The sequence below is a fragment of the Melanostigma gelatinosum genome, assembly GCF_949748355.1.
Source record: "Melanostigma gelatinosum genome assembly, chromosome: 3".
NCBI lineage: Eukaryota > Metazoa > Chordata > Actinopteri > Perciformes > Zoarcidae > Melanostigma > Melanostigma gelatinosum.
This window is the reverse complement of record NC_136636.1, coordinates 24,334,072-24,406,160: the sequence shown is the minus strand read 5'-3', so window position 1 is coordinate 24,406,160 and position 72,089 is coordinate 24,334,072. Positions and strand designations below refer to the sequence as shown.

Below are 72,089 nucleotides of genomic sequence, written 5' to 3'. Positions count from 1 at the left end.
ACATCATGATGCTGAACTATAGTCTGCCTTTAGGTCGGTGGTGGTGGCGGCGTGAAGTCATGAGACTGTGCTGTAGTTGGTTTGTTGTCTTAACGTCATCTCTTTACTTATGCTGATTGCGTCTATGATTTCAATAATGATAAAAGTGGTCTTAATTTGTGAAGATGAGCTTAGGAAACAAAATGTGTTGGTACCATGACCTAGTTTAGCCAACGATTTTATTTTGGAAATTATCCAAAATCCCATTGGCTTTTTGTCGAGGGAACCAGTAAGAGGCTAACTTCCAGGTTGGCCTACAAAAATGTCATCCCTGCAGCACTCTAGATCACTTATTCTCAACTGGTGGGTCGCAACCCAAAAGTGGGTCGCGGACCCGGTTTCAGTGGGTCGCGGCCTTCGCCTGACAAAAAAAGTGATTTAATTTTGAAGGGGAATTTTTTTTTTAAGCAGCGGAATTATTCCAGCATTTACGGCTCTTGTTCAGCGGTGCAGGAAACGCACCGATCAATGCGCAGCTCATCCAATCAAATATGGGCATTCTGAAGAGTTTCTTGACTGGAGTGAGATGTACACACACCCTGACACACTGGGAGAGAGAGAGGGAGAGCGCGCGCAGAGCAGGACTGTCTAAGTCAAATCATAGAATGATCTCCAAAAGAGGGAAATGTCCAGAGAGACCAGAGTCATTAGACTCTGACTGGACAGACTCATAGAGGTGAATTCTTCAAACACTAATTTCTCTTTTTAGAAGATGAGAAAAATATAAAGTTGTGGCTTTTTCACTTCACGCTGAATGAACTGAATTGAAAGCTGCAGATCATTTCAGTGAAAATTACTACTCTAAATTGAATCTGTTACGTAATTTATTTTTCAGTCCAGTCGTTATTTATTGTTAAATTATATAAAATTTATACTCGTGGGTCGCGGCTTGTAATTAAGGGGTGATGGTGGGTCCCGCAGCCAGACCAGTTGAGAACCACTGCTCTAGATATCTCCAGCTTCCTGTCCGTTAACCTGTGTATCAACTCCCAATGTACCCAGAACCATCTGTCACATTTTATACCGAGTTTTGTGACATTTTATCTTTGAATCTCTTATTCCTTTTACCCCAAATTTGCATCTATTTCATAGAACCACACATTTTCTATTTAAGTTCTCATCATTTCCTCAGAAGAATCATGAGTGAAGTGAGTATATGTAAGAGTTCATGATGATGCTAAATGATCAAGTGCCGTTACATTGAAGAGATGGCTTTTTGGCAATACTAATGTTGCCATGTGAGTTGACAGATATTTTGTGTTCACTTCAACCAGATATGACCGCAGTGAGACTGGTCAACTCTAACAGCAGCTGCTCTGGCAGAGTGGAGATCTTCCACAACGGCAATTGGGGAACGGTGTGTGACGACGACTGGGATTGGAATGACGCTCAGGTGGTGTGTCAACAGCTGGGCTGTGGCAGAGCTCTGTCGGCACCAGGAAGTGCACATTTTGGACAAGGAAGTGGACCAATCTGGCTGGCTGACCTTCAGTGTTCAGGGAATGAGTCTTCACTAACAGACTGTACACACAGAGGATTAGGAACCCACAACTGTGGTCATTCTGAGGATGCTGGTGTCGTCTGTGAAGGTAACTTTGTACATCTCCAAATTTCTTCTTTTTTTCTGAACAAATATTACTGGAGAATTTAAAAAGGAAAAAAAAGACATTGTTGTTCAATTTCACGCAATAAAGTGCTGCTGTAAATAGTCCTAAAACCAGTGGCAGGCCATGCATTTTGTACTTTGGCCATCAGTGCTGTCCTACTACAGTTGAACCACCTCCTAATAACCTCACTATTACGCCTCATGACGGGATGCTTCGTCATTAACGGGCAATGCATTTAGTCAAAATCAATGTAATTAACACCATGACGAGAACGAACTCGCAAGAACCAGTCTCGTACATTTATTTGACCACAAAGCAGGTAGAATAACATAAAACTCAAATAACATGATACAACAGGCCTCTGCACATTCTGGCAAAATTACATTGCTAAAACACGAATTCTGTCTCACACTCAAGGGCACGGGGCCATTCAAATATTATTCACAGCAGAGAACCATATTAACCATTTCATAAAAAAATGTAAAACTGTAGTAACTATACTGCAGATGTAAAAAAAGCAGTTCACTTACCAAAGCTGCTGTTCACCATTTAAAGACAAAGTCCATCCTCTCTTTGATTACAAAGAGTTAAATGTGACGGTTGTACAGTACATCGATGTAGTTCAGTTCCAGCAAGAGGTCCGTCTCTATTCAGGGACGCCAGAGATGACAGTCGAGCCTCCCCAGTTGTACTTCTTGAATAAGTTTTTATTTATTTTTCAATGTCAAACTCTCTTACTTTACACCTAATTTACATCTATTGTATGAAATATTGCATATCACAGAACCTCTCATTTTCCAGATAATTTCTTATCTTTACCACAGAAGAATCATGTGTGAACGTAACATGTGTATGATATGTTAGACTTCATCATATTAATAATAAAGAAGCTAAATGATTAAATCAAGTTCAGTTACATTGATGAGATGGGGCTTTTGCTCAATACTGCTGTTGCCATATGTTGAGAGATTTTTGTTTTTCAATTTAACCAGATATGACCGCAGTGAGACTGGTCAACTCTAACAGCAGCTGCTCTGGCAGAGTGGAGATCTTCCACAACGGCAATTGGGGGACGGTGTGTGACGACGTTTGGGATTTGAATGATGCTCAGGTGGTGTGTCAACAGCTGGGCTGTGGCAGAGCTCTGTCGGCACCAAGAAGTGCACATTTTGGACAAGGAAGTGGACCAATCTGGCTGGATGACCTTCAGTGTTCAGGAATTGAGTCATCACTAACACACTGTACACACAGAGGATTAGGAACCCACAACTGTGTTCATTCTGAGGATGCTGGTGTCATCTGTGAAGGTAACTTTATATAGCTACACTTTTTTTTCTGCATAAATAAAACTGGAGGATGACTAAAACATGGTTATTAATTTAACCTTGCAGGTTTCCAGTAGGACGTCTGTTAACACAGACCATTGGACCAAAAACCTGTGAGTACGAAATATAACCAGGTATCAGAGCTGACATCTCGGCACAGTGAACTGTTCTGAATTTATAACCATGTTTCTTTTCGTCTTGATCTTTAGGCGAGGACTGACCGAATGCTGCTAATATGTATTTAAATATATACAAAATGACATCAAGAAAATAAAATCTATATTCACACACTTGTATTTCATTCAACCATTTCTACTATGCTCGAAATCAACATATTTGATATCATTACTTTATATCTAAGCTGTTTTAGCTGTTCTGCAACCCTGCAAAATGAACCCGCGTTTAATGTGGGGTACATGGAGACAAGACTATCGCACATGCTCAAACTAGCCCCAACTTAGGTGAGAGGGACTAGCACAGGCTAACTAACATGCTAAAAATTACACACGTCCTTCAGTAACATTTAACCAAACAGATTTAGCATGAAACGACTCATTCAAACCTACCGATTTTGATGTCCAGGAGCCGGAAATTCTAGGAAATGCTATCTTATTAGTGTCGCTAGCACTACACGATCGGTCTTAATAAAATACTTAACCACTAAACTACAACATGAAACGCAGGGTCGTCCTGGAGGACCATGTGCACAGGTAGGTCGGTACAGGTCCTTGTAACCGTACAGCAGTGGTGGGCCTGCAAGGCCTTCTCTGCTGGCCTAAACAGAATCACGATGTTATATCTATTTTATAATTAATTTTTCTAAAATACTCATTTATAAAAAAAATTTCCCCAGTTACTCTGCTTCCAGTGCAGCTTGTTTTAAGTAGAGCTTTTATCCAATCAGATTTCACCTCTGTGTCTCTAGGTTAGAAGAGATGCCCCAGGCCTGCACACTCAGGAGTGCATCCCTGTGCAGGTTAAGTGAATGGGGACGATATTGTTGATTGTCATAGTGTTCAACCAATCAGATCTTTAGTTTGACATGTTTGGCGTATTCTTTGAGTGTCAGCGCCTGCTCGCCAGCCTACAATGAATGAATTTTATTTATATTGCGCTTTTCACAGACATATCACAAAGTGCTTAACAGAGCAGACATTTAAATGACATTTTAATGATTTCAGCATTAAGTGCAGCTCAGTTTCCATGTGCAGCTCTGCCGCGAGGTGCAGAGTGTGCTGTGATTGGTCAGTGGGCGAGCATGTGACCATCGTGAAACGAAACTTAACAGCAGAGGGTAGTGAATCACATCACGTGATGCAGCTCAGCCAATCAAATATGGGCATTCTGACTGAGCGAAATGTCTCTCTTAGACTCCTCTTGTATCTTGTCCTTGGCAGTAGGGACAGACGGGTGACGCAGGGAGAAAAACAGGTTTGAGGTAAACAGTTTTACCCCTGACTTGTTCAGGCAAATTCCATGCGCTGCAAAAAGATGTCTGCGCTCCCAGAAAAGGTAGAAATTATTGATAAAATGTACTGAATGGTCAGCACATGCAGTTGACAGCCATCTGTTCAGTGCAAACAGCCTGCTGAATCCTCCATCTCCTCCTCTGACTGGTGGAAGAGGGCCACTGATAAACACCTCAGCCTTGACAGAGCTGACTGTGTTTAACAGATCAATAAAGTCTCGCTTCAGAACTTCAGACTGTTGTTTCACAATATCACAGCTTCCTGTATGCACGATGATGTTTTTAGCTGTGGGATAGTCGATGTTTTTAGCTGTGGGATAGTCAGCCACGATGTCCAGGAATTTGTCTCATGTCAGAGACCATATCTTTCGGAAAGCAGAGTATTTTGGTGTTCTTGCTGCACAGTTTTCTGACATCTTTTACAGCATAGTCACCAACAATCAGAGTCTCAGGCCCAGTCACTAGCTTTGCCTGCGGCCTTTTCTCACATTTACTCTCAGTTCTTACCCTGCTTTGAGTAGATGGCTGCTTATCCAGGTCATCAGATGGAGATTTATGATCCTGCGACAATGGAGCAAATCTGTTTTGAAGTTATAGGCTTGGTTGTTGTGGCGGTATTTTGCAGGTTTTACTTTCCTTAGTTGTCCTTGGCTTTGTCCGTCTGGGTGCAGGGGTTGAGGAGGAGTTCTGCCCGTGTGCTAGTGCAGGCCAGTCAGTCGCATAAGATTCATTATCTGCTCTCTCCTCCTGTTTCTTGGTAGGCCTGGTTATGCTAGTTAGCAGTGTCTTAGCTTGCATTTGTCCAGTGTTTTGAGTCCATGGTAGAGTGGTATCATTCTCACACAGTCCATTTACTTCCGCGTTTACTTCTAGTCGGTAGATTTTTGTTTCCAAGACTGCAATCTTCTGTAGGAGTTTGTAGTAGTCATCCATGGAGAAGGGAGGCATCTTGCTGCTACTTAGCTTTAACTTAGCTGCTAGTTAGCATGAGCCAACAATCCAAATAGCTCAACGACTTTCTGGATTTGTCTTCACTCAAACGTTGAAGAGTGATATATGTGATATATCTGGCAAGATATATGTGATATATCTGGCAAATTGAAACAAGAAAATGCAAGCAGAGGCAAGAGCAAGCAGCAAAGCGACTGCACTTGTTATGAATGAAGATCGAGTGAACAGACTGAGATTGAGGCGTTTAGCTCAATTCAAGCAATAACATTTATTTGTGACAGAAGTATTATGTCCAGCAGTTAAACGTGCACGGACCAAAAGGCAAAAGTGAAACCTAAGAGCGCTTATACAGAGTAAGCAGGCGTGTCCATTCTGGTTCTCCTTGTGGAGCCATTGGTCAAAATCAAAGCAGAGGCGGATTTGTTTTTAGCATTCAAATGGCCTGATGGAGCACTGGGCAACGTCACCCACAATGGCTCATGTCCGGAACCCGCCTTCTCTGGAACGTCAGTGTGTGTGAAATGTTGATGTCCAGCATATTGTTAACACTTAAGGTGCAGAAAAAGGGTGCAGTTCTAAACTATTTCGAAGTCTCTGTGTGAATAGATAAAAAGAGCTCTTCTCCTACTCTAAGATGGCAGTTTCTGCCCTAATCTGGTGGTTTAAGCAAGCGTTACTTTCAGGGCCACTGTATCTGTTTCTATCGTACGAACGGGTGACGGAATGCCCCATTCTGCGTTTTTGACCTACTTACAGTGACCTCACAACTCCACAATATAAGCTTTACAAGTATAGCGCATATTATTTAACAGTGAATGAATATATTTTATTTACACACTCTCTCATCAAGGTCGTAGAGTCATAAGACGATTTCTTTGGGCCGTGATTTGTCATTAAGGAGTGATGGTGGGTCCCACAGACAGACCAGCCGAGAACCATTGTCCTCCACGCAATCCGACCGAAAAGGCCCAGACCAGAGGTTTGAACACGGGCGCCTGAAGACGCTCGCACGCCTCGGAGGATTGGATCCCCCGCTCGGCTATAGACGAGACTGTTTACTAGTTTCTTCGTGGAGAAAAGGGTACCGTTGGAAAAGCTGGTGTCGGTGATTACAGACGGGGCTCCCGCGATGACGGGCCGGCATGCAGGCTTCATTGCGCAATGCAAAGGTGACCCAGACTTCGCACAATTTCTACATTACCACTGGATCATTCACCAGCAGGCGCCATGTGCAAAAGTAACCGACTTTAATCATGTGATGATACAAACATATCAGAGATGTGATACCTCTGACTTACAAATGTTGAAACAGATTAACAGAAATAAAAGTTGCATGTTTAAATATGTATGTGTAGCTATACCATCATTGTTGTGGAAATCATTATTAACTGACATGTGATCAAACAGTCTCTTAACATATATTATTTTTATTAAGGTGATCTGTGCAACTTTGTTATTCAGGAAGTTTGTATCAAATAAGTAGCCCTTCGTACTACTCGGTACCCTTGCAGTAGCTCTCAGTTTAAAAAAGGTTGGTGACCCCTGGTCTATTGCATCCATGGGTACTTCTCAAGTCTCTTAATTGCATCCCCGTTTCCCTCACTTGCGTCCTTTCCTTGCGTCTTAGTCCCTCCCACCAGGGATGCATGGAGGAAACTATGCAAGGAGAGAGGAACGAGGAAATATGTTTTAAAATACATGAGACGTCCTTTCCTCAGTTGCGTCACGTGAAGCGACGTCTGTTTCTGATGACGGTGGCTGATGATCACAGCTGGATCAGCTGTCAGTCGGCTTTAACAGCTGGAGAGACTTTCGAGAAGTTTGTGTCTGTTCACGTGATCACTGTACTTAATAATACTAATAACTAATAAAGACACACAGTTATCATCAGTGTAGAGGTGTTTTCTCTCTGTAGTCTGTTAACAAACTGTGTCCTGTGTTCTGTTTATAAGCGCAGGATCGATTTCTACGGCGGAATGCGATCGTCCTATTTATGAATTATTTGCATCTGTACATTTTGAAATTGTGACTGTGGCGTCATCATTAAATAACCCAGAATATGATTATTGTTTCTCTTAAATTATAAAACTAGTCAAACACTCAGGAATGATGTAAAAAGTGTTTCATCTCTCCAGCTCTCTCTGACTTTAATTGTTTCCATAATAAAGGTTATTGAGGGAAATATCAGATCATGAAAACACAAATCTTTCTAATAAATTAAGAAAGTTGTTTGTGGTTCTTTTGTTGTTCAGACTACAATGAACATTTATTTAAATCAGATGTTGAACCAGAGAACAAATCAAATATAAAGCTTGAGTTTATTCTGTGATCTGTCTTCACTCTGGTGTTAAACTCAGTCAGTCAGTCCGATCGGCTGCAGCGTCCAATCACATAACTGATGAACAATGAGGGGGCATGTCGACTGTTAAAAGACTTCCTGGAAGTCTGTTCTCGTGGTTCCTCGCTCATGGCTCCTCCAAGGTCCCTCCATCCTCGATCCTCGCTCCTCAAGCTACATTAGAGCTTTGGGACGGCCGTCAATATCGCAGCGCAGAAACAACTTCCGGTTCAAGCGAGGATCGAGGAGCGAGGAAATGACAATTAAGAGACTTGAGAAGTACCCCATAGGTATGGCCAAATCCCAATGTCCCCCCTTACGGACTCACGGACTTTGAGGCGCGCTCCCGTGAAGTCCGTGAGGGTTTAGGGATGTCCCACTGTCAAATCGTCAACTGTTTGAGGGCTCTCTTGCAGACATCTTGAGCCCTTTATGAACCCTTTCCGTAAGTCAGCATGGTATGCTGACTTAGCCTCAGTGAATTACCCACAAATCATTGCAATGTGACATTAAACACGGGGTAACCAGTGGACGCATGGAGACGTAAAAAAAATAAGAAGAGAAAACAAGGACGGCTCACGTGTGTTCAGCCTGTCATATTCAATTTACTCAAACATCAAGGGTTAAAGATGGAACAAAAAATAAACATGAAATCAGAGAATATTTATTTATTTCTTCATCAAATATTTGATTTTGTCATTGAAGCTGTTTTGACTAAATGAGTAAATGCTTATATAAAATGACCTCTCACTTGTGAGGAAAGAGTCTGAAAGACTTTCAAATCAGGGAGTACAAAGTATAAAATAATACACACAATTATACATCATATTTTTTGTCGTCATGGTAACGTGATATGTTGAAGCAAAGTGTTGTCCCATTCCTATTTACACCATTTCAAGCCCTCACAGTCTCTCACACTCAACCACTTTCCAGGTGACGTCAGTAAGTTCTTGAGGGTTCAGGGTTTGAGGGTTTAGGGGGGACATTGGGATTTGGCCTATATCCCAAAGCCCTTAATCGCATCCCCGTTCTTCTTCTTCTTTTAAGTTTTATGGAGGATTGTGTAGGAAATTTAGGTTTAGAAGTGTGCTTTAAGAATTTATAATTAGAAGTGTTTTAGCATTCATAATTAGAGGGGTGTTTTAAGATTTATTGTTCGAAGTGTTTCTTAGTTGAATTTGTAGCACCTTTAGAGGTGGCTAGTAAAATGTTAGCAAGTACTTGGGACGTACCAATTATGCTTGGAAAACTTGTGAAGTTTTTGCCAAAAGTTGCAAATCCTTATCTTTATATAGTATGTTTACCATAGAAGTGTTAAGCCATAAAAGACAGTCATTGAACGTATAAAACTGTGAAGAATAGCCAAGGGTCAGACAGGGATTTCCAGACAAGCATTTACAGGAACGAGGCATCACACCCGCGCGAGGGTCCTCCGGCTGGCTGACGCGAGAAGGAGGAGCCAGCTGGATTTAGCCAATAGAAACTAAGACAGGCATTATTGGAGGGTTTTTCGAACTATGAAAAGAAAGGCAGAGGAAGAATTCTTTCTCTTTGCTCCCGTTTCATCTTGTGGGTCGTTACGCTTTCAGGGTGAGGCGCGGGTGAATGCTTTTCCGCGCGGATCATATTTCTATATTTTCCCTAAATAATGTACTTCACTTTGCAATTGTTTTAGCTTCTGTAGTATTAAATACTTTTGATTACAATTGAGACCGGCTGACTTTTTGGCAGAGGCTGGATCACATGCGGTCTCCCCCACAGTTGCGAGAGGTTCATGAACCTAACAATGGCATCCAGTGAAAGGTGCATTCCCGCCACCTACTGTATTGGAGTGTGGACAAGAGTAACCTATCCCCTTAAAAAACATTTCCTGCCCACAAGGTTAATGCATCTTTTAGGTTTAGTTCCTCAACTCCCAGCTTCCTCTTCAACCTGTCTCGCTCAAGTGTGAATTTCTGGCAATGACAAATGATGTGGTCTACAGATTCTGGTATCTGGCAGTGCTCACATAGTCCTGTTCGGTGTTTATTTATTAGTTGCATTGTTTTGTTCAGCCTTGTGTGCCCAATCATCAGTCTCGTTAATATGTATTCTTCTGTGGTGCTTCTTCTGGATGGCCTCCCTTTGCCAACTTCTCTCTGAACAGCATAAAGATGTCTTCCTGTTTCTCCTACATCCAGGGGCGGACTGGCCATCGGGGATACCGGGGGAATCCCCGGTAGGCCGACGGGGTTTGGGCCGGTCTCTGACATCGCCGGCCCCGACTATATTATATGCTTCACAGAACACGTTCAATTGACTCTAATACCGAAAGTCAATAATCAGTGAAAACTGCATCAACAGTATAAACTGACATTATACTACTCCTTGCGATCCGAGGACGCCATAGCACGGCTGGACACTACGGTGCTTTTAAAAACTTTTCTCCATAACCGCGGTCTGCGCCGTGCGCTCGTGCCGGGCGACGGTCGGGGCGGGGCCGCGGAGGTGCGAATGGCCGCCATAGACCGGCGAAATACAGGGGCGGCTCGACTGTCACGGCGTCCATGAATCGAGAAGGACTTCTTACTGGAACTGAAACGATGTACTGGGATTAAATTCTTTGTCAACAAAGAATTTGGTAAGTGACAAACTGCGTTTGTTTTTTTACATCTGCAGTAACGTTTTTATGAATAATATTTGATGGCTCGTGCTCTTGTGTGGTGGAATGCGTGGATCCGCTGCAGGTCTGCTGGATTGATGTGCTTTGTTGTCATATGAATATATGTGACTGGTTCTTATGACTTTGTGGCTGTCATTGTGTTAATTACGTTGATTTGACTATGCGAGTTACAAAGCGAGCTCAAACGTCTGGCACGACAGTGGGATAGGCTGAAGGCATCAGTATTTGAGGAGTACACAACCAAGACAACAGAACCCGGGCCGGAGGATGCTGAAGATGAGGCTGAAGATGAGGCAGAGATGGTTTACAAAAAGTGCTCATCTTGCAAGGACTGTCCAATCTGTTGCTACCGAGTTCTGAAGCAGTACAACCTCCTGACAGATGCATACCACATCATAGGCCTTGCATACAGGTTCCTGATTATCCTCTCTGTCACACAGGTAGCATGCGAGCGAAGCTTTTCGACGCTGAAATATATCAAAAACAGGCTCAGGAGCTCGCTCTCTCAACAGCACCTGGAGGCTTTTATGTTGATGGCTACTCAGACAGATGTTTTGCAGATGCTGGACAGTGAGAAAATCATAGACGGTGTTGCAGAAAAGAGTGAGCTGCTGCAAAAACCGTGCATTGAGTGGGCAGCGCGCCGTGTATTGAGTGGGCCGGTCTGACAGTAACTCCCGGGCCACTTTTTCCCCCCATTCCGCCCCTGCCTACATCCCAACTGTGCTGCCATTCCTTACTAATGTTTCTTTTGATTGTTGATTTAGCTTCTGCTTTGCTGAGTAAAATGTCTGTCTTGTTTTTGTTAATTTATCTGCTCTTTCGTTTCCTTTTACCCCTCTATGTGCTGGTACCCACATAAATTATACAAAAATACCCATATTCTTAAGTCAGAACAGTGTTTCGTATTTTTCATAAATTAAATCCTGCCTGCTATGGGAGGTGAATGATTGTAATGAGGATAATACTGAACAGAAATCTGAACAGACAATGACCTTTTCGATCCGAACCTCCTCTACCCACTGCAGTGCTGTTAAAATGACCAACGTCTCAACTGTATAAACAGACAGATGATCTGATGTTCTCCCTTTGACTTCATATTGCAAGGTTGGTATGGTGACCGCCAAACCAGTTCTACCTGTATTAGGATCTTTAGATCCATCTGTGCATGCTGGAGTAAATTACTGATATGTTGTCAGTCGGCTTTAACAGCTGGAGAGACTTTTGAGAAGTTTGTGTCTGTGCACATGATCACTGTACTTAATAATAACAACTAATAATACGAATAACTATTAAAGACACACAGTAATCATCACTGTACTTAATAATAGTAACTAATAATACTAGCACAGACACAAACTTCTCAAAAGTCTCTCCAGCTGTTAAGGCCGACTGTGATCAGAGCCGTCATCAGAAACAGACGTCGCTTCACGTGATGCAACTGAGGAAAGGAAGTTTCATGTATCTTAAAACATATTTCCTCGTTTCCGCTCTCCTTGCATGGTTTCAAAGGACACAAGTGAGGGAAACGGGGATGCGATTAAGAGCTGTGGGATGTACCCATGGATGAAATAGACCCTTATCACCCCCGCCATTTTGACATATAATTGCAGAGTGAACACAGGTGTGATTAAAATAAATGGCTCTGTTACATTTAGGTGGCTGGGGCCCTGGTATTGTGCATGCTGGCTCACTGGAATGAATTTGAAACTAAATAGAATGGGACCTTCATCAGTTTGATCAATCACACCTGTGTTTACCCTGCAATTATGCGCCAGATTGGCTGCTGCGAAAAGTGCATATAAAGAGACTTGGGATGTACCCTGCGTTAGGACTGGAGTCAATCATTTAGCAAGCCAGAAGAGTCGGCTTTGATGCAGTTTGGCAAAGTGCCTCTTTTGTCCGATTCAGCAAGTGTGGGTCCTATCTCCTGTATGTGGCCCGTGATGAGGGGGACTCGTGGAATGCTGTTGCTCCTGCTAATTCAGACATTAACAGGATGGACAGGTAAAGTAATTGATGTATCATCAGGTTTAAGCTTAAATTCTTCTTTACATGAAGCTGCACTAATTGATGTTTCATATTCACAATGGATCAAATAATTTCTTGTAATGTGAAGGGAGTTGCAGAGAGTATGGAAACCACAGAGAATTAGTTTTCAGTGGCAAAGTTCTGATCAACCCACTGTACACTACCTGCCCAGCACCAAAGAGCAGGCAGAAAAAGTTAGCAATGATGCGCTCTTCTCACAGCAGCCATTTTAACATATCATTGCAGGGTAAACCCAGGTACAATTGCTAACATTGATTACGGCCCCGTTTCATTTAGGTGGGCCATGGCCCTGGTATTGTGGATGCTGGCTCACTGGAATGACTGTGACAAATGGACTGGGCCCACAATTAACTTTATTGTCACCTGTGTCAAAATGGCGTCTTGTTCTATGACATAAAATATGTCTGTGAATAACTCACTTGTGAAATTTGAAGGTTTTAAGTTTCTGAAAAATGATTGTTGCTAACAAGTGCCTAAATGAGACGAATGAACATCAACATGCTAAACTATAGTCTGCCTTTAGCGTAGTGGTGGTGGCGTAAAGACAGTGGTAGTTTGTTTATATCAAACTCTTTCACTTTAACCCTCGCGTTACATCCATTGTATGAAATATTGCACATCATAGAACCCCACATTTTCCAGATAATTTCTCATCTTTACCTCAGAAGAATCATGTGTGAAGGGACAGTATGATATGTAAGAGTTCATAATAATAATAAAGCTAAATGATTAAATTAAGTTCAGTTACATTTAAGAGATGTGGCGTTTGCTCAATATTGCTGTAATTTGCAAGCAGTTGCCATGTGGGTTGACTGATATTTTGCTTTCACTTCAATCAGATATGACCGCAGTGAGACTGGTCAACTCTGACAGCAGCTGCTCTGGCAGAGTGGAGGTCTTCCACAACGGCAATTGGGGGACGGTGTGTGACGACAGTTGGGATTGGAATGATGCTCAGGTGGTGTGTCAACAGCTGGGCTGTGGCAGGGCTCTGTCAGCACCAGGAAGTGCACATTTTGGACAAGGAAGTGGACCAATCTGGCTGGATGACCTTCAGTGTTCAGGAACTGAGTCATCACTAACAGACTGTACACACAGAGGATTAGGAACCCACAATTGTCGTCATTCTGAGGATGCTGGTGTCATCTGTGAAGGTAACGTTGTACATCTACACATGCTTTTTTTTCTGCACAAATATAATTTTGAAAAAACATTAATTCCATTAAATTTCACAAACGATACAATAATATAGTTACAATGAAGTGCTGCTGGAAATGGCCCTAAAATGCAGCTGTGAGTTGAATTTTTACACTCGTGGAAGTCAATAGCAATTTTGACAAGGTTTTTGGTAAGACTCCTGAAATATTTACTGACAGAAAATATGTCAGTAAATATCCCACTTGTGAAATTTTAAGCTTCTGAAAAATGTTGGTTGCTAACAAGTGCCTAAATGAGGCTACTGAACATCATCGTGCTGAACTATAATCTTTAGCTCAGTGGTGGTGGCGTGAAGTCATGAGACAGTCGTGTAGTTTGTTTCGTCGTGACGTGACTTTTTTACTTCTGCGGGTTGCATCTATGATTTAAATGAAGTAGTGTTGATTTGGGAAGATGAACTTAATAAACAAAACATGTTTGTATCATAAACTGGTTTAGCCTCAGACTTTATTTCCTGTAATAATCTCAAATCCCATTGGCTTTTTCATAATCAGAACCATTATTGCCAAGTATGTTACACATACAAGGAATTTGACTTGGTGAATAGTGCATAACAATGACCACAGTGCAATAATCAAGGCATCATTTATAAATATATATTTCTATTTACACAAGGCGCTTAAAAGACTTCATGACCACAGAGGTCAGGGCGACAGGCCTGTAGTCATTTAGTCCTGTGAACCTTCGTGTTTTTGGGGGACGGGGATGATGGTGGCGCAATTGAAGATGTCTGTGAATACCGGAGACTGCTGATCAGCACAATGCTTTAGGGTGGAGGGAGAGGCTGGCTGCTTTGCGGGGGTTCTGACTTTTAAACAGCCTCATTGAGTCTCTCTGGAAAAGTCATCACTGGTGGTTGGGGGAGTGGGTGGTACAGAGGCATGGACCCCTGCTGAGCTGGGGGAGGGGGACCTGGCGGTCTGTAGCTGGAGGATGGTATCAGGACTGTCCCATTGTCCAGTGGCGCTTGTTTGCCAGGCGTAGGTCATTCATTGAGTGGGGGGCCTTTAGGCTTGTAGTTCATGTCTCGGACCTCTTCAGACAGAAGCGGAGTCACTTATTGAGAGCTGGTGTTGCAGTTTCTCAGAGTACTGTTTCGCGTCTCTCACCGCTGTGCTGAACCTGTATTTTGACTCCTTTTGTCGAGGGAACCAGTGAGAGGCTAACTTCCGGGTCGGCCAACAAAAATGTCATCCCCGCAGCTATCTAGCTATCTCATCCTGAACAATAACCTGTATCATTTCATTTCAATTTATTTTTGTATAGCCCAAAATTACAAATTTGCCTCAGCAACTCTCAATGTAACCAGCTCCATCTGTCACAGTTTATACCTGGTTTTGATACATTTTATCTTTTAATCTCTTATTACTTTCACCCCTAATTTATATCTATTGCATATCATAGAACCCCATATTTTCCAGATAATTTATCATCATTTCATCAGAAGCATAATGTGTGAAGGGAGAGTATAATATGGAAGAGTTGATGATAATAAAGCTAAATGATCAATTAAAGTTGCATTGAAGAGTTGGCCCCTTTGCTCAATATTGCTGTAATTTGCAACCTACAGATGCCATAAAGGTTGACTGATATTTTGCTTTCGCTTCAACCAGATATGCCCACAGTGAGACTGGTCAACTCTAACAGCAGCTGTTCTGGCAGAGTGGAGATCTTCCACAACGGCAGTTGGGGGACGGTGTGTGATGACGTTTGGGATGTGACTGACGCTCAGGTGGTGTGTCAACAGCTGGGCTGTGGCAGGGCTCTGTCGGCACCAAGAAGTGCACATTTTGGACAAGGAAGTGGAACAATCTGGCTGGATGACCTTCAGTGTTCAGGAACTGAGTCATCACTAAAAGACTGTACACTCAGTGGATTAGGAACCCACAACTGTAGTCATTCTAAGGATGCTGGTGTCATCTGTGGAGGTAACTTTTTATATCTCCACATTTCTTTTTCTTCTGAACAAATATAACTGGAGAATTTAGAAAATACATTACTTTAATTCAATTTCAAAAACGACGCAGTAATATAGTTACAATAAAGTGCTGTTGGAAATGGTCCTAAAACCAGTGGCAGGCCATGTATTTTATACTTGGGCCATCGGCGCTGTCCTACTACAGTTGAACCACCTCGTAATAACCTCACTATTACGCCTCACGACGGGATGCTTCGTCATTAATGGGCAATGCATATAGTCAAAACCAATGTAATTAAGAAAATGACGAGAACGAACTCTGAAGAACCAGTCGTATATACCTGTATTTATTTGACAACAAAGCAGGTATAATAACATAAAACTCAAATAACATGATTCAACAGGCCTCTGCACATTCTAGCAAAATGATGTTGCTAAAACACTCATTCTGTCCCACACTCGAGGGCACGGACCATTCAAATATTATTCACATCAGAGGGCACAAAATTAACCATTTCATAAAAACGATAACGTTAAAAAAAATTAAAACCGTAGTAACGCTACTGAAATTAGCGTATACTGGATTGTCACCGCCAAACATTCCAAAACGCTAAAAATGTAATGTCTCGTACAAACGTCTTGCATATCTTTAAACGTGAACTCTTACTGCTGCAAAGTTCTGCTAGCTTCACAACATTCATGCTAGCCCACTGACCAATCAAGCTGCACGTTAATGAAGACTTACTTTGGTAGGCCAGCTAGAAGGCTCTGGCACGTCAAAGAATACGCCCAACATGTCAAACTAAAAATCTGATTCGTTGACGACTATGACAATCAATATCGTCCCCATTTACCTGAACTGCAAAGGGATTGAGTTGTAATTCTGAAGGTGTCCGGGCAGATTATTTTACTTGGCGACGACATGGGGCGAAATCTGATTGGATAAAAGCTCTACTTAAAACAAGTTGCGCTGGAAGCGGCGCAACTGAGGAAGATGGTAGCTAAGTAATAAGCTAGTGGGGGATAAAAAATATTTAGAATACATGTAGTGTATTTATGAAAACTAATTTAATTATAAAATACCTATAACTTTGGGATTCTGTCTAGGCAAGCAGAGAAAGCCTTGCCGGGGTTGACGGCCCACCACTGCCTAAAACCCAGCTGTGAGTTGAATTTTTACACTCGGAAATCAATGTTATTTTTGACTGGGTTTTTGGTAAGATGCCTAAATAAGGTCTGTGGTTAACACGAGGTAAAGAGATTTTAGCATTTTGGTCTGACATAAAATACGTCAGTAAATATCCCACTTGTGAAATTTGAAGCGTTTACGTTTCTTAAAAAAGATGGTATCTAACAAGTGCCTAAATTGGACCATTCATCATCATGCTGAACTATAGTCTGCCTTTAGCTTACCGGTGGTGGCGGCATGAAGTCATGAGACAGTGGTGTAGTTTGTTTATAAAATTGAATTGACGTTATGTCTTTGCTTCTGCCGATTGCATCTATGATTTGGATAATGATAAAAGTAGTGTTCATTTGGGAAGACGTTGGTGTCATAAACTAGTTTAGCCACAGAGCTGATTTCCTGCAATAATCCAAAATCACATTGGCTTTTTCTCCAGGGAATCAGTAAGAGGCTAACTTCCGGGTTGGCCTACAAAAATATGTCATCCTCGCAGCACTCTCTAGATATCTCTATCATCCTGACCAATAACCTGTGAATACACTCCCAATGTACCCAGTTCCATCTGTCAATGTTTATATAATTATGCTAAGTTTTGTTTCATTCTTTTTATCGCAAACTCTTTTACTTTAACCCTTGAGTTACATCCATTGTTTGAAATATTGCCGATCATAGAACCCCACATTTTAAAGTTAATTTCTCATCTTTACCTCAGAAGAATCATGTGTGAAGGGAGAGTATGATATGGAAGAGTTCATAAAAATAATAAAGAAGCTAAATGATTAAATCATGTTCAGTTGCATTGACGAGATGGGGCTTTTGCTCAATACTGCTGCCATATGTTGACAGATATTTTGCTTTCACTTCAACTAGATATGACCACAGTGAGACTAGTCAACTCTGACAGCAGCTGCTCTGGCAGAGTGGAGATCTTCCACAACGAGAATTGGGGGACGGTGTGTGACGACAGTTGGGATTTGAATGCCGCTCAGGTGGTGTGTCAACAGCTGGGCTGTGGCAGGGCTCTGTCAGCACCAAGAAGTGCACATTTTGGACAAGGAAGTGGACCAATCTGGCTGGATGACCTTCAGTGTTCAGGAATTGAGTCATCACTAACAGACTGTACACACAGAGGATTAGGAACCCACAACTGTGGTCATTCTGAGGATGCTGGTGTCATCTGTGAAGGTAACTTTATATAGCTACACTTTTTTTTCTGCATAAATAAAACTGGAGGATGACTAAAACATGGTTATTAATTTAACCTTGCAGGTTTCCAGTAGGACGTCTGTTAACACAGACCATTGGACCAAAAACCTGTGAGTACGAAATATAACCAGGTATCAGAGCTGACATCTCGGCACAGTGAACTGTTCTGAATTTATAACCATGTTTCTTTTCGTCTTGATCTTTAGGCGAGGACTGACCGAATGCTGCTAATATGTATTTAAATATATACAAAATGACATCAAGAAAATAAAATCTATATTCACACACTCGTATTTCATTCAACCATTTCTACTATGCTCGAAATCAACATATTTGATATCATTACTTTATATCTAAGCTGTTTTAGCTGTTCTGCAACCCTGCAAAATGAACCCGCGTTTAATGTGGGGTACATGGAGACAAGACTATCGCACATGCTCAAACTAGCCCCAACTTAGGTGAGAGGGACTAGCACAGGCTAACTAACATGCTAAAAATTACACACGTCCTTCAGTAACATTTAACCAAACAGATTTAGCATGAAACGACTCATTCAAACCTACCGATTTTGATGTCCAGGAGCCGGAAATTCTAGGAAATGCTATCTTATTAGTGTCGCTAGCACTACACGATCGGTCTTAATAAAATACTTAACCACTAAACTACAACATGAAACGCAGGGTCGTCCTGGAGGACCATGTGCACAGGTAGGTCGGTACAGGTCCTTGTAACCGTACAGCAGTGGTGGGCCTGCAAGGCCTTCTCTGCTGGCCTAAACAGAATCACGATGTTATATCTATTCTATAATTAATTTTTCTAAAATACTCATTTATAAAAAAAACGTCCCAGTTGCTCTGCTTCCAGTGCAGCTTGTTTTAAGTAGAGCTTTTATCCAATCAGATTTCACCTCTGTGTCTCTAGGTTAGAAGAGATGCCCCAGGCCTGCACACTCAGGAGTGCATCCCTGTGCAGGTTAAGTGAATGGGGACGATATTGTTGATTGTCAGTGTTCAACCAATCAGATCTTTAGTTTGACATGTTGGGCGTATTCTTTGAGTGTCAGCGCCTGCTCGCCGGCCTACAATGAATGAATTTTATTTATATTGCGCTTTTCACAGACATAATATCACAAAGTGCTTAACAGAGCAGACATTTAAATGACGTCAGCATTAAGTGCAGCTCAGTTTCCATGTGCAGCTCTGCCGCGAGGTGCAGAGTGTGCTGTGATTGGTCAGTGGGCGAGCACGTGACCATCGTGAAACGAAACTTAACAGCAGAGGGTAGTGAATCACATCACGTGATGCAGCTCAGCCAATCAATATGGGCATTCTGACTGAGCGAAATGTCTCTTAGACTCCTCTTGTATCTTGTCCTTGGCAGTAGGGACAGACGGGTGACGCAGGGAGAAAAACAGGTTTGAGGTAAACAGTTTTACCCCTGACTTGTTCAGGCAAATTCCATGCGCTGCAAAAAGATGTCTGCGCTCCCAGAAAAGGTAGAAATTGTTGATAAAATGTACTGAATGGTCAGCACATGCAGTTGACAGCCATCTGTTCAGTGCAAACAGCCTGCTGAATCCTCCATCTCCTCCTCTGACTGGTGGAAGAGGGCCACTGATAAACACCTCAGCCTTGACAGAGCTGACTGTGTTTAACAGATCAATAAAGTCTCGCTTCAGAACTTCAGACTGTTGTTTCACAATATCACAGCTTCCTGTATGCACGATGATGTTTTTAGCTGTGGGATAGTCGATGTTTTTAGCTGTGGGATAGTCAGCCACGATGTCCAGGAATTTGTCTCTCATGTCAGAGACCATATCTTTCGGAAAGCAGAGTATTTTGGTGTTCTTGCTGCACAGTTTTCTGACATATTTTACAGCATAGTCACCAACAATCAGAGTCTCAGGCCCAGTCACTAGCTTTGCCTGCGGCCTTTTCTCACATTTACTCTCAGTTCTTACCCTGCTTTGAGTAGATGGCTGCTTATCCAGGTCATCAGATGGAGATTTATGATCCTGCGACAATGGAGCAAATCTGTTTTGAAGTTATAGGCTTGGTTGTTGTGGCGGTATTTTGCAGGTTTTACTTTCCTTAGCTGTCCTTGGCTTTGTCCGTCTGGGTGCAGGGGTTGAGGAGGAGTTCTGCCCGTGTGCTAGTGCAGGCCAGTCAGTCGCATAAGATTCATTATCTGCTCTCTCCTCCTGTTTCTTGGTAGGCCTGGTTATGCTAGTTAGCTGTGTCTTAGCTTGCATTTGTCCAGTGTTTTGAGTCCATGGTAGAGTGGTATCATTCTCACACAGTCCATTTACTTCCGCGTTTACTTCTAGTCGGTAGATTTTTGTTTCCAAGACTGCAATCTTCTGTAGGAGTTTGTAGTAGTCATCCGTGGAGAAGGGAGGCATCTTGCTGCTACTTAGCTTTAACTTAGCTGCTAGTTAGCATGAGCCAACAATCCAAATAGCTCAACGACTTTCTGGATTTGTCTTCACTCAAACGTTGAAGAGTGATATATGTGATATATCTGGCAAGATATATGTGATATATCTGGCAAATTGAAACAAGAAAATGCGAGCAGAGGCAAGAGCAAGCAGCAAAGCGACTGCACTTGTTATGAATGAAGATCGAGTGAACAGACTGAGATCGAGGCGTTTAGCTCAATTCAAGCAATAACATTTATTTGTGACAGAAGTATTATGTCCAGCAGTTAAACGTGCACGGACCAAAAGGCAAAAGTGAAACCTAAGAGCGCTTATACAGAGTAAGCTGGCGTGTCCATTCTGGTTCTCCTTGTGGAGCCATTGGTCAAAATCAAAGCAGAGGCGGATTTGTTTTTAGCATTCAAATGGCCTGATGGAGCACTGGGCAACGTCACCCACAATGGCTCACGTCCGGAACCCGCCTTCTCTGGAACGTCAGTGTGTGTGAAATGTTGATGTCCAGCATATTGTTAACACTTAAGGTGCAGAAAAAGGGTGCAGTTCTAAACTATTTCGAAGTCTCTGTGTGAATAGATAAAAAGAGCTCTTCTCCTACTCTAAGATGGCAGTTTCTGCCCTAATCTGGTGGTTTAAGCAAGCGTTACTTTCAGGGCCACTGTATCTGTTTCTATCGTACGAACGGGTGACGGAATGCCCCATTCTGCGTTTTTGACCTACTTACAGTGACCTCACAACTCCACAATATAAGCTTTACAAGTATAGCGCATATTATTTAACAGTGAATGAATATATTTTATTTACACACTCTCTCATCAAGGTCGTAGAGTCATAAGACGATTTCTTTGGGCCGTGATTTGTCATTAAGGAGTGATGGTGGGTCCCACAGACAGACCAGCCGAGAACCATTGTCCTCCACGCAATCCGACCGAAAAGGCCCAGACCAGAGGTTTGAACACGGGCGCCTGAAGACGCTCGCACGCCTCGGAGGATTGGATCCCCCGCTCGGCTATAGACGAGACTGTTTACTAGTTTCTTCGTGGAGAAAAGGGTACCGTTGGAAAAGCTGGTGTCGGTGATTACAGACGGGGCTCCCGCGATGACGGGCCGGCATGCAGGCTTCATTGCGCAATGCAAAGGTGACCCAGACTTCGCACAATTTCTACATTACCACTGGATCATTCACCAGCAGGCGCCATGTGCAAAAGTAACCGACTTTAATCATGTGATGATACAAACATATCAGAGATGTGATACCTCTGACTTACAAATGTTGAAACAGATTAACAGAAATAAAAGTTGCATGTTTAAATATGTATGTGTAGCTATACCATCATTGTTGTGGAAATCATTATTAACTGACATGTGATCAAACAGTCTCTTAACATATATTATTGTTATTAAGGTGATCTGTGCAACTTTGTTATTCAGGAAGTTTGTATCAAATAAGTAGCCCTTCGTACCTTGCAGTAGCTCTCAGTTTAAAAAAGGTTGGTGACCCCTGGTCTATTGCATCCATGGGTACTTCTCAAGTCTCTTAATTGCATCCCCGTTTCCCTCACTTGCGTCCTTTCCTTGCGTCTTAGTCCCTCCCACCAGGGATGCATGGAGGAAACTATGCAAGGAGAGAGGAACGAGGAAATATGTTTTAAAATACATGAGACGTCCTTTCCTCAGTTGCGTCACGTGAAGCGACGTCTGTTTCTGATGACGGTGGCTGATGATCACAGCTGGATCAGCTGTCAGTCGGCTTTAACAGCTGGAGAGACTTTTGAGAAGTTTGTGTCTGTTCACGTGATCACTGTACTTAATAATACTAATAACTAATAAAGACACACAGTTATCATCAGTGTAGAGGTGTTTTCTCTCTGTAGTCTGTTAACAAACTGTGTCCTGTGTTCTGTTTATAAGCGCAGGATCGATTTCTACGGCGGAATGCGATCGTCCTATTTATGAATTATTTGCATCTGTACATTTTGAAATTGTGACTGTGGCGTCATCATTAAATAACCCAGAATATGATTATTGTTTCTCTTAAATTATAAAACTCGTCAAACACTCAGGAATGATGTAAAAAGTGTTTCATCTCTCCAGCTCTCTCTGACTTTAATTGTTTCCATAATAAAGGTTATTGAGGGAAATATCAGATCATGAAAACACAAATCTTTCTAATAAATTAAGAAAGTTGTTTGTGGTTCTTTTGTTGTTCAGACTACAATGAACATTTATTTAAATCAGATGTTGAACCAGAGAACAAATCAAATATAAAGCTTGAGTTTATTCTGTGATCTGTCTTCACTCTGGTGTTAAACTCAGTCAGTCAGGCCGATCGGCTGCAGCGTCCAATCACATAACTGATGAACAATGAGGGGGCGTGTCGGCTGTTAAAAAACTTCCTGGAAGTCTGTTCTCGTGGTTCCTCGCTCATGGCTCCTCCAAGGTCCCTCCATCCTCGATCCTCGCTCCTCAAGCTACATTAGAGCTTTGGGACGGCCGTCAATATCGCAGCACAGAAACAACTTCCGGTTCAAGCGAGGATCGAGGAGCGAGGAAATGACAATTAAGAGACTTGAGAAGTACCCCATAGGTATGGCCAAATCCCAATGTCCCCCCTTACGGACTCACGGACTTTGAGGCGCGCTCCCGTGAAGTCCGTGAGGGTTTAGGGATGTCCCACTGTCAAATCGTCAACTGTTTGAGGGCTCTCTTGCAGACATCTTGAGCCCTTTATGAACCCTTTCCGTAAGTCAGCATGGTATGCTGACTTAGCCTCAGTGAATTACCCACAAATCATTGCAATGTGACATTAAACACGGGGTAACCAGTGGACGCATGGAGACGTAAAAAAAATAAGAAGAGAAAACAAGGACGGCTCACGTGTGTTCAGCCTGTCATATTCAATTTACTCAAACATCAAGGGTTAAAGATGGAACAAAAAATAAACATGAAATCAGAGAATATTTATTTATTTCTTCATCAAATATTTGATTTTGTCATTGAAGCTGTTTTGACTAAATGAGTAAATGCTTATATAAAATGACCTCTCACTTGTGAGGAAAGAGTCTGAAAGACTTTCAAATCAGGGAGTACAAAGTATAAAATAATACACACAATTATACATCATATTTTTTGTCGTCATGGTAACGTGATATGTTGAAGCAAAGTGTTGTCCCATTCCTATTTACACCATTTCAAGCCCTCACAGTCTCTCACACTCAACCACTTTCCAGGTGACGTCAGTAAGTTCTTGAGGGTTCAGGGTTTGAGGGTTTAGGGGGGACATTGGGATTTGGCCTATATCCCAAAGCCCTTAATCACATCCCTGTTCTTCTTCTTCTTTTAAGTTTTATGGAGGATTGTGTAGGAAATTTAGGTTTAGAAGTGTGCTTTAAGAATTTATAATTAGAAGTGTTTTAGGATTCATAATTAGAGGGGTGTTTTAAGATTTATTGTTCGAAGTGTTTCTTAGTTGAATTTGTAGCACCTTTAGAGGTGGATAGTAAAATGTTAGCAAGTACTTGGGACGTACCAATTATGCTTGGAAAACTTGTGAAGTTTTTGCCAAAAGTTGCAAATCCTTATCTTTATATAGTATGTTTACCATAGAAGTGTTAAGCCATAAAAGACAGTCATTGAACGTATAAAACTGTGAAGAATAGCCAAGGGTCAGACAGGGATTTCCAGACAAGCATTTACAGGAACGAGGCGTCACACCCGCGCGAGGGTCCTCCGGCTGGCTGATGCGAGAAGGAGGAGCCAGCTGGATTTAGCCAATAGAAACTAAGACAGGCATTATTGGAGGGTTTTTCGAACTATGAAAAGAAAGGCAGAGGAAGAATTCTTTCTCTTTGCTCCCGTTTCATCTTGTGGGTCGTTACGCTTTCAGGGTGAGGCGCGGGTGAATGCTTTTCCGCGCGGATTATATTTCTATATTTTCCGTAAATAATGTACTTCACTTTGCAATTGTTTTAGCTTCTGTAGTATTAAATACTTTTGATTACAATTGAGACCGGCTGACTTGTTGGCAGAGGCTGGATCACATGCTGTCTCCCCCACAGTTGCGAGAGGTTCATGAACCTAACAATGGCATCCAGTGAAAGGTGCATTCCCGCCACCTACTGTATTGGAGTGTGGACAAGAGTAACCTATCCCCTTAAAAAACATTTCCTGCCCACAAGGTTAATGCATCTTTTAGGTTTAGTTCCTCAACTCCCAGCTTCCTCTTCAACCTGTCTCGCTCAAGTGTGAATTTCTGGCAATGACAAATGATGTGGTCTACAGATTCTGGTATCTGGCAGTGCTCACATAGTCCTGTTCGGTGTTTATTTATTAGTTGCATTGTTTTGTTCAGCCTTGTGTGCCCAATCGTCAGTCTGGTTCATATGTTTTCTTCTGTGGTGCTTCTTCTGGATGGCCTCCCTTTGCCAACTTCTCTCTGAACAGCATAAAGATGTCTTCCTGTTTCTCCTACATCCCAACTGTGCTGCCATTCCTTACTAATGTTTCTTTTGATTTATGATTTAGCTTCTGCTTTGCTGAGTAAAATGTGTCTTGTTTTTATTAATTTATCTGCTCTTTCGTTTCCTTTTACCCCTCTATGTGCTGGTACCCACATAAATTATACAAAAATACCCATATTCTTAAGTCAGAACAGTGTTTCGTATTTTTCATAAATTAAATCCTGCCTGCTATGGGTTGTGAATGATTGTAATTAGGATAATACTGAACTGAAATCTGAACAGACAATGACCTTTTCGATCCGAACCTCCTCTACCCACTGCAGTGCTGTTAAAATGACCAACGTCTCAACTGTATAAACAGACAGATGATCTGATGTTCTCCCTTTGACTTCATATTGCAAGGTTGGTATGGTGACCGCCAAACCAGTTCTACCTGTATTAGGATCTTTAGATCCATCTGTGCATGCTGGAGTAAATTACTGATATGTTGTCAGTCGGCTTTAACAGCTGGAGAGACTTTTGAGAAGTTTGTGTCTGTGCACATGATCACTGTACTTAATAATAACAACTAATAATACGAATAACTATTAAAGACACACAGTAATCATCACTGTACTTAATAATAGTAACTAATAATACTAGCACAGACACAAACTTCTCAAAAGTCTCTCCAGCTGTTAAGGCCAACTGACAGCTGATCCAGCTGTGATCAGAGCCGTCATCAGAAACAGACGTCGCTTCACGTGATGCAACTGAGGAAAGGAATTTTCATGTATCTTAAAACATATTTCCTCGTTTCCTCTCTCCTCACATGGTTTCAAAGGACACAAGTGAGGGAAACGGGGATGCGATTAAGAGCTGTGGGATGTACCCATGGATGAAATAGACCCTTATCACCGCTGCCATTTTGACATGTAATTGCAGAGTGAACACAGGTGTGATTGAAAAAAATGGCTCTGTTCCATTTCGGTGGCTGGGGCCCTGGTATTGTGCATGCTGGCTCACTGGAATGAATTTGAAACTAAATAGAATGGGACCTTCATCAGTTTGATCAATCACACCTGTGTTTACCCTGCAATTATGCGCCAGATTGGCTGCTGCGAAAAGTGCATATAAAGAGACTTGGGATGTACCCTGCGTTAGGACTGGAGTCAATCATTTAGCAAGCCAGAAGAGTCGGCTTTGATGCAGTTTGGCAAAGTGCCTCTTTTGTCCGATTCAGCAAGTGTGGGTCCTATCTCCTGTATGTGGCCCGTGATGAGGGGGACTCGTGGAATGCTGTTGCTCCTGCTAATTCAGACATTAACAGGATGGACAGGTAAAGTAATTGATGTATCAGCAGGTTTAAGCTTAAATTCTTCTTTACATGAAGCTGCACTGATTGATGTTTCATATTCACAATGGATCAAATCATTTCTTGTAATGTGAAGGGAGTTGCAGAGAGGATGGAAACTTCAGAGAATTAGTTTTCAGTGGCAAAGTTCTGATCAACCCACTGTACACTACCTGCCCAGCACCAAAGAGCAGGCAGAAAAAGTTAGCAATGATGCGCTCGTCTCACAGCAGCCATTTCAACATATCATTGCAGGGTAAACCCAGGTACAATTGCTAACATTGATTATGGCCCTGTTTCATTTAGGTGGGCCATGGCCCTGGTGTTGTGGATGCTGGCTCACTGGAATGACTGTGACAAATGGAATGGGCGCACAATTAACTTTATTGTCACCCGTGTCAAAATGGCGTCTTGTTCTATGACATAAAATATGTCGGTGAATAACCCACTTGTGAAATTTGAAGGTTTTAACTGTCTGAAAAATGATTGTTGCTAACAAGTGCCTAAATGAGACGAATGAACATCAACATGCTAAACTATAGTCTGCCTTTAGCTTAGTGGTGGTGGCGTAAAGACAGTGGTAGTTTGTTTATATCAAACTCTTTCACTTTAACCCTCGTGTTACATCCATTGTATGAAATATTGCACATCATAGAACCCCACATTTTCCAGATAATTTCTCATCTTTACCTCAGAAGAATCATGTGTGAAGGGAGAGTATGATATGTAAGAGTTCATAATAATAATAATAAAGCTAAATGATTAAATTAAGTTAAGTTACATTTAAGAGATGTGGCGTTTGCTCAATATTGCTGTAATTTGCAAGCAGTTGCCATGTGGGTTGACTGATATTTTGCTTTCACTTCAATCAGATATGACCGCAGTGAGACTGGTCAACTCTGACAGCAGCTGCTCTGGCAGAGTGGAGATCTTCCACAACGGCAATTGGGGGACGGTGTGTGACGACAGTTGGGATTGGAATGATGCTCAGGTGGTGTGTCAACAGCTGGGCTGTGGCAGGGCTCTGTCAGCACCAGGAAGTGCACATTTTGGACAAGGAAGTGGACCAATCTGGCTGGATGACCTTCAGTGTTCAGGAACTGAGTCATCACTAACAGACTGTACACACAGAGGATTAGGAACCCACAATTGTCGTCATTCTGAGGATGCTGGTGTCATCTGTGAAGGTAACGTTGTACATCTACACATGCTTTTTTTTCTGCACAAATATAATTTTGAAAAAACATTAATTCCATTAAATTTCACAAACGATACAATAATATAGTTACAATGAAGTGCTGCTGGAAATGGCCCTAAAATGCAGCTGTGAGTTGAATTTTTACACTCGTGGAAGTCGATGGCAATTTTGACAAGGTTTTTGGTAAGACTCCTGAAATATTTACTGACAGAAAATATGTCAGTAAATATCCCACTTGTGAAATTTTAAGCTTCTGAAAAATGTTGGTTGCTAACAAGTGCCTAAATGAGGCTACTGAACATCATCGTGCTGAACTATAATCTTTAGCTCAGTGGTGGTGGCGTGAAGTCATGAGACAGTCGTGTAGTTTGTTTCGTCGTGACGTGACTTTTTTACTTCTGCGGGTTGCATCTATGATTTAAATGAAGTAGTGTTGATTTGGGAAGATGAACTTAATAAACAAAACATGTTTGTATCATAAACTGGTTTAGCCTCAGACTTGATTTCCTGTAATAATCCCAAATCCCATTGGCTTTTTCAGAACCAGTTCTTGCCAAGTATGTAACACATACAAGGAATTTGACTTGGTGAATAGTGCATAACAATGACCACAGTGCAATAATCAAGGCATCATTTATAAATATATATTTCTATTTACACAAGGCGCTTAAAAGACTTCATGACCACAGAGGTCAGGGCGACGGGCCTGTAGTCATTTAGTCCTGTGAACCTTCGTGTTTTTGGGGGACGGGGATGATGGTGGCGCAATTGAAGATGTCTGTGAATACCGGAGACTGCTGATCAGCACAATGCTTTAGGGTGGAGGGAGAGGCTGGCTGCTTTGCGGGGGTTCTGACTTTTAAACAGCCTCATTGAGTCTCTCTGGAAAAGTCATCACTGGTGGTTGGATGGGTGGGTGGTACAGAGGCATGGACCCCTGCTGAGCTGGGGGAGGGAGACCTGGTGGTCTGTAGCTAGAGGATGGTATCAGGACTGTCCCATTGTCCAGTGGAGCTTGTTTGCCAGGCGTAGGTCATTCATTGAGTGGGGGGCCTTTAGGCTTGTAGTTCATGTCTCGGACCTCTTCAGACAGAAGCGGAGTCACTTATTGAGAGCTGGTGTTGCAGTTTCTCAGAGTACTGTTTCGCGTCTCTCACCGCTGTGCTGAACCTGTATTTTGACTCCTTTTGTCGAGGGAACCAGTGAGAGGCTAACTTCCGGGTCGGCCAACAAAAATGTCATCCCCGCAGCACTCTCTATCTCTCTATCTCATCCTGAACAATAACCTGTATCATTTCATTTCAATTTATTTTTGTATAGCCCAAAATTACAAATTTGCCTCAGCAACTCTCAATGTAACCAGCTCCATCTGTCACAGTTTATACCTGGTTTTGATACATTTTATCTTTTAATCTCTTATTACTTTCACCCCTAATTTATATCTATTGCATATCATAGAACCCCATATTTTCCAGATAATTTATCATCGTTTCATCAGAAGCATAATGTGTGAAGGGAGAGTATAATATGGAAGAGTTGATGATAATAAAGCTAAATGATCAATTAAAGTTGCATTGAAGAGTTGGGGCCGTTGCTCAATATTGCTGTAATTTGCAACCTACAGATGCCATAAAGGTTGACTGATATTTTGCTTTCGCTTCAACCAGATATGCCCACAGTGAGACTGGTCAACTCTAACAGCAGCTGTTCTGGCAGAGTGGAGATCTTCCACAACGGCAGTTGGGGGACGGTGTGTGATGACGTTTGGGATGTGACTGACGCTCAGGTGGTGTGTCAACAGCTGGGCTGTGGCAGGGCTCTGTCGGCACCAAGAAGTGCACATTTTGGACAAGGAAGTGGAACAATCTGGCTGGATGACCTTCAGTGTTCAGGAACTGAGTCATCACTAAAAGACTGTACACTCAGTGGATTAGGAACCCACAACTGTAGTCATTCTAAGGATGCTGGTGTCATCTGTGGAGGTAACTTTTTATATCTCCACATTTCTTTTTCTTCTGAACAAATATAACTGGAGAATTTAGAAAATACATTACTTTAATTAAATTTCAAAAACGACACAGTAATATAGTTACAATAAAGTGCTGTTGGAAATGGTCCTAAAACCAGTGGCAGGCCATGTATTTTATACTTGGGCCATCGGCGCTGTCCTACTACAGTTGAACCACCTCGTAATAACCTCACTATTACGCCTCACGACGGGATGCTTCGTCATTAACGGGCAATGCATATAGTCAAAACCAATGTAATTAAGAAAATGACGAGAACGAACTCTGAAGAACCAGTCGTATATACCTGTATTTATTTAACAAAGCAGGTATAATAACATAAAACTCAAATAACATGATTCAACAGGCCTCTGCACATTCTAGCAAAATGATGTTGCTAAAACACTCATTCTGTCCCACACTCGAGGGCACGGACCATTCAAATATTATTCACATCAGAGGGCACAAAATTAACCATTTCATAAAAACGATAACGTTAAAAAAATTAAAACCGTAGTAACGCTACTGAAATTAGCGTATACTGGATTGTCACCGCCAAACATTCCAAAACGCTAAAAATGTAATGTCTCGTACAAAAGTCTTGCATATCTTTAACGTTGAACTCTTACTGCTGCAAAGTTCTGTTAGCTTCACAACAGTCACGCTAGCCCACTGACCAATCAAGCTGCACGTTAATGAAGACTTACTTTGGTAGGCCAGCTAGAAGGCTCTGGCACGTCAAAGAATACGCCCAACATGTCAAACTAAAAATCTGATTCGTTGGCGACTATGACAATCAACAATATCGTCCCCATTTACCTGAACTGCAAAGGGATTGAGTTGTAATTCTGAAGGTGTCCGGGCAGATTATTTTACTTGGCGACGACATGGGGCGAAATCTGATTGGATAAAAGCTCTACTTAAAACAAGTTGCGCTGGAAGCGGCGCAACTGAGGAAGATGGTAGCTAAGTAATAAGCTAATGGGGGATAAAAAATATTTAGAATGCATGTAGTGTATTTATGAAAACTAATTTAATTATAAAATACCTATAACTTTGGGATTCTGTCTAGGCAAGCAGAGAAAGCCTTGCTGGGGTTGACGGCCCGCCACTGCCTAAAACCCAGCTGTGAGTTGAATTTTTACACTCGGAAATCAATGTTGTTTTTGACTGGGTTTTTGGTAAGATGCCTAAATAAGGTCTGTGGTTAACACGAGGTAAAGAGATTTTAGCATTTTGGTCTGACATAAAATACGTCAGTAAATATCCCACTTGTGAAATTTGAAGCTTTTACGTTTCTTAAAAAAGATGGTCTCTAACAAGTGCCTAAATTGGACCATTCATCATCATGCTGAACTATAGTCTGCCTTTAGCTTACCGGTGGTGGCGGCATGAAGTCATGAGACAGTGGTGTAGTTTGTTTATAAAATTGAATTGACGTTATGTCTTTGCTTCTGCCGATTGCATCTATGATTTGGATAATGATAAAAGTAGTGTTCATTTGGGAAGACGTTGGTGTCATAAACTAGTTTAGCCACAGAGCTGATTTCCTGCAATAATCCAAAATCACATTGGCTTTTTCTCCAGGGAATCAGTAAGAGGCTAACTTCCGGGTTGGCCTACAAAAATATGTCATCCTCGCAGCACTCTCTAGATATCTCTATCATCCTGACCAATAACCTGTGAATACACTCCCAATGTACCCAGTTCCATCTGTCAATGTTTATATAATTATGCTAAGTTTTGTTTCATTCTTTTTATCTCAAACTCTTTTACTTTAACCCTTGAGTTACTTCCATTGTTTGAAATATTGCCGATCATAGAACCCCACATTTTCAAGCTAATTTCTCATCTTTACCTCAGAAGAATCATGTGTGAAGGGAGAGTATGATATGGAAGAGTTCATAAAAATAATAAAGAAGCTAAATGATTAAATCAAGTTCAGTTGCATTGACGAGATGAGGCTTTTGCTCAATACTGCTGCCATATGTTGACAGATATTTTGCTTTCACTTCAACTAGATATGACCACAGTGAGACTGGTCAACTCTGACAGCAGCTGCTCTGGCAGAGTGGAGATCTTCCACAACGAGAATTGGGGGACGGTGTGTGACGACAGTTGGGATTTGAATGCCGCTCAGGTGGTGTGTCAACAGCTGGGCTGTGGCAGGGCTCTGTCAGCACCAAGAAGTGCACATTTTGGACAAGGAAGTGGACCAATCTGGCTGGATGACCTTCAGTGTTCAGGAACTGAGTCATCACTAAAAGACTGTACACACAGAGGATTAGGAACCCACAACTGTGGTCATTCTGAGGATGCTGGTGTCATCTGTGAAGGTAACTTTGTACAGCTACCTTTTTTTCTGCACAAATATAACTAAAGAATTTGGAAAAAACATTGTTACTAATTTTTCTATTTCACAAACAATACTGCAATAAAATGCTGCTGGAAATAGTCTTAAAACCATCTTTGAGTTGAATATTTAGACTCGTGGAAGTCAATGGGATTTTTGACTGGAATTTTGGTAAAATGCCTAAATAAGGTCTGTGGATAACACGAGATTAAGAGATTTTAACATTTTGTTATATGACATGAAATGCATCAGTAAATATCCCACTTGTGAAATGTGATGCTTTTAAGTTTGTTCAAAAAAGATGGTTGCTAACAAGTGCCTAAATGAGACTAATGAACATCATAATGCTGAACTATAGTCTGCCTTTAAATCATAGATGCCAATTGCAGCTATGATTTAAATCATGATAAAAGTAGTGTTCATTTCTGAAGATGATCTTAGGAAACAAAATGTGTTTGTACCATAAACTAGTTTAGCAAACTATTTTATTTTGTCAATAATCCAAAATCCCATTGGCTTTTTGTCAAGGGAACCACTGAGAGGCTACCTTCCGTGTTGGCCTACAAAATGTCATCCCTGCAGCACTCTCTAGATATCTCAATTATCCTGACCGTTAACCTGTGTATCAACTCCCAATGTACCCAGATCCATCTGTCTCAGTTTATACCTAGTTTTGTGTAATTTTATCTTATTACTTTCACACCTAATTTACATCCATTTCATAGAACCTCACAGTTTCCAGATAATTTATCGTTGCCTCAGAAGAATCATGTGTGAAGGGAGAGTATGCTATGTCGGGAGTTAATAATGATAAAGACGCTAAATTATAAAGTAGTTTCATTGAAGAGATGGGGCTTTTGGTCAATACTGCTGTTCAGTGGCGGCTGGTGGAAAATGTTCTAGGTAGGGCCATCTTATCAATTTCAGCAAACATCCCAGTATGATTTAATGCAAAAAATGGAAGTATCAAACATGCATTATTACTTGGCAGTTAAATATTTAACCTTTATTCCAACACGAAAACAATCAGTAAATAACACTTATATAATATAATATGTTTATTGATTGAGATGCCCCTATGGACCTTGTTATAGGAGGTAAAGATCAGGAGAAGTAAACATGAAGTGTAATTATGAATACTGATGTTAAATTAAGCTATGATGAGTTTTCACTGTTAATATAACATCTCTATTACATGTTGATGCCTCCATGACCAAGTTAAGCAGATGAAACTGAGGACAACTATGTAGAAGAAAAGATGTTCACTTTGCCAAATATGTAGCTTGACAGAGTTCTCCATGTGTGTCCTGGTGTTCTCATGTTTCCTTACCTCCTCATCCCTTACTCCCTACCCTGGTGTTCTCATATTTCCTTACCTCCTCATCCCTTACTCCTGTAACTGTCCGTGATGGATCTGTCCCCGTTGTTTTAAAAAGCTAAATAAATGATTAGCATGACGTCATCCAGCTAGCCAAACCTGTCTGGTGTACAGCTAGTGAAGCTTCGCATGTAGTCTATCTGATTGTGAGGTCAGGCTGATCTGATATCGGCTCTTTGGCTGCAGAATCTCCGCCAAAGTTCTCCTCTCAAACGGGTCTTGGATGAGGAGCGCTTGCACTCACGCGTAGAGTCTTCTCCTGACGAGAACGCGCAGCGAGGGGGGCCTGATCGTTCTGGCCCCAAGCTGAATCTATTTGAGGGCGCTGATTGGCTAAATTGTATGTCACTCATTTATATCTTGAATCAGCAATTGGCTAAACTGCTTCATAGACCAGTCTCTTTTGGGCCAAAACGATCAGGCCCCCCAAGCTGCGCGTTCTCAGAGTGTCGTGCACACAGACAGCGAGCACGAGCAGAGAGCACACAGGCGGAGAGGACGAGCAGGAAAAGCATATATTTTGCGCAGATATCATATTTTACACACATTACTGGGTAAATTCCATAGTTCAAAAATACAAATATTGACAATTTGTATAATTTAATATATATATCTATATATCTATATATATATATATCTTTTTTTTTTTTTTTTGTGTGGCTCATGGTGGGGCCATGCCCCATGGCCCTCAATTGATCAGCCGCTGCTGTTGCCATGTAGGTTGACAGATATTTTGCTTTCACTTCAACTAGATATGACTACAGTGAGACTGGTCAACTCTGACAGCAGCTGCTCTGGCAGAGTGGAGATCTTCCACAACGGCAATTGGGGGACGGTGTGTGACGACGTTTGGGATGTGAATGATGCTCAGGTGGTGTGTCAACACCTGGGCTGTGGCAGGGCTCTGTCGGCACCAGGAAATGCACACTTTGGACAAGGAAGTGGACCAATCTGGCTGGATGACCTTCAGTGTTCAGGAACTGAGTCATCACTAACAGACTGTACACACAGAGGATTAGGAACCCACAACTGTCGTCATTCTGAGGATGCTGGTGTCATCTGTGGAGGTAACTTTGTACATGTACACAATTGTTTTTTTCCTGAACAATTATAACTGGAGAATTTACAAAAAACATGGTTATTAATTTCATTCAGTGTCCCAAACGATGCAGTGGTATAGTTACATTAAAGTGCTGCTGGAATCTGTCCTAAAACCAGTGGCGGGCCATGCATATTATACTTGGGCCATCAGTGTTGTCCTACTACAGTTGAACCACCTCCTAATAACCTCACTATTACGCCTCATGACTGGATGCTTCGTCATTAACGGGCAATGCATTTAGTCAAAATCAATGTAATTAACACCGTGACGTGAACAAACTCAAGAACCAGTCTCATATATTTATTTGACAACAAAGCAGGTAGAATAACATGATTCAACAGGCCTCTGCACATTCTAGCAAAATTACATTGCTAAAACACAAATTCTGTCACACACTCAAGGGCTCGGGGCCATTCAAATATTATTCACATCAGAGAAAACAATATCAACCATTTCATGAAACGATGCTGCAGATGGGGGGGAAAAAAATCACTTGTCAAAGCTGCTGTTCACATTTTAAAGACAAAGTCCATCCTCTCTGTGATTACAAAGAGCAATGTCACGGTTGTACAGTACATCGATGCAGTTCAGTTCCAGCAAGATGTCCTTCTCTATTCATGGCTGCCAGTGATGACAGTCTAGCCTCCCCAGTTGTACTTCTTGAATACGTTTTAATGCGTTGCAGGGCTGAAAGTATCCACTCGACAAAGGCAGTAGATATTGGGATTGTCGCGGCCAAACATGCCAAAACGCTAAAAATGTAATGTCACGTACAACGTCTTCCATATCTTTAAACTTGAACTCGTACTGCTACAACGTTCTGCTAGCTAGTTTCACAACAGTCACGCTAGCCCACTGACCAATCAAGCCGCACGTTGATGACATACTTTGCTAGGCCAGCTAGAAGGCTCTGGCACGTCAAAGAAAATGCCCAACATGTCAAACAAAAAATCGGACTAGTTGAAGACTGACAATCAACAACATCGTCCCCATTTACCTAAACTGCAAAGTGATTTAGTTGTAATTCTGAAGGTGTCCGGGCAGATTTTTACTTGGAGAGGACATGGGGGTGAAATCTGATTGGATAAAAGCGCTTAAAACAAGTTGCACTCATGGAAGTCGATGGCATTTTTGACTGGGTTTTGGTAAGATGCCTTAAATAAGGTCTGTGGTTAACGCGAGATGAAGAGATTTAAAAATTTTGTTCTATAACATAAAATGTCAGTAAATATCCCACTTGTGAAATTTGAAGCTTTTACGTTTCTTAAAAAAGATGGTTGCTAGCAAGTGCCTAAATTCGACCATTGATCATCATGCTGAACTATATTCTGCCTTTAGCTCAGTGGTGGTGGCGGTGTGAAATCGTGAGACAGTGGTGTAGTTTAGTTGTCTTGACGTTATGTCGTTGCGTCTGCCGATTGCCTCTATGATTTAAATAATGATAAATGCGGTGTTCATTTGGGAAGATGTTGGTGTCATAAACTAGTTTAGCCACAGAGCTGATTTCTGGCAAAAATCACATTGGCTTTTTTTCCAGGGAACCAGTCAGAGGCTAACTTCCGGGTTGGCCTACAAAAATATGTCATCCTCGCGGCACTCTAGATATCTCTATCATCCTGACCAAGAACCTGTGAATTAACTCCCAATGTACCCAGATCCATCTGTCAAAGTTTATACTTTGTTTTCTTTCATTCTTTTTATCTCAAACTCTTTTACTTTACACCTAATTTACATCCATTGTATGACATATTGCCTATCGTAGAACCACACATTTTCCAGATAATTTCTCATATTTGCCTCAGAAGAATCATGTGAACTGAGAGTATATGTAAAGAGTTCATAATAAAGATGATAAAAACAATCATAATAATGAAGAAGCTAAATGATTAGATAAAGTACAGTTACATTGAAGAGATGGGGCTTTTGCGCAATACTGCTGTTGCCATATGTTGACAGATATTTTGCTTTCACTTCAACTAGATATGACTACAGTGAGACTGGTCAACTCTGACAGCAGCTGCTCTGGCAGAGTGGAGATCTTCCACAACAGCACTTGGGGGACGGTGTGTGACGACAGTTGGGATGTGAATGACGCTCAGGTGGTGTGTCAACAGCTGGGCTGTGGCAGGGCTCTGTCGGCACCAAGACGTGCACATTTTGGACAAGGAAGTGGACCAATCTGGCTGGATGACCTTCAGTGTTCAGGAACTGAGTCATCACTAAAATACTGTAGACACAGAGGATTAGGAACCCACAACTGTCGCCATTCTGAGGATGCTGGTGCCATCTGTGAAGGTAACTTTGTCCATGTAAATTTAAAAAAGAATTCTGCACAGTTATAACTAGTGAATTTTGAAAAGACATTGTTCTATTTCACAAACAATACTGCAATAAAGTGCTGCTGGAAATGGTCCTAAAACCATCTTTGAGTTGAATATTTAGATTAATGGAAGTCAATGGGATTTTTGACTGAATTTTGTTAGGATGCCTGAAATAAGGTCTGGTTAATACGAGATTAAGAGATTTAATAATGTTGTTCAATGACATAAAATTCATCAGTAAATATCCCACTTGTGAAATTTGAAGTTTTAAAGTTTGTTAAAAAAAGATGGTTGCTAACAAGTGCCTAAATCAGACTAACTAACATCATGATGCTGAACTATAGTCTGCCTTTAGGTCGGTGGTGGTGGCGGCGTGAAGTCATGAGACTGTGCTGTAGTTGGTTTGTTGTCTTAACGTCATCTCTTTACTTATGCTGATTGCGTCTATGATTTCAATAATGATAAAAGTGGTCTTAATTTGTGAAGATGAGCTTAGGAAACAAAATGTGTTGGTACCATGACCTAGTTTAGCCAACGATTTTATTTTGGAAATTATCCAAAATCCCATTGGCTTTTTGTCGAGGGAACCAGTAAGAGGCTAACTTCCAGGTTGGCCTACAAAAATGTCATCCCTGCAGCACTCTAGATCACTTATTCTCAACTGGTGGGTCGCAACCCAAAAGTGGGTCGCGGACCCGGTTTCAGTGGGTCGCGGCCTTCGCCTGACAAAAAAAGTGATTTAATTTTGAAGGGGAATTTTTTTTTTAAGCAGCGGAATTATTCCAGCATTTACGGCTCTTGTTCAGCGGTGCAGGAAACGCACCGATCAATGCGCAGCTCATCCAATCAAATATGGGCATTCTGAAGAGTTTCTTGACTGGAGTGAGATGTACACACACCCTGACACACTGGGAGAGAGAGAGGGAGAGCGCGCGCAGAGCAGGACTGTCTAAGTCAAATCATAGAATGATCTCCAAAAGAGGGAAATGTCCAGAGAGACCAGAGTCATTAGACTCTGACTGGACAGACTCATAGAGGTGAATTCTTCAAACACTAATTTCTCTTTTTAGAAGATGAGAAAAATATAAAGTTGTGGCTTTTTCACTTCACGCTGAATGAACTGAATTGAAAGCTGCAGATCATTTCAGTGAAAATTACTACTCTAAATTGAATCTGTTACGTAATTTATTTTTCAGTCCAGTCGTTATTTATTGTTAAATTATATAAAATTTATACTCGTGGGTCGCGGCTTGTAATTAAGGGGTGATGGTGGGTCCCGCAGCCAGACCAGTTGAGAACCACTGCTCTAGATATCTCCAGCTTCCTGTCCGTTAACCTGTGTATCAACTCCCAATGTACCCAGAACCATCTGTCACATTTTATACCGAGTTTTGTGACATTTTATCTTTGAATCTCTTATTCCTTTTACCCCAAATTTGCATCTATTTCATAGAACCACACATTTTCTATTTAAGTTCTCATCATTTCCTCAGAAGAATCATGAGTGAAGTGAGTATATGTAAGAGTTCATGATGATGCTAAATGATCAAGTGCCGTTACATTGAAGAGATGGCTTTTTGGCAATACTAATGTTGCCATGTGAGTTGACAGATATTTTGTGTTCACTTCAACCAGATATGACCGCAGTGAGACTGGTCAACTCTAACAGCAGCTGCTCTGGCAGAGTGGAGATCTTCCACAACGGCAATTGGGGAACGGTGTGTGACGACGACTGGGATTGGAATGACGCTCAGGTGGTGTGTCAACAGCTGGGCTGTGGCAGAGCTCTGTCGGCACCAGGAAGTGCACATTTTGGACAAGGAAGTGGACCAATCTGGCTGGCTGACCTTCAGTGTTCAGGGAATGAGTCTTCACTAACAGACTGTACACACAGAGGATTAGGAACCCACAACTGTGGTCATTCTGAGGATGCTGGTGTCGTCTGTGAAGGTAACTTTGTACATCTCCAAATTTCTTCTTTTTTTCTGAACAAATATTACTGGAGAATTTAAAAAGGAAAAAAAAGACATTGTTGTTCAATTTCACGCAATAAAGTGCTGCTGTAAATAGTCCTAAAACCAGTGGCAGGCCATGCATTTTGTACTTTGGCCATCAGTGCTGTCCTACTACAGTTGAACCACCTCCTAATAACCTCACTATTACGCCTCATGACGGGATGCTTCGTCATTAACGGGCAATGCATTTAGTCAAAATCAATGTAATTAACACCATGACGAGAACGAACTCGCAAGAACCAGTCTCGTACATTTATTTGACCACAAAGCAGGTAGAATAACATAAAACTCAAATAACATGATACAACAGGCCTCTGCACATTCTGGCAAAATTACATTGCTAAAACACGAATTCTGTCTCACACTCAAGGGCACGGGGCCATTCAAATATTATTCACAGCAGAGAACCATATTAACCATTTCATAAAAAAATGTAAAACTGTAGTAACTATACTGCAGATGTAAAAAAAGCAGTTCACTTACCAAAGCTGCTGTTCACCATTTAAAGACAAAGTCCATCCTCTCTTTGATTACAAAGAGTTAAATGTGACGGTTGTACAGTACATCGATGTAGTTCAGTTCCAGCAAGAGGTCCGTCTCTATTCAGGGACGCCAGAGATGACAGTCGAGCCTCCCCAGTTGTACTTCTTGAATAAGTTTTTATTTATTTTTCAATGTCAAACTCTCTTACTTTACACCTAATTTACATCTATTGTATGAAATATTGCATATCACAGAACCTCTCATTTTCCAGATAATTTCTTATCTTTACCACAGAAGAATCATGTGTGAACGTAACATGTGTATGATATGTTAGACTTCATCATATTAATAATAAAGAAGCTAAATGATTAAATCAAGTTCAGTTACATTGATGAGATGGGGCTTTTGCTCAATACTGCTGTTGCCATATGTTGAGAGATTTTTGTTTTTCAATTTAACCAGATATGACCGCAGTGAGACTGGTCAACTCTAACAGCAGCTGCTCTGGCAGAGTGGAGATCTTCCACAACGGCAATTGGGGGACGGTGTGTGACGACGTTTGGGATTTGAATGATGCTCAGGTGGTGTGTCAACAGCTGGGCTGTGGCAGAGCTCTGTCGGCACCAAGAAGTGCACATTTTGGACAAGGAAGTGGACCAATCTGGCTGGATGACCTTCAGTGTTCAGGAATTGAGTCATCACTAACACACTGTACACACAGAGGATTAGGAACCCACAACTGTGTTCATTCTGAGGATGCTGGTGTCATCTGTGAAGGTAACTTTATATAGCTACACTTTTTTTTCTGCATAAATAAAACTGGAGGATGACTAAAACATGGTTATTAATTTAACCTTGCAGGTTTCCAGTAGGACGTCTGTTAACACAGACCATTGGACCAAAAACCTGTGAGTACGAAATATAACCAGGTATCAGAGCTGACATCTCGGCACAGTGAACTGTTCTGAATTTATAACCATGTTTCTTTTCGTCTTGATCTTTAGGCGAGGACTGACCGAATGCTGCTAATATGTATTTAAATATATACAAAATGACATCAAGAAAATAAAATCTATATTCACACACTTGTATTTCATTCAACCATTTCTACTATGCTCGAAATCAACATATTTGATATCATTACTTTATATCTAAGCTGTTTTAGCTGTTCTGCAACCCTGCAAAATGAACCCGCGTTTAATGTGGGGTACATGGAGACAAGACTATCGCACATGCTCAAACTAGCCCCAACTTAGGTGAGAGGGACTAGCACAGGCTAACTAACATGCTAAAAATTACACACGTCCTTCAGTAACATTTAACCAAACAGATTTAGCATGAAACGACTCATTCAAACCTACCGATTTTGATGTCCAGGAGCCGGAAATTCTAGGAAATGCTATCTTATTAGTGTCGCTAGCACTACACGATCGGTCTTAATAAAATACTTAACCACTAAACTACAACATGAAACGCAGGGTCGTCCTGGAGGACCATGTGCACAGGTAGGTCGGTACAGGTCCTTGTAACCGTACAGCAGTGGTGGGCCTGCAAGGCCTTCTCTGCTGGCCTAAACAGAATCACGATGTTATATCTATTTTATAATTAATTTTTCTAAAATACTCATTTATAAAAAAAATTTCCCCAGTTGCTCTGCTTCCAGTGCAGCTTGTTTTAAGTAGAGCTTTTATCCAATCAGATTTCACCTCTGTGTCTCTAGGTTAGAAGAGATGCCCCAGGCCTGCACACTCAGGAGTGCATCCCTGTGCAGGTTAAGTGAATGGGGACGATATTGTTGATTGTCATAGTGTTCAACCAATCAGATCTTTAGTTTGACATGTTGGGCGTATTCTTTGAGTGTCAGCGCCTGCTCGCCAGCCTACAATGAATGAATTTTATTTATATTGCGCTTTTCACAGACATATCACAAAGTGCTTAACAGAGCAGACATTTAAATGACATTTTAATGATTTCAGCATTAAGTGCAGCTCAGTTTCCATGTGCAGCTCTGCCGCGAGGTGCAGAGTGTGCTGTGATTGGTCAGTGGGCGAGCATGTGACCATCGTGAAACGAAACTTAACAGCAGAGGGTAGTGAATCACATCACGTGATGCAGCTCAGCCAATCAAATATGGGCATTCTGACTGAGCGAAATGTCTCTCTTAGACTCCTCTTGTATCTTGTCCTTGGCAGTAGGGACAGACGGGTGACGCAGGGAGAAAAACAGGTTTGAGGTAAACAGTTTTACCCCTGACTTGTTCAGGCAAATTCCATGCGCTGCAAAAAGATGTCTGCGCTCCCAGAAAAGGTAGAAATTGTTGATAAAATGTACTGAATGGTCAGCACATGCAGTTGACAGCCATCTGTTCAGTGCAAACAGCCTGCTGAATCCTCCATCTCCTCCTCTGACTGGTGGAAGAGGGCCACTGATAAACACCTCAGCCTTGACAGAGCTGACTGTGTTTAACAGATCAATAAAGTCTCGCTTCAGAACTTCAGACTGTTGTTTCACAATATCACAGCTTCCTGTATGCACGATGATGTTTTTAGCTGTGGGATAGTCGATGTTTTTAGCTGTGGGATAGTCAGCCACGATGTCCAGGAATTTGTCTCATGTCAGAGACCATATCTTTCGGAAAGCAGAGTATTTTGGTGTTCTTGCTGCACAGTTTTCTGACATCTTTTACAGCATAGTCACCAACAATCAGAGTCTCAGGCCCAGTCACTAGCTTTGCCTGCGGCCTTTTCTCACATTTACTCTCAGTTCTTACCCTGCTTTGAGTAGATGGCTGCTTATCCAGGTCATCAGATGGAGATTTATGATCCTGCGACAATGGAGCAAATCTGTTTTGAAGTTATAGGCTTGGTTGTTGTGGCGGTATTTTGCAGGTTTTACTTTCCTTAGTTGTCCTTGGCTTTGTCCGTCTGGGTGCAGGGGTTGAGGAGGAGTTCTGCCCGTGTGCTAGTGCAGGCCAGTCAGTCGCATAAGATTCATTATCTGCTCTCTCCTCCTGTTTCTTGGTAGGCCTGGTTATGCTAGTTAGCAGTGTCTTAGCTTGCATTTGTCCAGTGTTTTGAGTCCATGGTAGAGTGGTATCATTCTCACACAGTCCATTTACTTCCGCGTTTACTTCTAGTCGGTAGATTTTTGTTTCCAAGACTGCAATCTTCTGTAGGAGTTTGTAGTAGTCATCCATGGAGAAGGGAGGCATCTTGCTGCTACTTAGCTTTAACTTAGCTGCTAGTTAGCATGAGCCAACAATCCAAATAGCTCAACGACTTTCTGGATTTGTCTTCACTCAAACGTTGAAGAGTGATATATGTGATATATCTGGCAAGATATATGTGATATATCTGGCAAATTGAAACAAGAAAATGCAAGCAGAGGCAAGAGCAAGCAGCAAAGCGACTGCACTTGTTATGAATGAAGATCGAGTGAACAGACTGAGATCGAGGCGTTTAGCTCAATTCAAGCAATAACATTTATTTGTGACAGAAGTATTATGTCCAGCAGTTAAACGTGCACGGACCAAAAGGCAAAAGTGAAACCTAAGAGCGCTTATACAGAGTAAGCAGGCGTGTCCATTCTGGTTCTCCTTGTGGAGCCATTGGTCAAAATCAAAGCAGAGGCGGATTTGTTTTTAGCATTCAAATGGCCTGATGGAGCACTGGGCAACGTCACCCACAATGGCTCATGTCCGGAACCCGCCTTCTCTGGAACGTCAGTGTGTGTGAAATGTTGATGTCCAGCATATTGTTAACACTTAAGGTGCAGAAAAAGGGTGCAGTTCTAAACTATTTCGAAGTCTCTGTGTGAATAGATAAAAAGAGCTCTTCTCCTACTCTAAGATGGCAGTTTCTGCCCTAATCTGGTGGTTTAAGCAAGCGTTACTTTCAGGGCCACTGTATCTGTTTCTATCGTACGAACGGGTGACGGAATGCCCCATTCTGCGTTTTTGACCTACTTACAGTGACCTCACAACTCCACAATATAAGCTTTACAAGTATAGCGCATATTATTTAACAGTGAATGAATATATTTTATTTACACACTCTCTCATCAAGGTCGTAGAGTCATAAGACGATTTCTTTGGGCCGTGATTTGTCATTAAGGAGTGATGGTGGGTCCCACAGACAGACCAGCCGAGAACCATTGTCCTCCACGCAATCCGACCGAAAAGGCCCAGACCAGAGGTTTGAACACGGGCGCCTGAAGACGCTCGCACGCCTCGGAGGATTGGATCCCCCGCTCGGCTATAGACGAGACTGTTTACTAGTTTCTTCGTGGAGAAAAGGGTACCGTTGGAAAAGCTGGTGTCGGTGATTACAGACGGGGCTCCCGCGATGACGGGCCGGCATGCAGGCTTCATTGCGCAATGCAAAGGTGACCCAGACTTCGCACAATTTCTACATTACCACTGGATCATTCACCAGCAGGCGCCATGTGCAAAAGTAACCGACTTTAATCATGTGATGATACAAACATATCAGAGATGTGATACCTCTGACTTACAAATGTTGAAACAGATTAACAGAAATAAAAGTTGCATGTTTAAATATGTATGTGTAGCTATACCATCATTGTTGTGGAAATCATTATTAACTGACATGTGATCAAACAGTCTCTTAACATATATTATTGTTATTAAGGTGATCTGTGCAACTTTGTTATTCAGGAAGTTTGTATCAAATAAGTAGCCCTTCGTACTACTCGGTACCCTTGCAGTAGCTCTCAGTTTAAAAAAGGTTGGTGACCCCTGGTCTATTGCATCCATGGGTACTTCTCAAGTCTCTTAATTGCATCCCCGTTTCCCTCACTTGCGTCCTTTCCTTGCGTCTTAGTCCCTCCCACCAGGGATGCATGGAGGAAACTATGCAAGGAGAGAGGAACGAGGAAATATGTTTTAAAATACATGAGACGTCCTTTCCTCAGTTGCGTCACGTGAAGCGACGTCTGTTTCTGATGACGGTGGCTGATGATCACAGCTGGATCAGCTGTCAGTCGGCTTTAACAGCTGGAGAGACTTTCGAGAAGTTTGTGTCTGTTCACGTGATCACTGTACTTAATAATACTAATAACTAATAAAGACACACAGTTATCATCAGTGTAGAGGTGTTTTCTCTCTGTAGTCTGTTAACAAACTGTGTCCTGTGTTCTGTTTATAAGCGCAGGATCGATTTCTACGGCGGAATGCGATCGTCCTATTTATGAATTATTTGCATCTGTACATTTTGAAATTGTGACTGTGGCGTCATCATTAAATAACCCAGAATATGATTATTGTTTCTCTTAAATTATAAAACTAGTCAAACACTCAGGAATGATGTAAAAAGTGTTTCATCTCTCCAGCTCTCTCTGACTTTAATTGTTTCCATAATAAAGGTTATTGAGGGAAATATCAGATCATGAAAACACAAATCTTTCTAATAAATTAAGAAAGTTGTTTGTGGTTCTTTTGTTGTTCAGACTACAATGAACATTTATTTAAATCAGATGTTGAACCAGAGAACAAATCAAATATAAAGCTTGAGTTTATTCTGTGATCTGTCTTCACTCTGGTGTTAAACTCAGTCAGTCAGTCCGATCGGCTGCAGCGTCCAATCACATAACTGATGAACAATGAGGGGGCGTGTCGACTGTTAAAAGACTTCCTGGAAGTCTGTTCTCGTGGTTCCTCGCTCATGGCTCCTCCAAGGTCCCTCCATCCTCGATCCTCGCTCCTCAAGCTACATTAGAGCTTTGGGACGGCCGTCAATATCGCAGCGCAGAAACAACTTCCGGTTCAAGCGAGGATCGAGGAGCGAGGAAATGACAATTAAGAGACTTGAGAAGTACCCCATAGGTATGGCCAAATCCCAATGTCCCCCCTTACGGACTCACGGACTTTGAGGCGCGCTCCCGTGAAGTCCGTGAGGGTTTAGGGATGTCCCACTGTCAAATCGTCAACTGTTTGAGGGCTCTCTTGCAGACATCTTGAGCCCTTTATGAACCCTTTCCGTAAGTCAGCATGGTATGCTGACTTAGCCTCAGTGAATTACCCACAAATCATTGCAATGTGACATTAAACACGGGGTAACCAGTGGACGCATGGAGACGTAAAAAAAATAAGAAGAGAAAACAAGGACGGCTCACGTGTGTTCAGCCTGTCATATTCAATTTACTCAAACATCAAGGGTTAAAGATGGAACAAAAAATAAACATGAAATCAGAGAATATTTATTTATTTCTTCATCAAATATTTGATTTTGTCATTGAAGCTGTTTTGACTAAATGAGTAAATGCTTATATAAAATGACCTCTCACTTGTGAGGAAAGAGTCTGAAAGACTTTCAAATCAGGGAGTACAAAGTATAAAATAATACACACAATTATACATCATATTTTTTGTCGTCATGGTAACGTGATATGTTGAAGCAAAGTGTTGTCCCATTCCTATTTACACCATTTCAAGCCCTCACAGTCTCTCACACTCAACCACTTTCCAGGTGACGTCAGTAAGTTCTTGAGGGTTCAGGGTTTGAGGGTTTAGGGGGGACATTGGGATTTGGCCTATATCCCAAAGCCCTTAATCGCATCCCCGTTCTTCTTCTTCTTTTAAGTTTTATGGAGGATTGTGTAGGAAATTTAGGTTTAGAAGTGTGCTTTAAGAATTTATAATTAGAAGTGTTTTAGGATTCATAATTAGAGGGGTGTTTTAAGATTTATTGTTCGAAGTGTTTCTTAGTTGAATTTGTAGCACCTTTAGAGGTGGCTAGTAAAATGTTAGCAAGTACTTGGGACGTACCAATTATGCTTGGAAAACTTGTGAAGTTTTTGCCAAAAGTTGCAAATCCTTATCTTTATATAGTATGTTTACCATAGAAGTGTTAAGCCATAAAAGACAGTCATTGAACGTATAAAACTGTGAAGAATAGCCAAGGGTCAGACAGGGATTTCCAGACAAGCATTTACAGGAACGAGGCATCACACCCGCGCGAGGGTCCTCCGGCTGGCTGACGCGAGAAGGAGGAGCCAGCTGGATTTAGCCAATAGAAACTAAGACAGGCATTATTGGAGGGTTTTTCGAACTATGAAAAGAAAGGCAGAGGAAGAATTCTTTCTCTTTGCTCCCGTTTCATCTTGTGGGTCGTTACGCTTTCAGGGTGAGGCGCGGGTGAATGCTTTTCCGCGCGGATCATATTTCTATATTTTCCCTAAATAATGTACTTCACTTTGCAATTGTTTTAGCTTCTGTAGTATTAAATACTTTTGATTACAATTGAGACCGGCTGACTTTTTGGCAGAGGCTGGATCACATGCGGTCTCCCCCACAGTTGCGAGAGGTTCATGAACCTAACAATGGCATCCAGTGAAAGGTGCATTCCCGCCACCTACTGTATTGGAGTGTGGACAAGAGTAACCTATCCCCTTAAAAAACATTTCCTGCCCACAAGGTTAATGCATCTTTTAGGTTTAGTTCCTCAACTCCCAGCTTCCTCTTCAACCTGTCTCGCTCAAGTGTGAATTTCTGGCAATGACAAATGATGTGGTCTACAGATTCTGGTATCTGGCAGTGCTCACATAGTCCTGTTCGGTGTTTATTTATTAGTTGCATTGTTTTGTTCAGCCTTGTGTGCCCAATCATCAGTCTCGTTAATATGTATTCTTCTGTGGTGCTTCTTCTGGATGGCCTCCCTTTGCCAACTTCTCTCTGAACAGCATAAAGATGTCTTCCTGTTTCTCCTACATCCAGGGGCGGACTGGCCATCGGGGATACCGGGGGAATCCCCGGTAGGCCGACGGGGTTTGGGCCGGTCTCTGACATCGCCGGCCCCGACTATATTATATGCTTCACAGAACACGTTCAATTGACTCTAATACCGAAAGTCAATAATCAGTGAAAACTGCATCAACAGTATAAACTGACATTATACTACTCCTTGCGATCCGAGGACGCCATAGCACGGCTGGACACTACGGTGCTTTTAAAAACTTTTCTCCATAACCGCGGTCTGCGCCGTGCGCTCGTGCCGGGCGACGGTCGGGGCGGGGCCGCGGAGGTGCGAATGGCCGCCATAGACCGGCGAAATACAGGGGCGGCTCGACTGTCACGGCGTCCATGAATCGAGAAGGACTTCTTACTGGAACTGAAACGATGTACTGGGATTAAATTCTTTGTCAACAAAGAATTTGGTAAGTGACAAACTGCGTTTGTTTTTTTACATCTGCAGTAACGTTTTTATGAATAATATTTGATGGCTCGTGCTCTTGTGTGGTGGAATGCGTGGATCCGCTGCAGGTCTGCTGGATTGATGTGCTTTGTTGTCATATGAATATATGTGACTGGTTCTTATGACTTTGTGGCTGTCATTGTGTTAATTACGTTGATTTGACTATGCGAGTTACAAAGCGAGCTCAAACGTCTGGCACGACAGTGGGATAGGCTGAAGGCATCAGTATTTGAGGAGTACACAACCAAGACAACAGAACCCGGGCCGGAGGATGCTGAAGATGAGGCTGAAGATGAGGCAGAGATGGTTTACAAAAAGTGCTCATCTTGCAAGGACTGTCCAATCTGTTGCTACCGAGTTCTGAAGCAGTACAACCTCCTGACAGATGCATACCACATCATAGGCCTTGCATACAGGTTCCTGATTATCCTCTCTGTCACACAGGTAGCATGCGAGCGAAGCTTTTCGACGCTGAAATATATCAAAAACAGGCTCAGGAGCTCGCTCTCTCAACAGCACCTGGAGGCTTTTATGTTGATGGCTACTCAGACAGATGTTTTGCAGATGCTGGACAGTGAGAAAATCATAGACGGTGTTGCAGAAAAGAGTGAGCTGCTGCAAAAACCGTGCATTGAGTGGGCAGCGCGCCGTGTATTGAGTGGGCCGGTCTGACAGTAACTCCCGGGCCACTTTTTCCCCCCATTCCGCCCCTGCCTACATCCCAACTGTGCTGCCATTCCTTACTAATGTTTCTTTTGATTGTTGATTTAGCTTCTGCTTTGCTGAGTAAAATGTCTGTCTTGTTTTTGTTAATTTATCTGCTCTTTCGTTTCCTTTTACCCCTCTATGTGCTGGTACCCACATAAATTATACAAAAATACCCATATTCTTAAGTCAGAACAGTGTTTCGTATTTTTCATAAATTAAATCCTGCCTGCTATGGGAGGTGAATGATTGTAATGAGGATAATACTGAACAGAAATCTGAACAGACAATGACCTTTTCGATCCGAACCTCCTCTACCCACTGCAGTGCTGTTAAAATGACCAACGTCTCAACTGTATAAACAGACAGATGATCTGATGTTCTCCCTTTGACTTCATATTGCAAGGTTGGTATGGTGACCGCCAAACCAGTTCTACCTGTATTAGGATCTTTAGATCCATCTGTGCATGCTGGAGTAAATTACTGATATGTTGTCAGTCGGCTTTAACAGCTGGAGAGACTTTTGAGAAGTTTGTGTCTGTGCACATGATCACTGTACTTAATAATAACAACTAATAATACGAATAACTATTAAAGACACACAGTAATCATCACTGTACTTAATAATAGTAACTAATAATACTAGCACAGACACAAACTTCTCAAAAGTCTCTCCAGCTGTTAAGGCCGACTGTGATCAGAGCCGTCATCAGAAACAGACGTCGCTTCACGTGATGCAACTGAGGAAAGGAAGTTTCATGTATCTTAAAACATATTTCCTCGTTTCCGCTCTCCTTGCATGGTTTCAAAGGACACAAGTGAGGGAAACGGGGATGCGATTAAGAGCTGTGGGATGTACCCATGGATGAAATAGACCCTTATCACCCCCGCCATTTTGACATATAATTGCAGAGTGAACACAGGTGTGATTAAAATAAATGGCTCTGTTACATTTAGGTGGCTGGGGCCCTGGTATTGTGCATGCTGGCTCACTGGAATGAATTTGAAACTAAATAGAATGGGACCTTCATCAGTTTGATCAATCACACCTGTGTTTACCCTGCAATTATGCGCCAGATTGGCTGCTGCGAAAAGTGCATATAAAGAGACTTGGGATGTACCCTGCGTTAGGACTGGAGTCAATCATTTAGCAAGCCAGAAGAGTCGGCTTTGATGCAGTTTGGCAAAGTGCCTCTTTTGTCCGATTCAGCAAGTGTGGGTCCTATCTCCTGTATGTGGCCCGTGATGAGGGGGACTCGTGGAATGCTGTTGCTCCTGTTAATTCAGACATTAACAGGATGGACAGGTAAAGTAATTGATGTATCATCAGGTTTAAGCTTAAATTCTTCTTTACATGAAGCTGCACTAATTGATGTTTCATATTCACAATGGATCAAATAATTTCTTGTAATGTGAAGGGAGTTGCAGAGAGTATGGAAACCACAGAGAATTAGTTTTCAGTGGCAAAGTTCTGATCAACCCACTGTACACTACCTGCCCAGCACCAAAGAGCAGGCAGAAAAAGTTAGCAATGATGCGCTCTTCTCACAGCAGCCATTTTAACATATCATTGCAGGGTAAACCCAGGTACAATTGCTAACATTGATTACGGCCCCGTTTCATTTAGGTGGGCCATGGCCCTGGTATTGTGGATGCTGGCTCACTGGAATGACTGTGACAAATGGACTGGGCCCACAATTAACTTTATTGTCACCTGTGTCAAAATGGCGTCTTGTTCTATGACATAAAATATGTCTGTGAATAACTCACTTGTGAAATTTGAAGGTTTTAAGTTTCTGAAAAATGATTGTTGCTAACAAGTGCCTAAATGAGACGAATGAACATCAACATGCTAAACTATAGTCTGCCTTTAGCGTAGTGGTGGTGGCGTAAAGACAGTGGTAGTTTGTTTATATCAAACTCTTTCACTTTAACCCTCGCGTTACATCCATTGTATGAAATATTGCACATCATAGAACCCCACATTTTCCAGATAATTTCTCATCTTTACCTCAGAAGAATCATGTGTGAAGGGACAGTATGATATGTAAGAGTTCATAATAATAATAAAGCTAAATGATTAAATTAAGTTCAGTTACATTTAAGAGATGTGGCGTTTGCTCAATATTGCTGTAATTTGCAAGCAGTTGCCATGTGGGTTGACTGATATTTTGCTTTCACTTCAATCAGATATGACCGCAGTGAGACTGGTCAACTCTGACAGCAGCTGCTCTGGCAGAGTGGAGGTCTTCCACAACGGCAATTGGGGGACGGTGTGTGACGACAGTTGGGATTGGAATGATGCTCAGGTGGTGTGTCAACAGCTGGGCTGTGGCAGGGCTCTGTCAGCACCAGGAAGTGCACATTTTGGACAAGGAAGTGGACCAATCTGGCTGGATGACCTTCAGTGTTCAGGAACTGAGTCATCACTAACAGACTGTACACACAGAGGATTAGGAACCCACAATTGTCGTCATTCTGAGGATGCTGGTGTCATCTGTGAAGGTAACGTTGTACATCTACACATGCTTTTTTTTCTGCACAAATATAATTTTGAAAAAACATTAATTCCATTAAATTTCACAAACGATACAATAATATAGTTACAATGAAGTGCTGCTGGAAATGGCCCTAAAATGCAGCTGTGAGTTGAATTTTTACACTCGTGGAAGTCAATAGCAATTTTGACAAGGTTTTTGGTAAGACTCCTGAAATATTTACTGACAGAAAATATGTCAGTAAATATCCCACTTGTGAAATTTTAAGCTTCTGAAAAATGTTGGTTGCTAACAAGTGCCTAAATGAGGCTACTGAACATCATCGTGCTGAACTATAATCTTTAGCTCAGTGGTGGTGGCGTGAAGTCATGAGACAGTCGTGTAGTTTGTTTCGTCGTGACGTGACTTTTTTACTTCTGCGGGTTGCATCTATGATTTAAATGAAGTAGTGTTGATTTGGGAAGATGAACTTAATAAACAAAACATGTTTGTATCATAAACTGGTTTAGCCTCAGACTTTATTTCCTGTAATAATCTCAAATCCCATTGGCTTTTTCATAATCAGAACCATTATTGCCAAGTATGTTACACATACAAGGAATTTGACTTGGTGAATAGTGCATAACAATGACCACAGTGCAATAATCAAGGCATCATTTATAAATATATATTTCTATTTACACAAGGCGCTTAAAAGACTTCATGACCACAGAGGTCAGGGCGACAGGCCTGTAGTCATTTAGTCCTGTGAACCTTCGTGTTTTTGGGGGACGGGGATGATGGTGGCGCAATTGAAGATGTCTGTGAATACCGGAGACTGCTGATCAGCACAATGCTTTAGGGTGGAGGGAGAGGCTGGCTGCTTTGCGGGGGTTCTGACTTTTAAACAGCCTCATTGAGTCTCTCTGGAAAAGTCATCACTGGTGGTTGGGGGAGTGGATGGGTGGGTGGTACAGAGGCATGGACCCCTGCTGAGCTGGGGGAGGGGGACCTGGCGGTCTGTAGCTGGAGGATGGTATCAGGACTGTCCCATTGTCCAGTGGCGCTTGTTTGCCAGGCGTAGGTCATTCATTGAGTGGGTGGCCTTTAGGCTTGTAGTTCATGTCTCGGACCTCTTCAGACAGAAGCGGAGTCACTTATTGAGAGCTGGTGTTGCAGTTTCTCAGAGTACTGTTTCGCGTCTCTCACCGCTGTGCTGAACCTGTATTTTGACTCCTTTTGTCGAGGGAACCAGTGAGAGGCTAACTTCCGGGTCGGCCAACAAAAATGTCATCCCCGCAGCTATCTAGCTATCTCATCCTGAACAATAACCTGTATCATTTCATTTCAATTTATTTTTGTATAGCCCAAAATTACAAATTTGCCTCAGCAACTCTCAATGTAACCAGCTCCATCTGTCACAGTTTATACCTGGTTTTGATACATTTTATCTTTTAATCTCTTATTACTTTCACCCCTAATTTATATCTATTGCATATCATAGAACCCCATATTTTCCAGATAATTTATCATCGTTTCATCAGAAGCATAATGTGTGAAGGGAGAGTATAATATGGAAGAGTTGATGATAATAAAGCTAAATGATCAATTAAAGTTGCATTGAAGAGTTGGCCCCTTTGCTCAATATTGCTGTAATTTGCAACCTACAGATGCCATAAAGGTTGACTGATATTTTGCTTTTGCTTCAACCAGATATGCCCACAGTGAGACTGGTCAACTCTAACAGCAGCTGTTCTGGCAGAGTGGAGATCTTCCACAACGGCAGTTGGGGGACGGTGTGTGATGACGTTTGGGATGTGACTGACGCTCAGGTGGTGTGTCAACAGCTGGGCTGTGGCAGGGCTCTGTCGGCACCAAGAAGTGCACATTTTGGACAAGGAAGTGGAACAATCTGGCTGGATGACCTTCAGTGTTCAGGAACTGAGTCATCACTAAAAGACTGTACACTCAGTGGATTAGGAACCCACAACTGTAGTCATTCTAAGGATGCTGGTGTCATCTGTGGAGGTAACTTTTTATATCTCCACATTTCTTTTTCTTCTGAACAAATATAACTGGAGAATTTAGAAAATACATTACTTTAATTCAATTTCAAAAACGACGCAGTAATATAGTTACAATAAAGTGCTGTTGGAAATGGTCCTAAAACCAGTGGCAGGCCATGTATTTTATACTTGGGCCATCGGCGCTGTCCTACTACAGTTGAACCACCTCGTAATAACCTCACTATTACGCCTCACGACGGGATGCTTCGTCATTAATGGGCAATGCATATAGTCAAAACCAATGTAATTAAGAAAATGACGAGAACGAACTCTGAAGAACCAGTCGTATATACCTGTATTTATTTGACAACAAAGCAGGTATAATAACATAAAACTCAAATAACATGATTCAACAGGCCTCTGCACATTCTAGCAAAATGATGTTGCTAAAACACTCATTCTGTCCCACACTCGAGGGCACGGACCATTCAAATATTATTCACATCAGAGGGCACAAAATTAACCATTTCATAAAAACGATAACGTTAAAAAAAATTAAAACCGTAGTAACGCTACTGAAATTAGCGTATACTGGATTGTCACCGCCAAACATTCCAAAACGCTAAAAATGTAATGTCTCGTACAAACGTCTTGCATATCTTTAAACGTGAACTCTTACTGCTGCAAAGTTCTGCTAGCTTCACAACATTCATGCTAGCCCACTGACCAATCAAGCTGCACGTTAATGAAGACTTACTTTGGTAGGCCAGCTAGAAGGCTCTGGCACGTCAAAGAATACGCCCAACATGTCAAACTAAAAATCTGATTCGTTGACGACTATGACAATCAATATCGTCCCCATTTACCTGAACTGCAAAGGGATTGAGTTGTAATTCTGAAGGTGTCCGGGCAGATTATTTTACTTGGCGACGACATGGGGCGAAATCTGATTGGATAAAAGCTCTACTTAAAACAAGTTGCGCTGGAAGCGGCGCAACTGAGGAAGATGGTAGCTAAGTAATAAGCTAGTGGGGGATAAAAAATATTTAGAATACATGTAGTGTATTTATGAAAACTAATTTAATTATAAAATACCTATAACTTTGGGATTCTGTCTAGGCAAGCAGAGAAAGCCTTGCCGGGGTTGACGGCCCACCACTGCCTAAAACCCAGCTGTGAGTTGAATTTTTACACTCGGAAATCAATGTTATTTTTGACTGGGTTTTTGGTAAGATGCCTAAATAAGGTCTGTGGTTAACACGAGGTAAAGAGATTTTAGCATTTTGGTCTGACATAAAATACGTCAGTAAATATCCCACTTGTGAAATTTGAAGCGTTTACGTTTCTTAAAAAAGATGGTATCTAACAAGTGCCTAAATTGGACCATTCATCATCATGCTGAACTATAGTCTGCCTTTAGCTTACCGGTGGTGGCGGCATGAAGTCATGAGACAGTGGTGTAGTTTGTTTATAAAATTGAATTGACGTTATGTCTTTGCTTCTGCCGATTGCATCTATGATTTGGATAATGATAAAAGTAGTGTTCATTTGGGAAGACCGTTGGTGTCATAAACTAGTTTAGCCACAGAGCTGATTTCCTGCAATAATCCAAAATCACATTGGCTTTTTCTCCAGGGAATCAGTAAGAGGCTAACTTCCGGGTTGGCCTACAAAAATATGTCATCCTCGCAGCACTCTCTAGATATCTCTATCATCCTGACCAATAACCTGTGAATACACTCCCAATGTACCCAGTTCCATCTGTCAATGTTTATATAATTATGCTAAGTTTTGTTTCATTCTTTTTATCGCAAACTCTTTTACTTTAACCCTTGAGTTACATCCATTGTTTGAAATATTGCCGATCATAGAACCCCACATTTTAAAGTTAATTTCTCATCTTTACCTCAGAAGAATCATGTGTGACGGGAGAGTATGATATGGAAGAGTTCATAAAAATAATAAAGAAGCTAAATGATTAAATCATGTTCAGTTGCATTGACGAGATGGGGCTTTTGCTCAATACTGCTGCCATATGTTGACAGATATTTTGCTTTCACTTCAACTAGATATGACCACAGTGAGACTAGTCAACTCTGACAGCAGCTGCTCTGGCAGAGTGGAGATCTTCCACAACGAGAATTGGGGGACGGTGTGTGACGACAGTTGGGATTTGAATGCCGCTCAGGTGGTGTGTCAACAGCTGGGCTGTGGCAGGGCTCTGTCAGCACCAAGAAGTGCACATTTTGGACAAGGAAGTGGACCAATCTGGCTGGATGACCTTCAGTGTTCAGGAATTGAGTCATCACTAACAGACTGTACACACAGAGGATTAGGAACCCACAACTGTGGTCATTCTGAGGATGCTGGTGTCATCTGTGAAGGTAACTTTATATAGCTACACTTTTTTTTCTGCATAAATAAAACTGGAGGATGACTAAAACATGGTTATTAATTTAACCTTGCAGGTTTCCAGTAGGACGTCTGTTAACACAGACCATTGGACCAAAAACCTGTGAGTACGAAATATAACCAGGTATCAGAGCTGACATCTCGGCACAGTGAACTGTTCTGAATTTATAACCATGTTTCTTTTCGTCTTGATCTTTAGGCGAGGACTGACCGAATGCTGCTAATATGTATTTAAATATATACAAAATGACATCAAGAAAATAAAATCTATATTCACACACTCGTATTTCATTCAACCATTTCTACTATGCTCGAAATCAACATATTTGATATCATTACTTTATATCTAAGCTGTTTTAGCTGTTCTGCAACCCTGCAAAATGAACCCGCGTTTAATGTGGGGTACATGGAGACAAGACTATCGCACATGCTCAAACTAGCCCCAACTTAGGTGAGAGGGACTAGCACAGGCTAACTAACATGCTAAAAATTACACACGTCCTTCAGTAACATTTAACCAAACAGATTTAGCATGAAACGACTCATTCAAACCTACCGATTTTGATGTCCAGGAGCCGGAAATTCTAGGAAATGCTATCTTATTAGTGTCGCTAGCACTACACGATCGGTCTTAATAAAATACTTAACCACTAAACTACAACATGAAACGCAGGGTCGTCCTGGAGGACCATGTGCACAGGTAGGTCGGTACAGGTCCTTGTAACCGTACAGCAGTGGTGGGCCTGCAAGGCCTTCTCTGCTGGCCTAAACAGAATCACGATGTTATATCTATTCTATAATTAATTTTTCTAAAATACTCATTTATAAAAAAAACGTCCCAGTTGCTCTGCTTCCAGTGCAGCTTGTTTTAAGTAGAGCTTTTATCCAATCAGATTTCACCTCTGTGTCTCTAGGTTAGAAGAGATGCCCCAGGCCTGCACACTCAGGAGTGCATCCCTGTGCAGGTTAAGTGAATGGGGACGATATTGTTGATTGTCAGTGTTCAACCAATCAGATCTTTAGTTTGACATGTTGGGCGTATTCTTTGAGTGTCAGCGCCTGCTCGCCGGCCTACAATGAATGAATTTTATTTATATTGCGCTTTTCACAGACATAATATCACAAAGTGCTTAACAGAGCAGACATTTAAATGACATTTTAATGATGTCAGCATTAAGTGCAGCTCAGTTTCCATGTGCAGCTCTGCCGCGAGGTGCAGAGTGTGCTGTGATTGGTCAGTGGGCGAGCACGTGACCATCGTGAAACGAAACTTAACAGCAGAGGGTAGTGAATCACATCACGTGATGCAGCTCAGCCAATCAATATGGGCATTCTGACTGAGCGAAATGTCTCTTAGACTCCTCTTGTATCTTGTCCTTGGCAGTAGGGACAGACGGGTGACGCAGGGAGAAAAACAGGTTTGAGGTAAACAGTTTTACCCCTGACTTGTTCAGGCAAATTCCATGCGCTGCAAAAAGATGTCTGCGCTCCCAGAAAAGGTAGAAATTGTTGATAAAATGTACTGAATGGTCAGCACATGCAGTTGACAGCCATCTGTTCAGTGCAAACAGCCTGCTGAATCCTCCATCTCCTCCTCTGACTGGTGGAAGAGGGCCACTGATAAACACCTCAGCCTTGACAGAGCTGACTGTGTTTAACAGATCAATAAAGTCTCGCTTCAGAACTTCAGACTGTTGTTTCACAATATCACAGCTTCCTGTATGCACGATGATGTTTTTAGCTGTGGGATAGTCGATGTTTTTAGCTGTGGGATAGTCAGCCACGATGTCCAGGAATTTGTCTCTCATGTCAGAGACCATATCTTTCGGAAAGCAGAGTATTTTGGTGTTCTTGCTGCACAGTTTTCTGACATATTTTACAGCATAGTCACCAACAATCAGAGTCTCAGGCCCAGTCACTAGCTTTGCCTGCGGCCTTTTCTCACATTTACTCTCAGTTCTTACCCTGCTTTGAGTAGATGGCTGCTTATCCAGGTCATCAGATGGAGATTTATGATCCTGCGACAATGGAGCAAATCTGTTTTGAAGTTATAGGCTTGGTTGTTGTGGCGGTATTTTGCAGGTTTTACTTTCCTTAGCTGTCCTTGGCTTTGTCCGTCTGGGTGCAGGGGTTGAGGAGGAGTTCTGCCCGTGTGCTAGTGCAGGCCAGTCAGTCGCATAAGATTCATTATCTGCTCTCTCCTCCTGTTTCTTGGTAGGCCTGGTTATGCTAGTTAGCTGTGTCTTAGCTTGCATTTGTCCAGTGTTTTGAGTCCATGGTAGAGTGGTATCATTCTCACACAGTCCATTTACTTCCGCGTTTACTTCTAGTCGGTAGATTTTTGTTTCCAAGACTGCAATCTTCTGTAGGAGTTTGTAGTAGTCATCCGTGGAGAAGGGAGGCATCTTGCTGCTACTTAGCTTTAACTTAGCTGCTAGTTAGCATGAGCCAACAATCCAAATAGCTCAACGACTTTCTGGATTTGTCTTCACTCAAACGTTGAAGAGTGATATATGTGATATATCTGGCAAGATATATGTGATATATCTGGCAAATTGAAACAAGAAAATGCGAGCAGAGACAAGAGCAAGCAGCAAAGCGACTGCACTTGTTATGAATGAAGATCGAGTGAACAGACTGAGATCGAGGCGTTTAGCTCAATTCAAGCAATAACATTTATTTGTGACAGAAGTATTATGTCCGCAGTTAAACGTGCACGGACCAAAAGGCAAAAGTGAAACCTAAGAGCGCTTATACAGAGTAAGCTGGCGTGTCCATTCTGGTTCTCCTTGTGGAGCCATTGGTCAAAATCAAAGCAGAGGCGGATTTGTTTTTAGCATTCAAATGGCCTGATGGAGCACTGGGCAACGTCACCCACAATGGCTCACGTCCGGAACCCGCCTTCTCTGGAACGTCAGTGTGTGTGAAATGTTGATGTCCAGCATATTGTTAACACTTAAGGTGCAGAAAAAGGGTGCAGTTCTAAACTATTTCGAAGTCTCTGTGTGAATAGATAAAAAGAGCTCTTCTCCTACTCTAAGATGGCAGTTTCTGCCCTAATCTGGTGGTTTAAGCAAGCGTTACTTTCAGGGCCACTGTATCTGTTTCTATCGTACGAACGGGTGACGGAATGCCCCATTCTGCGTTTTTGACCTACTTACAGTGACCTCACAACTCCACAATATAAGCTTTACAAGTATAGCGCATATTATTTAACAGTGAATGAATATATTTTATTTACACACTCTCTCATCAAGGTCGTAGAGTCATAAGACGATTTCTTTGGGCCGTGATTTGTCATTAAGGAGTGATGGTGGGTCCCACAGACAGACCAGCCGAGAACCATTGTCCTCCACGCAATCCGACCGAAAAGGCCCAGACCAGAGGTTTGAACACGGGCGCCTGAAGACGCTCGCACGCCTCGGAGGATTGGATCCCCCGCTCGGCTATAGACGAGACTGTTTACTAGTTTCTTCGTGGAGAAAAGGGTACCGTTGGAAAAGCTGGTGTCGGTGATTACAGACGGGGCTCCCGCGATGACGGGCCGGCATGCAGGCTTCATTGCGCAATGCAAAGGTGACCCAGACTTCGCACAATTTCTACATTACCACTGGATCATTCACCAGCAGGCGCCATGTGCAAAAGTAACCGACTTTAATCATGTGATGATACAAACATATCAGAGATGTGATACCTCTGACTTACAAATGTTGAAACAGATTAACAGAAATAAAAGTTGCATGTTTAAATATGTATGTGTAGCTATACCATCATTGTTGTGGAAATCATTATTAACTGACATGTGATCAAACAGTCTCTTAACATATATTATTGTTATTAAGGTGATCTGTGCAACTTTGTTATTCAGGAAGTTTGTATCAAATAAGTAGCCCTTCGTACCTTGCAGTAGCTCTCAGTTTAAAAAAGGTTGGTGACCCCTGGTCTATTGCATCCATGGGTACTTCTCAAGTCTCTTAATTGCATCCCCGTTTCCCTCACTTGCGTCCTTTCCTTGCGTCTTAGTCCCTCCCACCAGGGATGCATGGAGGAAACTATGCAAGGAGAGAGGAACGAGGAAATATGTTTTAAAATACATGAGACGTCCTTTCCTCAGTTGCGTCACGTGAAGCGACGTCTGTTTCTGATGACGGTGGCTGATGATCACAGCTGGATCAGCTGTCAGTCGGCTTTAACAGCTGGAGAGACTTTTGAGAAGTTTGTGTCTGTTCACGTGATCACTGTACTTAATAATACTAATAACTAATAAAGACACACAGTTATCATCAGTGTAGAGGTGTTTTCTCTCTGTAGTCTGTTAACAAACTGTGTCCTGTGTTCTGTTTATAAGCGCAGGATCGATTTCTACGGCGGAATGCGATCGTCCTATTTATGAATTATTTGCATCTGTACATTTTGAAATTGTGACTGTGGCGTCATCATTAAATAACCCAGAATATGATTATTGTTTCTCTTAAATTATAAAACTCGTCAAACACTCAGGAATGATGTAAAAAGTGTTTCATCTCTCCAGCTCTCTCTGACTTTAATTGTTTCCATAATAAAGGTTATTGAGGGAAATATCAGATCATGAAAACACAAATCTTTCTAATAAATTAAGAAAGTTGTTTGTGGTTCTTTTGTTGTTCAGACTACAATGAACATTTATTTAAATCAGATGTTGAACCAGAGAACAAATCAAATATAAAGCTTGAGTTTATTCTGTGATCTGTCTTCACTCTGGTGTTAAACTCAGTCAGTCAGGCCGATCGGCTGCAGCGTCCAATCACATAACTGATGAACAATGAGGGGGCGTGTCGGCTGTTAAAAAACTTCCTGGAAGTCTGTTTTCGTGGTTCCTCGCTCATGGCTCCTCCAAGGTCCCTCCATCCTCGATCCTCGCTCCTCAAGCTACATTAGAGCTTTGGGACGGCCGTCAATATCGCAGCACAGAAACAACTTCCGGTTCAAGCGAGGATCGAGGAGCGAGGAAATGACAATTAAGAGACTTGAGAAGTACCCCATAGGTATGGCCAAATCCCAATGTCCCCCCTTACGGACTCACGGACTTTGAGGCGCGCTCCCGTGAAGTCCGTGAGGGTTTAGGGATGTCCCACTGTCAAATCGTCAACTGTTTGAGGGCTCTCTTGCAGACATCTTGAGCCCTTTATGAACCCTTTCCGTAAGTCAGCATGGTATGCTGACTTAGCCTCAGTGAATTACCCACAAATCATTGCAATGTGACATTAAACACGGGGTAACCAGTGGACGCATGGAGACGTAAAAAAAATAAGAAGAGAAAACAAGGACGGCTCACGTGTGTTCAGCCTGTCATATTCAATTTACTCAAACATCAAGGGTTAAAGATGGAACAAAAAATAAACATGAAATCAGAGAATATTTATTTATTTCTTCATCAAATATTTGATTTTGTCATTGAAGCTGTTTTGACTAAATGAGTAAATGCTTATATAAAATGACCTCTCACTTGTGAGGAAAGAGTCTGAAAGACTTTCAAATCAGGGAGTACAAAGTATAAAATAATACACACAATTATACATCATATTTTTTGTCGTCATGGTAACGTGATATGTTGAAGCAAAGTGTTGTCCCATTCCTATTTACACCATTTCAAGCCCTCACAGTCTCTCACACTCAACCACTTTCCAGGTGACGTCAGTAAGTTCTTGAGGGTTCAGGGTTTGAGGGTTTAGGGGGGACATTGGGATTTGGCCTATATCCCAAAGCCCTTAATCACATCCCTGTTCTTCTTCTTCTTTTAAGTTTTATGGAGGATTGTGTAGGAAATTTAGGTTTAGAAGTGTGCTTTAAGAATTTATAATTAGAAGTGTTTTAGGATTCATAATTAGAGGGGTGTTTTAAGATTTATTGTTCGAAGTGTTTCTTAGTTGAATTTGTAGCACCTTTAGAGGTGGATAGTAAAATGTTAGCAAGTACTTGGGACGTACCAATTATGCTTGGAAAACTTGTGAAGTTTTTGCCAAAAGTTGCAAATCCTTATCTTTATATAGTATGTTTACCATAGAAGTGTTAAGCCATAAAAGACAGTCATTGAACGTATAAAACTGTGAAGAATAGCCAAGGGTCAGACAGGGATTTCCAGACAAGCATTTACAGGAACGAGGCGTCACACCCGCGCGAGGGTCCTCCGGCTGGCTGATGCGAGAAGGAGGAGCCAGCTGGATTTAGCCAATAGAAACTAAGACAGGCATTATTGGAGGGTTTTTCGAACTATGAAAAGAAAGGCAGAGGAAGAATTCTTTCTCTTTGCTCCCGTTTCATCTTGTGGGTCGTTACGCTTTCAGGGTGAGGCGCGGGTGAATGCTTTTCCGCGCGGATCATATTTCTATATTTTCCGTAAATAATGTACTTCACTTTGCAATTGTTTTAGCTTCTGTAGTATTAAATACTTTTGATTACAATTGAGACCGGCTGACTTGTTGGCAGAGGCTGGATCACATGCGGTCTCCCCCACAGTTGCGAGAGGTTCATGAACCTAACAATGGCATCCAGTGAAAGGTGCATTCCCGCCACCTACTGTATTGGAGTGTGGACAAGAGTAACCTATCCCCTTAAAAAACATTTCCTGCCCACAAGGTTAATGCATCTTTTAGGTTTAGTTCCTCAACTCCCAGCTTCCTCTTCAACCTGTCTCGCTCAAGTGTGAATTTCTGGCAATGACAAATGATGTGGTCTACAGATTCTGGTATCTGGCAGTGCTCACATAGTCCTGTTCGGTGTTTATTTATTAGTTGCATTGTTTTGTTCAGCCTTGTGTGCCCAATCGTCAGTCTGGTTCATATGTTTTCTTCTGTGGTGCTTCTTCTGGATGGCCTCCCTTTGCCAACTTCTCTCTGAACAGCATAAAGATGTCTTCCTGTTTCTCCTACATCCCAACTGTGCTGCCATTCCTTACTAATGTTTCTTTTGATTTATGATTTAGCTTCTGCTTTGCTGAGTAAAATGTGTCTTGTTTTTGTTAATTTATCTGCTCTTTCGTTTCCTTTTACCCCTCTATGTGCTGGTACCCACATAAATTATACAAAAATACCCATATTCTTAAGTCAGAACAGTGTTTCGTATTTTTCATAAATTAAATCCTGCCTGCTATGGGTTGTGAATGATTGTAATTAGGATAATACTGAACTGAAATCTGAACAGACAATGACCTTTTCGATCCGAACCTCCTCTACCCACTGCAGTGCTGTTAAAATGACCAACGTCTCAACTGTATAAACAGACAGATGATCTGATGTTCTCCCTTTGACTTCATATTGCAAGGTTGGTATGGTGACCGCCAAACCAGTTCTACCTGTATTAGGATCTTTAGATCCATCTGTGCATGCTGGAGTAAATTACTGATATGTTGTCAGTCGGCTTTAACAGCTGGAGAGACTTTTGAGAAGTTTGTGTCTGTGCACATGATCACTGTACTTAATAATAACAACTAATAATACGAATAACTATTAAAGACACACAGTAATCATCACTGTACTTAATAATAGTAACTAATAATACTAGCACAGACACAAACTTCTCAAAAGTCTCTCCAGCTGTTAAGGCCAACTGACAGCTGATCCAGCTGTGATCAGAGCCGTCATCAGAAACAGACGTCGCTTCACGTGATGCAACTGAGGAAAGGAATTTTCATGTATCTTAAAACATATTTCCTCGTTTCCTCTCTCCTCACATGGTTTCAAAGGACACAAGTGAGGGAAACGGGGATGCGATTAAGAGCTGTGGGATGTACCCATGGATGAAATAGACCCTTATCACCCCCGCCATTTTGACATATAATTGCAGAGTGAACACAGGTGTGATTAAAAAAAATGGCTCTGTTCCATTTCGGTGGCTGGGGCCCTGGTATTGTGCATGCTGGCTCACTGGAATGAATTTGAAACTAAATAGAATGGGACCTTCATCAGTTTGATCAATCACACCTGTGTTTACCCTGCAATTATGCGCCAGATTGGCTGCTGCGAAAAGTGCATATAAAGAGACTTGGGATGTACCCTGCGTTAGGACTGGAGTCAATCATTTAGCAAGCCAGAAGAGTCGGCTTTGATGCAGTTTGGCAAAGTGTCTCTTTTGTCCGATTCAGCAAGTGTGGGTCCTATCTCCTGTATGTGGCCCGTGATGAGGGGGACTCGTGGAATGCTGTTGCTCCTGCTAATTCAGACATTAACAGGATGGACAGGTAAAGTAATTGATGTATCAGCAGGTTTAAGCTTAAATTCTTCTTTACATGAAGCTGCACTGATTGATGTTTCATATTCACAATGGATCAAATCATTTCTTGTAATGTGAAGGGAGTTGCAGAGAGGATGGAAACTTCAGAGAATTAGTTTTCAGTGGCAAAGTTCTGATCAACCCACTGTACACTACCTGCCCAGCACCAAAGAGCAGGCAGAAAAAGTTAGCAATGATGCGCTCTTCTCACAGCAGCCATTTCAACATATCATTGCAGGGTAAACCCAGGTACAATTGCTAACATTGATTATGGCCCTGTTTCATTTAGGTGGGCCATGGCCCTGGTATTGTGGATGCTGGCTCACTGGAATGACTGTGACAAATGGACTGGGCCCACAATTAACTTTATTGTCACCTGTGTCAAAATGGCGTCTTGTTCTATGACATAAAATATGTCTGTGAATAACTCACTTGTGAAATTTGAAGGTTTTAAGTTTCTGAAAAATGATTGTTGCTAACAAGTGCCTAAATGAGACGAATGAACATCAACATGCTAAACTATAGTCTGCCTTTAGCGTAGTGGTGGTGGCGTAAAGACAGTGGTAGTTTGTTTATATCAAACTCTTTCACTTTAACCCTCGCGTTACATCCATTGTATGAAATATTGCACATCATAGAACCCCACATTTTCCAGATAATTTCTCATCTTTACCTCAGAAGAATCATGTGTGAAGGGACAGTATGATATGTAAGAGTTCATAATAATAATAAAGCTAAATGATTAAATTAAGTTCAGTTACATTTAAGAGATGTGGCGTTTGCTCAATATTGCTGTAATTTGCAAGCAGTTGCCATGTGGGTTGACTGATATTTTGCTTTCACTTCAATCAGATATGACCGCAGTGAGACTGGTCAACTCTGACAGCAGCTGCTCTGGCAGAGTGGAGGTCTTCCACAACGGCAATTGGGGGACGGTGTGTGACGACAGTTGGGATTGGAATGATGCTCAGGTGGTGTGTCAACAGCTGGGCTGTGGCAGGGCTCTGTCAGCACCAGGAAGTGCACATTTTGGACAAGGAAGTGGACCAATCTGGCTGGATGACCTTCAGTGTTCAGGAACTGAGTCATCACTAACAGACTGTACACACAGAGGATTAGGAACCCACAATTGTCGTCATTCTGAGGATGCTGGTGTCATCTGTGAAGGTAACGTTGTACATCTACACATGCTTTTTTTTCTGCACAAATATAATTTTGAAAAAACATTAATTCCATTAAATTTCACAAACGATACAATAATATAGTTACAATGAAGTGCTGCTGGAAATGGCCCTAAAATGCAGCTGTGAGTTGAATTTTTACACTCGTGGAAGTCGATGGCAATTTTGACAAGGTTTTTGGTAAGACTCCTGAAATATTTACTGACAGAAAATATGTCAGTAAATATCCCACTTGTGAAATTTTAAGCTTCTGAAAAATGTTGGTTGCTAACAAGTGCCTAAATGAGGCTACTGAACATCATCGTGCTGAACTATAATCTTTAGCTCAGTGGTGGTGGCGTGACGTCATGAGACAGTCGTGTAGTTTGTTTCGTCGTGACGTGACTTTTTTACTTCTGCGGGTTGCATCTATGATTTAAATGAAGTAGTGTTGATTTGGGAAGATGAACTTAATAAACAAAACATGTTTGTATCATAAACTGGTTTAGCCTCAGACTTGATTTCCTGTAATAATCCCAAATCCCATTGGCTTTTTCAGAACCAGTTCTTGCCAAGTATGTAACACATACAAGGAATTTGACTTGGTGAATAGTGCATAACAATGACCACAGTGCAATAATCAAGGCATCATTTATAAATATATATTTCTATTTACACAAGGCGCTTAAAAGACTTCATGACCGCAGAGGTCAGGGCGACGGGCCTGTAGTCATTTAGTCCTGTGAACCTTCGTGTTTTTGGGGGACGGGGATGATGGTGGCGCAATTGAAGATGTCTGTGAATACCGGAGACTGCTGATCAGCACAATGCTTTAGGGTGGAGGGAGAGGCTGGCTGCTTTGCGGGGGTTCTGACTTTTAAACAGCCTCATTGAGTCTCTCTGGAAAAGTCATCACTGGTGGTTGGATGGGTGGGTGGTACAGAGGCATGGACCCCTGCTGAGCTGGGGGAGGGAGACCTGGTGGTCTGTAGCTAGAGGATGGTATCAGGACTGTCCCATTGTCCAGTGGAGCTTGTTTGCCAGGCGTAGGTCATTCATTGAGTGGGGGGCCTTTAGGCTTGTAGTTCATGTCTCGGACCTCTTCAGACAGAAGCGGAGTCACTTATTGAGAGCTGGTGTTGCAGTTTCTCAGAGTACTGTTTCGCGTCTCTCACCGCTGTGCTGAACCTGTATTTTGACTCCTTTTGTCGAGGGAACCAGTGAGAGGCTAACTTCCGGGTCGGCCAACAAAAATGTCATCCCCGCAGCACTCTCTATCTCTCTCTATCTCTCTATCTCATCCTGAACAATAACCTGTATCATTTCATTTCAATTTATTTTTGTATAGCCCAAAATTACAAATTTGCCTCAGCAACTCTCAATGTAACCAGCTCCATCTGTCACAGTTTATACCTGGTTTTGATACATTTTATCTTTTAATCTCTTATTACTTTCACCCCTAATTTATATCTATTGCATATCATAGAACCCCATATTTTCCAGATAATTTATCATCGTTTCATCAGAAGCATAATGTGTGAAGGGAGAGTATAATATGGAAGAGTTGATGATAATAAAGCTAAATGATCAATTAAAGTTGCATTGAAGAGTTGGGGCCGTTGCTCAATATTGCTGTAATTTGCAACCTACAGATGCCATAAAGGTTGACTGATATTTTGCTTTCGCTTCAACCAGATATGCCCACAGTGAGACTGGTCAACTCTAACAGCAGCTGTTCTGGCAGAGTGGAGATCTTCCACAACGGCAGTTGGGGGACGGTGTGTGATGACGTTTGGGATGTGACTGACGCTCAGGTGGTGTGTCAACAGCTGGGCTGTGGCAGGGCTCTGTCGGCACCAAGAAGTGCACATTTTGGACAAGGAAGTGGAACAATCTGGCTGGATGACCTTCAGTGTTCAGGAACTGAGTCATCACTAAAAGACTGTACACTCAGTGGATTAGGAACCCACAACTGTAGTCATTCTAAGGATGCTGGTGTCATCTGTGGAGGTAACTTTTTATATCTCCACATTTCTTTTTCTTCTGAACAAATATAACTGGAGAATTTAGAAAATACATTACTTTAATTCAATTTCAAAAACGACACAGTAATATAGTTACAATAAAGTGCTGTTGGAAATGGTCCTAAAACCAGTGGCAGGCCATGTATTTTATACTTGGGCCATCGGCGCTGTCCTACTACAGTTGAACCACCTCGTAATAACCTCACTATTACGCCTCACGACGGGATGCTTCGTCATTAACGGGCAATGCATATAGTCAAAACCAATGTAATTAAGAAAATGACGAGAACGAACTCTGAAGAACCAGTCGTATATACCTGTATTTATTTAACAAAGCAGGTATAATAACATAAAACTCAAATAACATGATTCAACAGGCCTCTGCACATTCTAGCAAAATGATGTTGCTAAAACACTCATTCTGTCCCACACTCGAGGGCACGGACCATTCAAATATTATTCACATCAGAGGGCACAAAATTAACCATTTCATAAAAACGATAACGTTAAAAAAATTAAAACCGTAGTAACGCTACTGAAATTAGCGTATACTGGATTGTCACCGCCAAACATTCCAAAACGCTAAAAATGTAATGTCTCGTACAAAAGTCTTGCATATCTTTAAAGTTGAACTCTTACTGCTGCAAAGTTCTGTTAGCTTCACAACAGTCACGCTAGCCCACTGACCAATCAAGCTGCACGTTAATGAAGACTTACTTTGGTAGGCCAGCTAGAAGGCTCTGGCACGTCAAAGAATACGCCCAACATGTCAAACTAAAAATCTGATTCGTTGGCGACTATGACAATCAACAATATCGTCCCCATTTACCTGAACTGCAAAGGGATTGAGTTGTAATTCTGAAGGTGTCCGGGCAGATTATTTTACTTGGCGACGACATGGGGCGAAATCTGATTGGATAAAAGCTCTACTTAAAACAAGTTGCGCTGGAAGCGGCGCAACTGAGGAAGATGGTAGCTAAGTAATAAGCTAATGGGGGATAAAAAATATTTAGAATGCATGTAGTGTATTTATGAAAACTAATTTAATTATAAAATACCTATAACTTTGGGATTCTGTCTAGGCAAGCAGAGAAAGCCTTGCCGGGGTTGACGGCCCGCCACTGCCTAAAACCCAGCTGTGAGTTGAATTTTTACACTCGGAAATCAATGTTGTTTTTGACTGGGTTTTTGGTAAGATGCCTAAATAAGGTCTGTGGTTAACACGAGGTAAAGAGATTTTAGCATTTTGGTCTGACATAAAATACGTCAGTAAATATCCCACTTGTGAAATTTGAAGCTTTTACGTTTCTTAAAAAAGATGGTCTCTAACAAGTGCCTAAATTGGACCATTCATCATCATGCTGAACTATAGTCTGCCTTTAGCTTACCGGTGGTGGCGGCATGAAGTCATGAGACAGTGGTGTAGTTTGTTTATAAAATTGAATTGACGTTATGTCTTTGCTTCTGCCGATTGCATCTATGATTTGGATAATGATAAAAGTAGTGTTCATTTGGGAAGACGTTGGTGTCATAAACTAGTTTAGCCACAGAGCTGATTTCCTGCAATAATCCAAAATCACATAGGCTTTTTCTCCAGGGAATCAGTAAGAGGCTAACTTCCGGGTTGGCCTACAAAAATATGTCATCCTCGCAGCACTCTCTAGATATCTCTATCATCCTGACCAATAACCTGTGAATACACTCCCAATGTACCCAGTTCCATCTGTCAATGTTTATATAATTATGCTAAGTTTTGTTTCATTCTTTTTATCTCAAACTCTTTTACTTTAACCCTTGAGTTACTTCCATTGTTTGAAATATTGCCGATCATAGAACCCCACATTTTCAAGCTAATTTCTCATCTTTACCTCAGAAGAATCATGTGTGAAGGGAGAGTATGATATGGAAGAGTTCATAAAAATAATAAAGAAGCTAAATGATTAAATCAAGTTCAGTTGCATTGACGAGATGGGGCTTTTGCTCAATACTGCTGCCATATGTTGACAGATATTTTGCTTTCACTTCAACTAGATATGACCACAGTGAGACTGGTCAACTCTGACAGCAGCTGCTCTGGCAGAGTGGAGATCTTCCACAACGAGAATTGGGGGACGGTGTGTGACGACAGTTGGGATTTGAATGCCGCTCAGGTGGTGTGTCAACAGCTGGGCTGTGGCAGGGCTCTGTCAGCACCAAGAAGTGCACATTTTGGACAAGGAAGTGGACCAATCTGGCTGGATGACCTTCAGTGTTCAGGAACTGAGTCATCACTAAAAGACTGTACACACAGAGGATTAGGAACCCACAACTGTGGTCATTCTGAGGATGCTGGTGTCATCTGTGAAGGTAACTTTGTACAGCTACCTTTTTTTCTGCACAAATATAACTAAAGAATTTAGAAAAAACATTGTTACTAATTTTTCTATTTCACAAACAATACTGCAATAAAATGCTGCTGGAAATAGTCTTAAAACCATCTTTGAGTTGAATATTCAGACTCGTGGAAGTCAATGGGATTTTTGACTGGAATTTTGGTAAAATGCCTAAATAAGGTCTGTGGATAACACGAGATTAAGAGATTTTAACATTTTGTTATATGACATGAAATGCATCAGTAAATATCCCACTTGTGAAATGTGATGCTTTTAAGTTTGTTCAAAAAAGATGGTTGCTAACAAGTGCCTAAATGAGACTAATGAACATCATAATGCTGAACTATAGTCTGCCTTTAAATCATAGATGCCAATTGCAGCTATGATTTAAATCATGATAAAAGTAGTGTTCATTTCTGAAGATGATCTTAGGAAACAAAATGTGTTTGTACCATAAACTAGTTTAGCAAACTATTTTATTTTGTCAATAATCCAAAATCCCATTGGCTTTTTGTCAAGGGAACCACTGAGAGGCTACCTTCCGTGTTGGCCTACAAAATGTCATCCCTGCAGCACTCTCTAGATATCTCAATTATCCTGACCGTTAACCTGTGTATCAACTCCCAATGTACCCAGATCCATCTGTCTCAGTTTATACCTAGTTTTGTGTAATTTTATCTTATTACTTTCACACCTAATTTACATCCATTTCATAGAACCTCACAGTTTCCAGATAATTTATCGTTGCCTCAGAAGAATCATGTGTGAAGGGAGAGTATGCTATGTCGGGAGTTAATAATGATAAAGACGCTAAATTATAAAGTAGTTTCATTGAAGAGATGGGGCTTTTGGTCAATACTGCTGTTCAGTGGCGGCTGGTGGAAAATGTTCTAGGTAGGGCCATCTTATCAATTTCAGCAAACATCCCAGTATGATTTAATGCAAAAAATGGAAGTATCAAACATGCATTATTACTTGGCAGTTAAATATTTAACCTTTATTCCAACACGAAAACAATCAGTAAATAACACTTATATAATATAATATGTTTATTGATTGAGATGCCCCTATGGACCTTGTTATAGGAGGTAAAGATCAGGAGAAGTAAACATGAAGTGTAATTATGAATACTGATGTTAAATTAAGCTATGATGAGTTTTCACTGTTAATATAACATCTCTATTACATGTTGATGCCTCCATGACCAAGTTAAGCAGATGAAACTGAGGACAACTATGTAGAAGAAAAGATGTTCACTTTGCCAAATATGTAGCTTGACAGAGTTCTCCATGTGTGTCCTGGTGTTCTCATGTTTCCTTACCTCCTCATCCCTTACTCCCTACCCTGGTGTTCTCATATTTCCTTACCTCCTCATCCCTTACTCCTGTAACTGTCCGTGATGGATCTGTCCCCGTTGTTTTAAAAAGCTAAATAAATGATTAGCATGACGTCATCCAGCTAGCCAAACCTGTCTGGTGTACAGCTAGTGAAGCTTCGCATGTAGTCTATCTGATTGTGAGGTCAGGCTGATCTGATATCGGCTCTTTGGCTGCAGAATCTCCGCCAAAGTTCTCCTCTCAAACGGGTCTTGGATGAGGAGTGCTCGCGCTTGCACTCACGCGTAGAGTCTTCTCCTGACGAGAACGCGCAGCGAGGGGGGCCTGATCGTTCTGGCCCCAAGCTGAATCTATTTGAGGGCGCTGATTGGCTAAATTGTATGTCACTCATTTATATCTTGAATCAGCAATTGGCTAAACTGCTTCATAGACCAGTCTCTTTTGGGCCAAAACGATCAGGCCCCCCAAGCTGCGCGTTCTCAGAGTGTCGTGCACACAGACAGCGAGCACGAGCAGAGAGCACACAGGCGGAGAGGACGAGCAGGAAAAGCATATATTTTGCGCAGATATCATATTTTACACACATTACTGGGTAAATTCCATAGTTCAAAAATACAAATATTGACAATTTGTATAATTTAATATATATATCTATATATCTATATAGATATATATATATATATATATATCTTTTTTTTTTTTTTTTGTGTGGCTCATGGTGGGGCCATGCCCCATGGCCCTCAATTGATCAGCCGCTGCTGTTGCCATGTAGGTTGACAGATATTTTGCTTTCACTTCAACTAGATATGACCACAGTGAGACTGGTCAACTCTGACAGCAGCTGCTCTGGCAGAGTGGAGATCTTCCACAACGGCAATTGGGGGACGGTGTGTGACGACGTTTGGGATGTGAATGATGCTCAGGTGGTGTGTCAACACCTGGGCTGTGGCAGGGCTCTGTCGGCACCAGGAAATGCACACTTTGGACAAGGAAGTGGACCAATCTGGCTGGATGACCTTCAGTGTTCAGGAACTGAGTCATCACTAACAGACTGTACACACAGAGGATTAGGAACCCACAACTGTCGTCATTCTGAGGATGCTGGTGTCATCTGTGGAGGTAACTTTGTACATGTACACAATTGTTTTTTTCCTGAACAATTATAACTGGAGAATTTACAAAAACATGGTTATTAATTTCATTCAGTGTCCCAAACGATGCAGTGGTATAGTTACATTAAAGTGCTGCTGGAATCTGTCCTAAAACCAGTGGCGGGCCATGCATATTATACTTGGGCCATCAGTGTTGTCCTACTACAGTTGAACCACCTCCTAATAACCTCACTATTACGCCTCATGACTGGATGCTTCGTCATTAACGGGCAATGCATTTAGTCAAAATCAATGTAATTAACACCATGACGTGAACAAACTCAAGAACCAGTCTCATATATTTATTTGACAACAAAGCAGGTAGAATAACATGATTCAACAGGCCTCTGCACATTCTAGCAAAATTACATTGCTAAAACACAAATTCTGTCACACACTCAAGGGCTCGGGGCCATTCAAATATTATTCACATCAGAGAAAACAATATCAACCATTTCATGAAACGATGCTGCAGATGGGGGGGAAAAAAATCACTTGTCAAAGCTGCTGTTCACATTTTAAAGACAAAGTCCATCCTCTCTGTGATTACAAAGAGCAATGTCACGGTTGTACAGTACATCGATGCAGTTCAGTTCCAGCAAGATGTCCTTCTCTATTCATGGCTGCCAGTGATGACAGTCTAGCCTCCCCAGTTGTACTTCTTGAATACGTTTTAATGCGTTGCAGGGCTGAAAGTATCTACTCGACAAAGGCAGTAGATATTGGGATTGTCGCGGCCAAACATGCCAAAACGCTAAAAATGTAATGTCACGTACAACGTCTTCCATATCTTTAAACTTGAACTCGTACTGCTACAACGTTCTGCTAGCTAGTTTCACAACAGTCACGCTAGCCCACTGACCAATCAAGCCGCACGTTGATGACATACTTTGCTAGGCCAGCTAGAAGGCTCTGGCACGTCAAAGAAAATGCCC

General features: G+C 41.7%; 1 protein-coding gene across 1 annotated transcript; it reads left to right on the top strand.

Moving 5' to 3' along the window:
• Nucleotides 1-36,216: 36,216 nt before the first annotated feature.
• On the top strand, nucleotides 36,217-71,050 carry LOC306797391 (scavenger receptor cysteine-rich domain-containing protein DMBT1-like; the record flags this gene model as incomplete). The annotated part of the gene is made up of 9 exons (XM_079296735.1): nucleotides 36,217-36,382; nucleotides 38,191-38,439; nucleotides 50,159-50,473; nucleotides 52,159-52,326; nucleotides 54,521-54,688; nucleotides 63,963-64,130; nucleotides 65,966-66,214; nucleotides 68,326-68,479; nucleotides 70,927-71,050. 9 exons carry the CDS (start codon nucleotides 36,217-36,219, stop codon nucleotides 71,048-71,050), a joined length of 1,761 nt encoding a protein of 586 aa, XP_079152861.1.
• Between the last annotated feature and the right edge of the window lie 1,039 nt (nucleotides 71,051-72,089).